At 42.7% G+C, this 61,971-nt stretch overlaps 1 protein-coding gene across 1 annotated transcript; it reads right to left on the reverse strand.

Annotated features, from left to right (window-relative positions):
* Positions 1 to 33,031: 33,031 nt before the first annotated feature.
* Polr1f (RNA polymerase I subunit F) lies at positions 33,032 to 54,931 on the reverse strand. Its single transcript, XM_040743271.1, has 4 exons — positions 54,646 to 54,931; positions 51,110 to 51,251; positions 34,244 to 34,452; positions 33,032 to 33,723 (listed from the first exon to the last, which is right to left on the reverse strand). Exons 1-4 carry the CDS (start codon positions 54,897 to 54,899, stop codon positions 33,351 to 33,353), a joined length of 978 nt encoding a protein of 325 aa, XP_040599205.1. The 5' UTR covers positions 54,900 to 54,931; the 3' UTR covers positions 33,032 to 33,350.
* Between the last annotated feature and the right edge of the window lie 7,040 nt (positions 54,932 to 61,971).

Here is a 61,971-nt window from a genome sequence, read left to right on the forward strand (position 1 = left end):
AGAACTCAGGAAAATAGACATCAAAATATCAAATAATTCAATTAAAATGGGGTACAGATCTAAAGGAGAATTCGCAACAGAAAAATCTCAAATGTCCAAAAGACACTTAAGAAATTGCTTAATATCCTTAGTCATCAGAGAAATGCAAATCAAAATGACTCTGAAATACTATCTTATACCCACAAGAATGACTAAGATCAAAAATACTGATGACAGCTTATACTGGAAAGTATATGGAGTAAGGGGAACACTCCTCCACTGTTAGTAGGAGTGCAAACTTGTACAGTCATTTTAGAATATGGCAGTTTCTCAGAAAACTGGAAATCAGTCTACCTCAAGACTTGGTCATATACCCAAAGGATGCTCTGACATACCACAAGGACACTTGCTTGACTATGTTCATATCAGCATTATTGTAAAGGCCAAAATCTGGAAACAACCTAGATGCCCCTCAACCAAAGAATGAATAAAGAAAATGTGGTACATTAGCACAACGGAGTATTGCTCAGCTGTATAAAAACAATGACATCATGGAATTTGCAGGCAAATGGATGGAACTATAAAAAAAATTCATACTGAGTGAGGTAGCTCAGACCCAGAAAGACAAACACAGTATGTACTCACTCACAAGTGGATATTATTAGATGTACAGCAAATGACAACCAGGATACAATCCACAGCCCCAGAGAAGCTAGGTAACACAGAGACCCCTGAGAGGGATGCATGGATCACTTAGGAAGGGGAAATTAATAAGAGCTCTTGTGCAAACTGGGGCAGTAGATGGGAGGGGATGGGGATGGTCCAGCTCGGGGAGGGCCAAAGAGAGAGAACAATAAAACAGATATCTTGATATAAGGAGCCATTATGGGGTTAGGGAGAAACCTGGTCCTAGGGAAACTCCCAGGAATGCACAAGGATGACTCTAATTCAGACTACTAGAAATAGTAGAGGGGGTGCCTGAATCAGCCTTTTCCTGTAATCAGATTGGTGACTACCAGAATTGCTATCTGTAGCATGAGTTCTGAGTTCTAATAGGTCTTAATAATTAAAGCCTACCTACATGAGATATTTGGCACTATGGAAATCTCCAGGATCCACAAGGATGACTCCCAACTAAGAATCTAAGCAATAGTAGAGAGGCTACCTTAAATGTCCTTCCCCTATAATGAGATTGATGACCATCTTAAATGCCATCCTAGAGCCTTCATCCAGTAGCTGATAGAAGCAGAAGCAGACACCCACAGCTAAACACTGAGCTGTACTCCTGGAATCCAGTTGTAGAGAGGGAGGAGTAATGAGCAAAGGGTTCAAGACCATGCTGGGAGAACCCACAGAAACAGCTGACCTGAGCAAGTGGGAACCCACAAACCAGACTGACATCTGGGGAACCAGGATAAGACTGAACGAGGCCCCGTGAACGTGGGTGTCAGTTGTGGAGCTCGAGCAGTCTATGGGGCCTCTGGAAGTGGAACCAGTATTTATCCCTAGTACATGAATGGGCTTTGGGAACCAGTTCTCCATGGAGGGATACTCTCTCAGCCTAGATACACAGGGAGGACCTAGGCCCTGCTCCAAATGATGTGACAGATTTTGATGATCCCCCATGGGAGTGGATGGGGGATGGGATAGGGTGTCAGTGGGGGCATGGGAGGATGGGAGGGAAAGGGAACTGGGATTGGTATGTAAAATAGGATTGTTTTACATTTAAATCAAATTAATTAAAAAACCAGGACAGCCTCCAACACCACAGAGAAACCCTTAAAAAACCAAAAAAAATTAATTAAAAAATTAATAATTATAGCCCAGAGTCATATATAGGGTTAAATGCTGAAAGATCGGAGATGCAAAGGAGCAAACCATAACCACATGTTACGTCCAACTTCCCAGCTGAAAAGATACCAAGCTCCTGTCTCCTCCTGCCTCATCACTTCCTCTCTCTGCCCAGACATCTCACTTCCTATCTGTATAGAGCTCCACACCTCTATGGTTAACTAGTGGCTAGCTCGGCCCTCTGATCTTCAGGCAAGCTTTATTTGTTAGAGTATAAACAATATAGCACTACAGTCATCATAGAACATTCATCCAGTAAGTGATAGAAGCAGATGCAGAGATCCACAGCCAAGCACTGGGCGGAGCTCCTAGAGTTCAATTGAAGAGAGGGAGAAAGGATTATATGAGCAAGAGAGGTAAAGATAATGATGGAGAAATCCACAGAGACAGCTGACCGGAGCTAATTGGAGCTTATGAACTCTGCTCTAGCCACCTAGGAGCCTGCATAGGACTGCACTAAGCCTTCTGACTGTGGGGGCAGTTGTGTGACCTATTGTTTGTGGGGGTCCCTGGCAGTGGGACCAGGATCTACCCCTGGTGCATGAACTGGCTTTTCAAGCTCGTTCCCAATGATGGGATGACTTGCTCAGCCTTGATGCAGCGGGGAGGGACTTGGTCCTGCCTCAACTTGGTAATGCCAAGTTTTGTTGACTTCCCATGAGAGACCTTACCCTTTCTGAGGAGTGGATAAGGAGTAGATGGGAGCAGGTGGCAGGGCGGGGGTGGGGGTGAGAGGAGGGGAAGAAGGGGAAATGTGGTTGGTACATAAAATGAATAAAATTTTTTAAATATCGTCCTTAATTTTTTTAATAACAGCAAAAGGCACAGGCATGCAGAATGCAAGAGTTATGGAGTCACGGAAGTTTCCACTAAAACTTCAAAGAAAATCTTGGAAGGACAGGCAGCAAGTGGCATCATCAGAGCCTTTGAAATCGGGCATGAAATAGTAGTAAAGGAATCTGTGCAAATGAATAAGAGCAGGTTACTGCGATGTTGGGAATGGAGAATAGTTACCTCAGGCACCATAGGCAGTGAGCACAGTTGGCTCAAGACCTAAGCTGTGTGGAGCACATCCAATAAGGGAGAGGATTATCAGCGTCCCACACCACATGACCCAGATGTCAAGGACAGAACTGAAGGGCTAGGGTTCACTCCACTGTTTCCTTTTTCCTTGTTCTTCCTGACTCCAATGGGAAAATTCACCCTGTGCCATTGTGTTTGGGAAGCATGAAATTTGCGTTTTCTTTAATTTAAAAAATGGCTGGAGAGATGGCTCAGTGGTTAAGAGCATTAAATGCTCTTCCAGAGGACCTGGGTTCAATTCCCAGCACCCAGCTGGTAGTTCACAATTATCTGTAACTCTAGTTATGTGACAAAATAACAATACACATAAAAAATAATTTAAAAAACGGGTGCATAGCAAACAACAGATTTTGAGTCCTTGAGTAGAGTTTCTGCTTGGCCTCTTAAAACATGCTGCCATGGTTAAGTCTAGAGTAAGTGTGTTACTGGGGATGGGCTTCGAGGTTTCAAAACATCACCACAGCCCCAGGTGCCACCCCACCTCCACCTTAGGATCAGGATATAAAGCTCTCTGCTACCGTTCTAGCACATTCCCTATCAAGATGACGGTGAACTAAGCCTCTGAAGCTGTAAGCCAGCCCCAATTAAATGCTTTCTTGTATAAGAGGTTCCTAGGTCAGGGCATCTCTTCTTAGTGATAGAACCAAGACACGTGGACAGTTTAGAGGTTAGATCTTAGAGGTCTCCAAAGTTCTTATGCTGAAGACTTGACTGCCAGAAATCCAGTGCTGTTGGGGGGAGAGGGGGACACAAGCTTGAGTCGAGGTTATTTAGAAGTTAAGTCACTGGGCAGGAGTATCCTCGAAGGCGATGCTATGACCCTCGCCCCACTCTGTTCCTCCTTGTATTCTGACTACTGCCTCACACAGAGGTCCTCTAGCGGGCACGCCTAACTTGCTGCAAGCGCGAAAGCCGCACACTGATGAAGTTGGAAATAAAAACTGTAAGCTAAAGTAAACCTTACCTTCTCCAATGGTTCAGTCATTTTGTCACAGAAACTGTGTTACTGCCACAGGAATCACCCTTTCCAGTGATAAAAACACACCCATAAAGATGTAGTGTGGAGTTAAGGGGAAGAAGAATGTGCAGGTGTTTGTTTTAAGTGCGCAGGTGCGAGGATATAAGAAAGGAAGAAGCGTCAAGAGATAAGAATGGCCAACTATGGCACGCTTCTCTGGACCCAATGCTCCAGATACCAAGGTAGAGAGAGGGATCATGAGTTCAAGACTAGCTAAGGCCGTTTATAATAAGATCATCTCTCAAAATTTGGAGAGAGAAAGTACAATGAGAAAGGTGTCGGTATTCCGTGGATTTGGTTTGGACTGGTATTTGGATTGGCAATCGGAATGTTTGGCTTTCTGTGCAGACAAATGTGGAATGAAAGAAATGTGAGAATGCATTTGCCAAGTGGAAACATAGGAAATTAAATCCCCTTACTGATGTTATCTTGTCTGTACTCACTAGTGCCTTTGGGTCCTAGCACATTTTTTTATTCCATGGCTATGGGCAATTCACAGAAAACCTTTTAGGACTTGTCTCCTGGTTTCTTTCAGAAAAATAATTAAGTTTATTCACTTTTAGAAAGGACTGAAATGCACTTGCCTTCAAAATCATTTGTTATGGAAGATAAGTTCAATCCAATTAAGTTATCACCGTGTCTTCACCTGCTATCCCATCTAAATTTCTCCAGTTTCAAATGATTGTAATTTGTTTTACTTCTGCCTTAATTTTTCACATGTTCAAGTAGTGATTGCTTTTTCATCCACTTAACAGTAATTAACCACTATTATTGAGTCATTAAATTATTTTTATCTTGCTTAAAATTCTCTGATCCTTAACTATTTCTTTTTTCTCAAAATAACTTACAACTTATTAGCTGAATTTGAATCTGTGATATATGTATGACATGATATATTTACCACAATAATAGGGCTTTCTCTGTGGCTTATAAAAAGTTTAAATACTTGTCTTTGTGTGTGTGTGTGTGTGTGTGTGTGTGTGTGTGTGTGTGCAAATGCTAGTGTGATAACCTATGTGACAAGCATGGGAGCCAAAGGTCAACACAGAGAAGTCTTCTTCAATCACCTCTTATGAGACAAGGACTCTTCACTTTGCCATTTCAACTATTCTGGCTGTCCAGGGACCTGCATGCCTGTGACTCCTGAGCTGTAATTATAGATGTTCCTATATGCAGGCAAAAGTTTCTGTCCTGCCTGGACCTGCAGCCCTTTAGTCCCAAATAAACACATAGAGGCTTATATTAATTATAAACTGTTTGACCAATGTCTCAGTTTCTTATTGGCTAGCTCTCTCTTAATTATTAACCCATTTCTATTAAACTATGTATCTCCATGTGGTCTTGGCTTACTAGAGAATGCCCTAGAATTCTACCTTCCCAATAGCTACATGGCATCTCCATGACTCTGCCTCCTACCTTTCTCTATGCCTGTTTTGATTTTCTGCCTAGATAAATCCTGCCTGTCCATTGGCTGAAACAGTTTTATTCATCAATCAATAAGAAAAACATATATCCATAGCATACAGAAGGACATTCCCATCACCTATGTGCACAGTAAGCATTCTGCCCATTGTCATCTGTCTCCGTAGCCCTAGATCTTCTGTTCGTGTTTTGGAGTTGGTCGCAGTTTATATTATAAAAATACATAGAGCAAAACAATTGCCAAAATGTTCACCAACACTCGTGTCATAAGTTTAGATATTTGATTTTAATGCTGGTTTCTAACACTGTGAAAAGACACTTTGACCACAGTAACTCATATAAAGGAAGACATTTAATTGGGGCTGGCTCAGAGGTTTAGTCCTTTATCATCATAGTGGGAAGCATAGTGGCATGCAGGCAGGTATGGTGCTGGAGAGGTCACAGAAGTCTACATCTAGATAGGCAGGCAGCAGGAAGAGAAAGACACACTTGGCCTGGCTTGAGCATCTGAAACATGAGCACTGAAACCACCAGTGACACACTTCCTCCAACAAAGCCACACCTACATATGAGTCCATGGGGGCCGATTTCATTCACACCACCACAGTGCTGAAACACAGTAAGTACTGGCATTGACTTTTCATCATCTTGCTACACTAACATACACTAACGTCTGAATGTAGCAAGATGATGAATAGAAGTGTAAACTTCACTTCTTCTTGTAAAACAACCCACTAACTCTTCACTTAAGACAGCATACATCATTTCTCTGACACTAGTTACTAATACTGTTGTTGATTACTACTTAAACCATTGTTCTCCATTCATGCAAACCAGAGGTTCCTGGTTTTAGTTTGAGATTTTTTTCATTTTTTTATTTAACTTTTTACACATGTTACTCTCAGTTCCCTCTCTCTCCCTTCCTCCCTCACCCCCCAGTCCTCCCAAATCCTCACCCCCGCTCCATCCCCACCTCCACTCTGCAGGGAGGGCAAGGGCTTCCATGAGAGATTTTCAGAGTCTGTCACATCATCCCGGGAAGGGCTAGGTTCTTCCCCATGTGTACAGGCTGAGAGAGCATCCCTCCACATGGTATGGGTTCCTAGAGTCCATCTGTATGCCAGGAATAAATACTGCTCCATTCTCCAAGGTCCCATAGATTTCCAAGACCTCTCTCTGTCACGCAGGTTCAGTGGGAGGGATGTCTGGATCAATCCCATGCTAGCCCCTCCGTCATCAGTCTGGGGTCCATGTGTTCCCCCTAGTATAGGTCAGCTGCTTCTGTGGGTTTCGCTTGCCTGATCTTGATTCCTTTAGCCATCACTCTTCTTTGCAACTGAGTCCCAGGAGTTCAATTCGGTTCACAGCTGTGGGTGTCTGCCTCTGCCTCCATCAACCACTGGATGAGAGTTCTAGGATGGCATATAAGGTACTCATCATTCTCATTATCATTATCATCATTATTAAGGTAGCCTTAATGCCAGTTGGTGTCATTCTTTAGATCTGTGAAGATCTCACTAGTGCCAGATCTCTCCTCCAACTGATAATGGCTCCCTCTTTTATGGTAACTCCTATCCTTTTCTCCTCTATTCTTACCCTGGCTCAAACTTCCTGCTCTCCTATGCCCTCTTCTCCCCTCCTCTTTTGTCCCTCTCTTTCTCCCATCTACTTCTGCCCTCCCCCTCTTTCCCCACCCAATCCAATTAGGAGATTTCATCCCATAACCCTGCTCTGGGTTACCATGCATATCTCTCTTAGGGTCCTACCTGCACCCCAGACTCTCTGGGGGGGGTGGGATTGTGAGCTGGCAATGCCCTGCTCCATGTCTAAAATCCATATATGAGTGAGTACATACCATGCTTGTCTTTTTGTGACTGGGTTACCTCCCTCAGGATGGTTTCTTCCAGTGCCATTCATTTGCCTGCAAATTTCAAAATTCCATTTTTTCCTGCTGAGTAGTACTCCATTGTGTAAATGTACCACATTTTCTCTATCCATTCTTCAGTTGAGGGGCAACTAGGTTTTTTCCAGGTTCTGGCTATTACAAATAATGCTGCTATGAACATAGTTGAGCAGCTGTCCTTATTGTATAAGGGTACATCTTTTGGGTATATGCCTAAGAGTGGAATTGCTGGGTCTTGTGGTAGACTGATTTCAATTTTCCTGAGGAATTCCCCATACCAATCTCCAAAGTGGCTGCACAAGTTGACATTCCCACCAGCAGTGGAGGACTGTACCCCTTTCTCCATAGCTCTTCAATATTGTACTTGAAGTTCTAGCTAGAGCAATAAGACAACAGAAGGAGATCAAGGGGATACAAATTGGAAAGGAAGAAGTCAAACTTTCACTATTTGCAGACGATATGATAGTCTATGTAAGCAACCCAAAGAATTCTACCAGGAAACTCCTACAGCTGATCAACACCTTCAGCAAAGTGGCAGGATACAAAATTAACTCAAAAGAAAAAATCAGTAGCCCTACTATATACAGAGACAATAAAGGGGATGAGGAAAAAATCAGAGAAACATCACCCTTTACAATAGCCACAAACACCATAAAATATCTTGGGCTATCTCTAACCAAACAAGTGAACGACCTGTATAACAAGAACTTTGAGTCTTTAAAGAAAGAAATTAAAGAAGATACTGGAAAATGGAAAGATCTCCCATGCTCTTGGATAGGATGTAGTAAAAATGGCAATCTTACCAAAAGCAATCTACAGATTCAGTGCACTCCCTATCAAAATACCAACACAATTTTTCACCGACCTCGAAAAGACAATCCTCAATTTTATATGGAAAAACAAAAGACCCAGGATAGCCAAGGCAACCCTGTACAATAAAGGAACATCTGGAGGCATCACCATTCCTGACGTCAAGCTCTATTATAGAGCTATAGTCCTGAGATTTGTTTTTATAAAAAACTAATCATAGAGTGATGAGATATTGAGGCTCTTTGAAAAGTCTATCAAATGTTTTATCAAATAATGCTACAGGAACATCCAGGTATACCAAACCCAGTCCACTTTTGGAGAAATGGTAACATCAGTTTTCTGAATATTAGTCCCCAACATGAACAAAGATCCTGCCCTTAAATTGCATGCTGAGACTTTAGCGACTTCCCTCCTCCTCCTTACTTCTCGGTGGTAATCGCGTGAGCCTCTTTGTCTGACACTCTCATAGAGTGTACATAAAGTAGCAACTTCCCATGTCATGACACTTCTGAATATGTGAACCAAATAAACCCCTTTCCTTCCAAATGACAGTGATGAAAGTGAACGTGAAATATGTTATGTGAGGTAAATACTTGACTGGCAAGAAGTCACTCAAACTTCTCCCACCAACATACCTCAGCCATCTTCTCATGGAAGACCCTCTCCTTGTGAAATCTTGTTTGCACCGGATTCTTGTTATCTTTGCGGTGTTGTCTGTTTTATATTAATTTATAACTGTAGTCTCCTATATGCTACAAGTTTTGGAGAAAGAACACTGCTACCCATCTTACTACTCTCTCTCTGTTCCTATCAGCATAGCTAAGGTGTATTTGCATCACAGCAAAGCCACCTTTATTGGACTCCAGGCCAAATGCATTTCAGTTCAGAAGCAGTTTATCGCTTACTGTTTCACATGCTGGTGACACAGTCCCCCCAACGCAATCACATGAGAATTGGTAGAAAGTTTAACAGATGGGGCTTGTGGAAGGTTCTGATATGAAATGGGGCTGTTGCCCTTAAATAAGGATGCTGCTCCCTTGAGAAGACTGCTCTTGAGAGCAGCTGTTCTAAGAGCGGAACAGGTCTGAAGCCTGGGTGGGTGGCACTCTCCCTGCCTGACTGGTTACAGGCTCCGTTGTCTTGGGCATCATCTTGCCACCGTGTCACCTGACACTGGACACTCACAGAGGCTCAGGCTGATGGGCTACCTCACCTACGCATTTATGACCTTCAAGACTCTGAGCCCAGTAAAACGTTTGCTTTAAATAATGAGCCTACCTCATGTACATCATTCTGACAACCAAAACTTCACTGGCAAAGGTGAACATGGGAAGAAAGGATTACCATTCTGAGTTACAACTAAGGTTCGTTTCTTTTTTCTTTCTTTCTTGCTCATCAATTTTTATTAAAAATATTTTCATTTTACATATGAACCCCGGTCCCCTCTTGCTCCCCCAGTCCTGCTTCCCTCCTTCCCACCCCCATCCACTCCTCGGAGGTGATAAGGCCTTCCTAGGGAACTCCAAAGTCTGGCATACCAAGCTGAGGCAGGACCAAGCCCTCCCCCTGTATCAAGGCTGAGCAAGGCCTCCCACCATAGGGAAAGGGCTCCAAAAAGCCAGTTTAAGGTAAATTTCTATTTGTCTACTTACCTGTGACATAAATTTTCTACTTATGATAATAAATCAGATTGTCTTATTATAGAGTCAAACTAGGTATTTTATTTCTGTGACCTCTTGAGTACTAAACGCACTGAAATCAACCATTCAAATTTACTGAAAAATAAAATAACCCAAAATTACTATCTGAAGGCTACTATATCACCTGCCAGCGGGCGTAGTATATTGGTGTGATCATGACACAGGCATCCAAGAACTCTTAAGCCTCCCCTCCTTGTTTGAATAAGATAGGCCTAAGCAACTGAGAGCCAGTTAATGTGCACCTTAATGCACCAACATTTAAATTCTTCTTGCCATAAGATTTTAGTTATCCTCAGATTCACTGCTCCTCAGATTCACTCAAACTGCTATGCTCTCCTCAATGTGGCTAGAGACTAACTCTCAGACTGAATGCCTCCACCTTTTATACCTCTCAAGTCCTGGGATTAAAGATTTGATCTCTGGTTAACTCTCTGGTAGCCCAGGGTGGTCTTGGAATCAGAGATCTGTCTACCTTGTAGTCCTGAGTCCTGGGTTTAAAGGTGTGTATCACCACTGCCTAATCTCTATAGCTTGAGGCTAGTTTTGCTTTCTGAATCCTTGGGCAAGCTTTAATAAATCATAAATAATACCTGGTCTTAAAGTCAGCTTTTGTAGTATGTGTTAGTTAATAATGATTAACAATAATAATTAATAAAGTTAGTTAATAATGCCACTGTACAGCCTTTATTGTTTTATAATTATTTTTGTTTTTACCCCCTTTCATGAATTTATTGTCTGTCATATCAGTAATGCCAGGAGTGGACAGACATCATCCCCACACTGACCCAGAGCTTATGTTGGGACTAAACATCAGTGTCCCTACATTTGGGCCCTAAAATGACTTTGAGGCATGCCCAGGAATGGCTGAGTCTGGATGGCTGACACTCTCCATCAATGTATACTTTCCAAGGGCAGCATCTTTCTTGTTCCAAATTCCTAGAGTGGCCTGAAGTTCCATAGAAAATTTGTGCTTACTTGCTCATGCTTTTCTGACTTCTTGCCATAGTTAAGTTCCTGTGGGCTTTGTTTGGCAGCAAAGCATTCTAAATTTAAAATTTAGGATTACATGGAAGTAGGTACTCCATTGTTTTGTGTGTGTTTGTAAAAGTCCTAGCTGTTGAAGAGGAGGAGGAGGAGGAGGAGGAGGAGGATAAGGAGGAGGAGGAAGAGGAAAGAGGAGGAGGAGGAGGAGGGTCATGTCATCCTGGGTGGAAATGTTCATTTGATGAATAAGAGAACGTGGTTCTGAAACAAAAGTTGGACTACCCGTGTCAGTATTTGGAAAGACCACTGCAGTGCCGGGGTAGCCCGTGTTGGTGCTGGGGCAGCCCATGTACGTGTTGGGGCAGCCCACACTGGTGTTGTTGGAGTGACAACTTTTTCTCATTTTAAGTTGTCTTAAGAGGATGGGTTACTTAGACTCCTTAGCTCCATCCCAAAAGCTAATGGGTAAGTGCATGCCTTTAGCGCCCTGGACAGTCTGCACATTATTATGGCCTAGCAGTAAAGCAATTAGTGATTACCAGAGAGTGTGTGAAGATAGCAATTTATGTAAGAATAGGAACTGTTCACACAGTATGTGCTTGGCGGGGCGGGGCGGGGATATTTTGTGCCTTCTATGTGGCTAGCAAAGTGTCCATGCTGGGGATTCAGAAGAGCTTAGATACTCGTTGCTCCTGCTTCCGTGTAGGGGGAGATTTTAATTTACGACCTGTAAAAGCACAACTGGAAACTGACTGTAAGGAATTCAAACCCTGTCGATTTCATTGCTTCTCTGGCTTCTGCGCCCTGTTTTCTTGATTTTCAATGGAGTCACTCCATATGACAGCCGGAACAGTTACTGTCACCTTTGGATCTTTTCTTTTTTTCATGCTTGCTTCACATGTCAATCCCAGCTCCCTCTCCCTCCCCTCCTCCCCAGCACCCCCACCAGCTCCCTCAGGCCCCGACCCAATTCTCACCACCCACCAGGGAGGGTGAGACCATTGTGGAGGATCCCCGGAGTCTGCCATTTTGTCCAGGGCAGGGCCCAGGTCCTTCCCCAAGAGATCAGGCTGAGAGAGCATCCCTCACTGTGGGAGGGGCACCCAAAGTCCATCTGTATGCCTGTCGCACCTGCTGAGCAGCCTGCATCCGAGAATGTAGCGAGGTGGTCGGGATAGATGACACAGAGATGCGTTAAGAAAACTTTATGCTCCCCAAGTCGGCTTAGAAGAACTCCCCAAGAAAAATCGCTTCCCTTTTTAAAGACTTCTGCCATCCATATACACACAATTCTCCAACCGAGCTCTCACACACCTCTCACAGTTCTCCCAGACTTCTCACCCTCCTGGCTGGTGGTTAAATCTCCGGCACCAGAATGGGGAGAAACAGCAGGGAGCAGGAAGAAGCATCTAGCCATAGGGGGGATCAAAGTCATGGTGTCTCAGTGAGCGAGCCCTTATCGGAGCCCTAATCAAGAGCTTTATGGCACTGAATTGTTTTCAGTAAACATTATCTCACAGCTGCTTGCTCCCAGGCTGATGGAGGGGTGGGTTTCTGAACAAGGTCTGGTGTCCCCACATATGCCTGGGACAAACACCAGTCCACCGCCCAAAGCTCCACAGAGTGTCCAGGCCTCCTCGTTGACACCCACATTCAGGGGGTCTGGATCAGTCCAGTGCTGGCCTCCCAGCCATCAGAGGTGGGTCCAAGAGCTCCCTTGTTCAGGTCACCTGTTTCTGTGGGTTTCACCAGCCAGGTCTTGACACCTTTGTTCATCATTTCTCCCTCTCTGTCACTGGGTTCCAGGAGTTCAACATTTAGCTGTGGATGTCTGCTTCTGCTTCCATCTGTCACTGGATGAAGGGTCTAGGATGACACATAAGGAAGTCCTCAAACTCATTATCACGTATGGGCATTTAATGTAGTCTCTCCACTATTGCTTAGTTTGCCAGTCGGTGTCATCCTTGTAGATCTCTGGAAATCTCACTAGTGCCAGCTCTCTTCCCAAATCTATAATGACTCCCTCTATTATGGTATCTCTTAACTTGTTCTCTCCTCTATTCTTCCCCGACTTAATCTTCCTGCTCCCCCATGTCCTCCTTTCCCCTCCTCCTCTCCTCTGCTCCTCTTCCTGCCTCTACCTCCCCTCCCCCCATGCTCCCAGTCTGCTCAGGAGATCTTGGCTCATTCCCCTTATCTGGGGTACCATGCATGTCTCTCTTAGGGTCCTACCTGATTCCCAGACTCTCTGATAGTGGAATTGTAGGCTGACAATCCCCTGAGCCATGTCTAAAACCCATAAATGAGTGAGTGCATAGCATGTTGTCTTTCTGTGACTGTGTTACCTCACTCAGAATGGTTTCTTCTAGTGCCATCCATTGGCCAACAAATTACAAGATTCCATTTTTTTTCCATTGAATAGTACTCCATTCTGTAAATGTACCACATTTTCTCTATCTACTCTTCAGTTGATGGGAATCAAGGCTGTTTTGGGTTCTGGTTATTACAAATAATGTTGCTATGAACATAGTGGAACAAACGTCCTTGTTGTATGAATATGCATCTTTTGGGTTTATGCCTAAGAGTAGAATTGCTGGATCTAGTAGTAGATTGATTCCCATTCTCCTGAGAAATCTCCATACTGACTTCCAAGGTGGCTGTACGAGCTGGCACTCCCACCAGCAGTGGAGGAGTGTTCCCCTCTCTCCACATCCTCTCCAGCATAAACTGTCATTGAAGAGTTTGATTTTAGCCATTCTGGCAGGAGATGGTATCTCAGAGTTGTTTTGATTTGCATTTCCCTAATGGCTAAGGATGTTGAGCAATTTCTTAAGTGTCTCTTAGCCATTTTAGACTCCTCTGTTGAGAATTCTCTAGTTCTGTAGCCCACTTTTTTTTTTTTTGGTTTTTACAAGACAGGGTTTCTCTGTATTGTTTTGGAGGCTATCGGTCCAGCCCAGCCTCGAACTCACAGAGATCCGCCTGCCTCTGCCTCCTGAGTGCTGGGATCAAAGGCGTGCGCTACCACCACCCGGCTGTAGCCCACTTTTTAATTGAATCCTTTGGTGTTTTTGGAGACTTGCTTCTTGAGTTCTTTGTACATTTTGGAGATCAGCCCTCTGTCAGATGTGGGGTTAGTGAATATCTTTTCCCATTCTGTGGGTTGACTGGTCCTTTGCCTTACAGTAGCTTCTCAGTTTCATTTGTTAAGTGTCAATCTCAGTGTCTGTGCTACTGGTTTTATGTTCAGGAAGCAGTCTCCTGTACTGATTCATTCAAGGGTACCTCCCACTTTCTCTTCTAAGAGGTTCAGTATGACTGGATTTATGTTGAGGTCTCTGATTCATTTGGACTTAAGTTTTGTGCATGGCAATAGACATGTATCTATCTGCAGTCTTCTACATGACAATATCCAGCTATGCCAGTACCATTTGTTGAAGATACTTTCTTTTTTTCCAATGTATAATTTTAGCTTCTTTGTCAGAAAATCAAGTGTTCATAGGTGTGTGGGTTAATATCAGGGTGTTCAATTTGATTCCATTGATCGACCTGTCTGTTTTTGTGCCAAGACCAAGCTGTTTTCAGGACTAGAGCTCTATAAACGAGCTTGAAGTCAGAGATGTTGATGCGTCTGGAAGTTCCTTTATTGTACAGGACTGTTTTGGCTATCCTGGGTCTTTTGTTTTCCCATATATAGTTGATTATTGTTCTTTCAAAGTCTGTGAAGAATTGTGGTGGTATTTTGATGGGGATTGCATTGAATCTATAGATTGCTTTGGCAAGTGACCACATAATTGGAAACATAGCAAACCTCCATATATATAAAAAATGGAATAACCCTGAGGGGAGAGTCCTGTGTATATGTCAATAAAGCATTGTTGGCCAACAGGGAAGCAAGATAGGTGGAACTAGGAGTCTAGGAGGATTCTGGGAAATGTAGTGAAGGAGCCATCACCATGTGATTCCTAGGAAGAGGGGACACAAGTCTGCGTTCTCGGAAAGATAAGTCCTTATAAAAATATATATTGATGATTATGGATCAATAACTAAGTCAGAACTATTCAATGAGAAGCAATAACAAATGTCCAACAGCTTCATAATTAATACAGTGTCTTGTGTGCTATTTGGGGGTTGAGACAGCTCGGCAGGACCCAGGCAGCTGGTGGGGAAGAGTACACATTACATAACCCCTGTATCATATGGGACCACCATGCTTTAAAACTAGAATTCAACAACAACACAAACTGCAGAAACCCTTCAAACTCATGGAAATTGAACAATGCACAATTACACCATCCCTGGGTCAAGGAAGAAATAAAAAAAGAAATTAAAGTCTTCCTGGAATTCAATGAGAATGAAGACACAACATACCCAAACTTATGGGACACTTTGAAAGTAGTAGTTCATAGCACTAAGTGCCCACGTGAAGAAACTGAAGAATACTTACACTATAGAATTAACAGCACAACTGAGATCTCTAGAACAAAAAGAAGGAAACTCACCCGGGAAGAGTAGATGCCAGGAAATAATCAAATTGAGGGATGAAATCAACAAAGTAGAAACCAGGAAAACATTGCAAACAATCAATGAACAAAGAGTTGGTTCTTTGAGAAAATCAACAAGATAGACAAAACTTTATCCAAACTTGCCAAACAACAGAGTGTAAACATGCAAATTAACAAAATCAGAAATGAAAAGGGGGACATAACAACGGACACTGAGGAAATCCAGAGAATCATCAGGTCATACTTTGAAAACCTGTACTCCACAAAATTCAAAAATTTAAAGGAAATGGACAATTTTCTTGATAGATATCACTTGTCAGAATTAAATCAAGAACAGATAAGCAATCTAAACAGACCTATAACCCCTAATGAAATAGAAGCAGTCATCAAAAGTCTCCAAAACAAAAAAAAAAGCCCAGGCCCAGATGGCTTCAGTGCAGAATTCTACCAGAAATTCAAAGACGAGCTAATTCCAATATTCCTCAAAGTGTTCCACACAATAGAAGCAGAAAGCTCATTGCCAAATTCTTTTTATGAGGCTACAATTACTTTGGTACCCAAGCCACACAAGGACACAACTAAGAAAGAGAACTACAGACCAATCATGAACATTGATGCAAAAATACTCAATAAAATTCTAGCAAATCAAATCTAAGAACACATCAGAAACATCATCCACCATGATCAAGTAGGTTTCATCCCAGAGATGCAGGGATGGTTCAACATAAGAAAATCTATCAATGTAATTCACAATATAAACAATCTGCAAAGGAAAAACCACATGATCATCTTACTAAACATTGAAAAAAGCCTTTGACAAAATCCAACACCCCTGCATGATAAAGGTCCTGGAGAGATCAGGGATAACAGGAACATATTTGAACATAATAAATGCAATATACAGTAAACCAACAGCCAACATCCAACTAAATGGAGAGAAACTCAACGCAATTCCTCTAAAATCAGGAACAAGACAAGGCTGTCCAGTCTTTCTACATCTCTTCAACATAGTACTTGAAGTTCTAGCCATTGCCATACGACAACAAAAGGAGATCAAGGGGATACAGATTGGAAAGGGAGAAGTCAAACTTTCACTATTTGTAGATGATATGATAGTTTACATAAGCAACCCAAAAAACCCTACAAGGGTACTCCGAAAGCTGATAAACACCTTCAGCACAGTGGCAGGATACAAGATTAACTAAAAAAAATCAGTAGCCCTATTATATACAGATGATAAATGGGCTGAGAAAGAAATCAGAGAAACATCACCCTTTATAATAGTCCCAAACAACATTAAATATCTGGGGATAATGCTAACTAAACAAGTGAAAGACCTGTATAGCAAGAACTTTGAGTCCTTAAAGAAAGAAATTAAAGAAGATACCAGAAAATGGAAAGACCTCCCATGCTCTTAGATAGATAGGATCAATACACCTTTGGATCTTACATCACTTAGTGATCTATGTCAGTCAAGTCCTCTGAAAGGCAAACATTGCATTAGGCAAAATGTGCTTGAGAATGTACAAGGAGATCTGAGTGCAAGTTTGAAGGACTTTGAGGGGACTTTGGTTAGGGACATTAGGAGTTAGGCTTCACATTCATCTGCTCATTAGAGGAGCCCCGCTTTCATATGGATGTTATGTGCTCAACAAGGGCTAGGAGCAAGAGGAGGAAGCAGTCTTGACGGAAATGTGAAGATTGCTGTTAATTAGACTGCTTGCTTCAAATGTCTGTGGTGTCAATTCTCACTGCATTTGAATAAACTGAGAGGGGAGAACACGGACAAAGTTAGCACTCTCAAAGCTTTCCTTGCTACTATTTGTTCTTTATTTATAAATCATGTGGCCAATTCAAAACCCATGATTCCTGGATGAGGGGCACAGGAAAACCCGACACTGGGGCTAGTAATTTCATGCCCCACGGTGGATCTGTGCAGTAGAGGAAAAACAGTTCCTACAGCTGTCTTAGAGCACCTGCAGATGTTTGCAGTGAAATGAGATGATGTTTATTTTATCGTACATTCTTCTTTTCTATTTTTAGTTTTAGTACTACAGATTGAACTTGGAGCCTTGCACACAGCAGGCAAGCATCCTACCACTCACTAAGCTACATCCCCAATACTTTGGTTTTTTTTTTCTTGATTTTGAGACAGGATTTTGCTGAGTTTCCCAGGTTGGTCTTCAGCTCCCTCTCTAGTTCACCGAAGTACTGAGTTTACAGTCCTCCTACCTCAGCTTCCTGAGTAGATGAAGCCACAGGCCTGTGTCACCTGGCCTGTTTAGTGTTCCATTTTTAAAGCAATGGAACACTTTATAAATAAACAACTGATTTGAAAGCAGCCTCTCAAACAATAAACACATAAAAGTTACACTCTCCATAAGCCTTTAAAGATAAGACATCGGGAAGTTATTTCATAGTAAAGACAAAATAAAAGGTTCTGCAATTATATAGCATGTTGTGTTTAAATAAATTCTGACAATCTATGGGAAGTATACTGTCTGACTTTGGGGAAAATGAGGTGATAGTGAAAAAAATATGTCACACAATTATTTCACATCTTATGAGCAGAGATGCTCATGGCTTTTGTTCAAGATTAACTGTGCAGGACGTTAATATACTTAAAACTTAGGGAAGTAAAAATATTACTTCCTTCCATAGCAGAAACTAAAAATTATCTGGGAGCAGTTTTGGGAAAGTATGTTTAATTTTTGTCACTAGAACAACATACCTGGCTAAAGCAATTTAAAGTGTCAGGTTTATTTTGGCTTAGTTCATGGTCAGTGGCCTCGCTGTTTCTGGGCTATGGTGAAGGAGAATATAGCCGTAGGTGGTCAAAAGAGCAGAGAAACTGTGGGGTGGAAAAAAGATGCCTCGTTCCCAAGGCATCTTCCATAATACAATTCTTCTACCCAGACTCCACGTTCTAATATTATACTGTGATTCTATTAACAAATGAGTCCATCGGTTAGTGTAGTGATACATTATTTGTGATTTATTAAAGCTTGACTGAGGATTCAGAAAAGCAAAGTCAGCTTCAGGCTATAGAGAACAGGCAGTGATGATATGAATCTTTAATCCCAGCATCCAAAAGCTAGGATGTGGTAGTACACGCATCTAATCTTAACACTCAATATTAAGAGGTAGAGGGATCGCTCTGAGTTTAAGGCCACCCAGGGATACATAAGATGAATCAATCTAAAATAGTAACAGATCACATGCCTTTAATCCCAGCACTATAGATGGGTATACAAGACAGGATTGAGAGTCAGAAAGAGGCATTCATTCTCCAGCCACAAAGAGGAGAGGTTACAGTCTGAGGCTTGGTTCATGGAGACAGGATCAGCCCATTCAGCCCGAGGTAGAGGTAAGACGCTGGTATCCTGCTGCTTTGCTTTTCTGATCTTCAGCTCGAAGTTTGAGCCCCAATATCAGTCTCTGGGCATTTTATTATTCGTGTTACAGATTAGGTCAGAAGTCTCATAGTTCAGTCACCTTTCAATGATTCAGTCCACCAGGTGGCGCCCAAACACAAGAGCTTTAGGAGTGAAAAATTCAGCATTTACAAAGTACAACAGTCAGGGTGTTTGCAGTCCACTATAAATAGTTGACTATGGTTTGGGACTACTAAGGCCCGGCCACCAGACCAAGGCAGTATTGGATAAAGCCTTACGAGGAGATATCTAATGAGAGACAGTTAAGTCACTGGGGTTGTGCCCTTCAGAGGACGTTGGGAGTCCGGCCCTCCCTCTCACGTCCCAGGCAGCATGGGCTTCCTCCTTTAAGTACTACCTGTGATGAGCCCCAAACCGTGGCTGGAAATTCCAAAGCTGGGTCAAAATCAACTTTTCCTCCTTTTAAGTTGAGTTTCATCAAGTATCTGTTACAGTAACAGAATGCTGACTGACACAAAATTCCTGAATCACAGGTTTCTCAACTGTGACAGAAACATACTTCAGGCACAGAACCTATCCGGGCCCCTTACATTGTTGCTGTGGGACCCAGGGGCAGGAAGTAATCTGGACAAACGTGAAGATCGTACTGTGTGATGATCAGCAAGTGACGGAAGCTCTTTGTCTGTGACCGGAAAGTTTAATTTCTCGTTTAGCACGTTGCACAGTTCCTAGTGGAGACAAAACTAAGTGAAATACGATTGCAAGACCATAAGACGCTTCACATAGTCAACAGCGACTTCCAGGATTTTGTGACTGAAAGCAACATTTACATTACCTGGTTTCCAAAGAAAACTTGTCATTGTCCATGCAGAGAAACATCTAGATAGGCAAAGAAAAGGAGCTCTACCTGTGGGACTACACCAGCGTTCATTAACATGCCAATTTTAAAAGCTGTAAGGTGGGTATGAATATCTTAAAATCTCAGGAACCTAAAAATAACTTTAAATTCTTGGGAACCTGTTCCTCATACTGGATTGCCTTGCCCAGCCTTAACACAAGAAGAGGTGCTTAGTCTCACTGCAACTTGATATGCCGCATTTTGTTGATGTCCATGGGAGGCCTGTCCTTTTCTGAATAGTGGAGTGAGGTGGGGAGGAGAGGCGGGAACAGGAGGTAAGGGAGACTGCAGGCAGGACTTAAAATAAGTAAATAAAACTGAGCATTTAAACCCTTCATACTTTCAAATCTAGATTTTAAGGTGTCCTTGTATATAAGCATAAATTCACTTACAGAATACAGTGGGATTTTTATTATTATTACTTAAAAATCCTCTTCAACTAGTGGTCTTGCCTACAGACAAGCACGTTGTGCCGTAACAGCACTCAGTGACACGCAGAATTAAAGAACTTCCTTTCTGTACTAGACCCATCTATTTATCTTCACTGTCTTGTTCCTATCATAAGCTTCTGTCGTTCATTAATACATTCCAACTTTATTTTCTAGACTATGATCTTCTTTGATAGATCACTTGCTTTCTATTTCATCCACAAAGACAAAACCTGGCAAGGGATTTGATTTGTGCTAGTTATTTTGCAAGTCAGCAAGAACTAGGCATTTTCTAATTACATCAAACCAATTCAGAACTAGTTACAACTATACAGACCAAACTTATTTGCTATTGAAATCTTTGTGGCAGTTTCGTCATTGCTGTTGATTCTGTTTCCATTCTTACTCTAATTTTAGAACTTATATTTTTATTTTCTAAGTTTTCACATAAATATATTCAAAGACAATTATTCAATGAGTGTATTAGGAAGCGTGTTGGCATTCTACTGTCTGAGAAAAGGCAACTGGGTTAAAATAATCCACTGTGCCAAATACTAATTTGTAAGTACAAAACAAAAGTTTAATGAAACAAATTATTGATGCAGAGGCAAATGTTTGGGGAACAGTATAGATCAAAATCTCACCACCTTTACTTTTAATAAAGGTATACTAAATGATATACCAAAGTGAGTGATAAATGAACTATGATTGAAATTCCCAGGGAAATGCCAAGAAAATAATGTCAAATGCAGAATTGCTAATATTTTCAATTTTGTTTTTACTTTATGGTTTATAAAATATTTTAAGACTCACTTTTCTTCTTAAGATTTACCTCAGTTTACTATCGGTGAAACAGGAAAATAATAAGCAGCCACTTGTGTAAAGAGAAGCTTTCCCACCAGCCTGGTTCCAGAGCCACATCAGTCCTAAATAAACACACAGGAGACTATATTAATTATGAAGCTGTTGGCCTTGCTTGTTTCTTACTGGCTAGCTCTGACTTAAGTAATTACCCCATAATTGTTAATCTAAGTCTTTCTCTTACCGGGGAGGTTTCCGGGCTTCCTACCCCATGGCGGTTACATCTCGACTTCCTGTGTTTCTCCTTCCCAGTGTCCTCCTGGATTTCTAGTCCCACCTATCTTGCTTTCCTATTGGCCAACAGTGCTTTATTGACATATACACAGGACTCCCCCATCACACTTGGGACGAATGCAAAGACAAAGCAAACAAGGACCATACTTAAGACTGCAGCATCTCTGGGCTCTGGCCTTTTCAGTTCTTTTTTTTTACTTAATAAAAATATTAGCTATCTGAGAATTTTGCACACTATGTTTTGATCAAGTTAACCACATTACAATTCATCCTCCTTCTCTACCCAAGTGTTAAAGAAAGAACGGAAACAACAAAATCCAAGTTCAATTTGTACTGACCACCTAAATTAGACTGTGGTAGACCCTCAAGAGGCCACACCCTTAAAGAAAACTGAGTCTCTTTCCTGGAAGCCATCAATTCCCATTATCTCAGCAGCTACGTCTGGGATTTTGTGCACATTTTCCCTCTACATGCTGAGGATCTGTCTGCCTAGTGTCTGCACAAGTCTGTGACTAATGTCAAAACTGTGCAGCTTCCTTGTTGTGCCTAGAAAGTATCGTTTCACTGTAATTGTCCACTCCTCCAGCTCTTACAGTCCCTCCACCTGCTCCTTCTCAATGGCCCCTGAAACCTGAGGGAAGGAATGTGAAACAGAAGTCCATTTAGGACTCAGACATAGCTTCTTGTTACCTGCATCTTGACCCTCTGTGAGTGAGTCTCTCCGTTAATCAACATCTGTTGCAAAACGCTTCTCTGGTGAGGGATGAGAGGGGCACTAATTTATGGGTATAATGATAAATATTTAGTAGTCAGCTGTATCCATTTACCAGACTAATACTGATAAACTCTCCCTACATCTAATGACGATCTTTCTAGCTACAGGTTCATGGTCCCAATACTAGCGCCAAGTGCAGATTTAATCCTGTGGAGAAGGCCTTAAATCCAATCAGAAAGTGATTGGTTTCTCTCATGACATTTATGGTCCTATTGTATCAATGAATATGCCTTGCCAGATCTATTACATTAGCTAACAGTGTTTATAGCTAGGTAAGAATAGCGATTGCATTTTCCTCTAGTAACGTACATAGCACCTCCCAGCGCTGTGAAAGCCTACATGTCAGTGCCAGCATAATTTCTCCATGGTCTGTGGCTCAATGGCGCAGTATCTACAGCAGTATGATCTTACTATCAAGTTCTTGAAGACATCCAAGAACATTAGCATTATTCTGTACTGTTAAGGAGTCTATGGGATCTCAATGTTAAAAAGATTCATTATTTATATTCTTATTTATTCATTGGCCTGTGGTATCCATTGTGGGGTAACTCTCTCTCCCTCTATCCCTCTGTGTGTGTGTGTGTGTGTGTGTGTGTGTGTGTGTGTTATATGTGTGTATGTACTTATTAGTTGAATCTAAAGGAGCTAAAGCTAGCTTATTTTCCATGTAGTTTACAGATAGGTGGTACTATGATATCAATGTCCCATGTGAAAACTAAATTTAGGGTTGTAATAGATACTTGCTTGCAAAATAAAGATGGCGTCCCAAAATAAACACAAGCACTAATAAGAGGGTACATGAGGTTTGTATGGAGAATTCTAGGTAAGATGTTATTAGTCTATGGTGTTCAGAAAGGCATAGGATCGATATTTCCACTGTTCTATTTATTAAATATATGTGTGCTATATATTTTAAAAAGTGTCTATAGTAGGTTTCCATATGGCGTCTCCAAAAGGCCTTAGGGTTAGTTATCCCTCCCCATAAGCCTCCTCTAGCCTGGCCTGTAATCTGCTACCTTGATTATCCCTTCCCATTCCTCTATTCCCTGTTAACTGATATATCACTGTTTTTTGCCAAGGACTGTGATAGCACAGGCATTGAGACTAGCAGTTGAAAAATGGAAGCTTATGAAACTAAAAAAGCTTCTGTATAAGAACCTACAGAATAAGAAAATACCTTTACAGTATAAAACTGCCAGAGGGTTAGTAATTAGAATACACAATAAAAGCAAAAAAATCCTAAACATTAAGAAACAAACCAATTTTTAAAATGAGGCAGAATTAAATAGAAACTTCTCAAAAGTTGAAATGCAAATGTCTGAGAAACATTTTTTTCACGTTCAACATCCTAAACATCAGGGAAATGTATATGAAAACAACGTTGAGATTCCACCTGACACACGTTTAGAAAGTCCTTTCCTGTGCCTAAAGTTGAAACATTTCCCTTATCCTCTATCAGATTCAGGGTATCCGGTTTTGTGTTGTGTGCCTTGATCCATTCTGAGTTCTACAAAGGGTAAGAGAAAAGGATTGGGTTTCATTCTTCTGTTTCTTTCTTCTATATGGACCAGCACCATTTGTTGAAGATGCTGTCTTTTTTACAGTATGTATTAGTGGCTGTAGGAGTGTGGGTTTATATCTATCTCCTCAATTCTATTCCACTGATTAGTATATCTGTTTTCTTACTAACACCATTCTGGTTTTATTACTATAGTTCTGTAGTATAACTTGAAATCTAAATGGTGATTATTTCAGTAATTTTATCTTTCAGGACTGTTTTGGCTTTCATGGGTCTTTTGTTATCACATGAGATTTGTTTTTCTATTTCTATAAAAATTGCATTAGAAATTTGGAGAATTTCACTGAATCTTCTGGTCACATTGGTAGGGTGTGTTTTCACAATGTGTACTTACCAATACAGGAGTCTAGGGCCCTTTCCATCTACTGTATTGTGAGATTCCACAGAAACACGTAACAAGTCTCATGGAATATCTGTGGTTCGCCCCGGCACCTCTCTCTCTCTCTGTCCAATCCCAAACCTCTCCACCCAGGGTCTACGCTTTGTCTGCCTCCCCCAGCTTCTGATTCCTCTATAACTCAGCCATTTTGGCTATGAGCGCTTTCGGTCTCCTTGCTCACTGATGGCCTCTTGGTCCACATGCCCCTCCCCTCTTCTCTTCTTCTCTCACCCTCCTCCCCTCTCTCTTCGCTCATGGCCTGGTTCAGTCTGGACCCTTCCAGATTCGTCTGGCCATACTCTCCCTCACATCTACAACAAAACCTTCTCCTCAACTATACCCAGAAGCGGTTAAGTCCACATTTTCATTCACGTTATCTCATTTGGTTTCTTTCTTTAGTGTCTTTAAGTTTCATGGTACAAGTCTTTCATATCCTTGGTTAGATTTATTCAAGATACCTTTTTTTCCTTTTTTTTTTTTTTTTTTTTTTTTTTTTTTTGGTTTTGCGAGACAGGGTTTCTCTGTATTGTTTCGGAGGTTATCGGTCCAGCCCGGCCTCGAACTCACAGAGATCCGCCTGCCTCTGCCTCCCGAGTGCTGGGATTAAAGGTGTGCGCCACCACCGCCCGGCAACTGCATTTGTTTCTGTTCTGATTCTTTGTTATTCTTTTTCTTCTACTATTTCTAGATTTGGTTTGTACTTGCTTTCTAGTTGCATCATTCCCAGACTCTCTGATAGTGGAATTGTAGGCTGGCAATCTCCTGAGCCATGTCTAAAACCCATAAATGAGTGAGTGCATAGCATGTTTGTCTTTCTGTGACTGTGTTACCTCACTCAGAATGGTTTCTTCTAGTGCCATCCATTTGCCAACAAATTACAAGATTCCATTCTTTTTTTTCCATTGAATAGTACTCCATTCTGTAAATGTACCATATTTTCTCTATCTACTCTTCAGTTGATGGGAATCAAGGCTTCGTCTAGGTTCTGGCTACTAAAAATAATGTTGCTATGAACATAGTGGAACAAATGTCCTTGTTGTATAAATATGCACCTTTTGGGTATATGCCTAAGAGTAGGATTGCTGGATCTAGTAGTAGATTGATTCCCATTCTCCTGAGAAATCTCCATACTGACTTCCAAGGTGGCTGTACGAGCTGGCACTCCCACCAGCAGTGGAGGAGTGTTCCCCTCTCTCCACATCCTCTCCAGCATAAACTGTCATTGAAAAGTTTGATTTTAGCCATTCTGGCAGGAGTGAGATAGTATCTCAGAGTTGTTTTGATTTGCATTTTCCTAATGGCTAAGGATGTTGAGCAATTTCTTAAGTGTCTCTTAGCCATTTTAGACTCCTCTGTTGAGAATTCTCTAGTTCTGTAGCCCACTTTTTTTTTTTTTTTTTTTTTTGGTTTTTACGAGACAGGGTTTCTCTGTATTGTTTTGGAGGCTATCGGTCCAGCCCAGCCTCGAACTCACAGAGATCCGCCTGCCTCTGCCTCCCGAGTGCTGGGATCAAAGGCGTGTGCCACCACCGCCCTCCTCAAGATACTTTTTTTAACTCTTGTGAATATTGTCTCTCTGATTTATTTCTTAACATGTTTGTCATTTGTATAGAGTAAGGTCAGTGATTTTTGGGTGTTAATTTTCTGATCTACTACTTTGCTAAATGTGTTTGACAGCTGTAGTTTTTGTGTTGTCTCTAGCCTAAGGTCTTCAAGGCGTAGACTCATCACCCAGGAATTACTGAAAAAAATAATTCTCCCTTCACCCAATTTTCATTCCAGTAATGTTTAATTTCCATGAGTTTGTTTCTTTTTGTCATTTCCGTTGCTCTCAATGCCCACCCTTTTTCCATTGTGGTCAGAAAGAATGCAAGATGTTAATTTCAATTTTCCTACACTTGATACTTGTGTTGTGTCCTAATATGTGGTGGATTTGAGGGAAAGTTTCATTGGATAAGAAAAATATTTAGTCTACAGTATGTGAAATATTCATAGCTATGTGTTAGGTTCATTTGATTTAGGCCAGTTAGCTCCAGAGTCCTATCTATTGGTAGGAGTGAAACACTGAAACCACCCCTCATCATTATATTGTGCTGAATTTGTGGTTTGGGATCTCAGTGTATTTCTTATTTAAGCTGGATGCTCCCATACTTGCTGCATATTTGTTTAGGATTGAAATATCCTCCTAGGAGATTTTTCCTTTAAAGAATGTGAAGTGTCTTTGTCTATCTTTCCTGAGTTGTTTTCATTTGAAGTCTATTTTGTCAAAGAGTAGAGTAGCTATGCTATGAATGGAATACCTTTTGCTCGTCCTTTGACCCTAGGGTGTATCCATTATTGATGAGTTGTCTTTCTTGTAGGCAGAAAAGAGATGGATCCTGTTTTCCAAGCCCATCTGTTAGTCTGTGTCTTTATTGTGGAATTGAGATAAGTAACATCCAGTTATTAGTGAAGGGTGTATATTAATTCTTTTTGTTGTCCTTGTTGTTTGTTGAGAAAGTGTTTCTGTATAGTACTGCCTGTCCTGGAACTCGCTCTGTAGACCAAGCTGGCCTTGAACACAGAGATCCACCTGCATCTGCTTCCTGTGAGCTGGGATTAAAGGCATGCACCATCACTGCCTGGCTTCAGATCTCTCTTTTAATCACCTCCCCAAGCATTATTCCCTGTGATCTCTTGGGTGTGTTTATCTTTCTCTTCTGATTGACATATTCCTTCTAGTTTAGAACTAGCTTAGTAGTCAAAAAGCCCTTTTAACCCATAGAGTTTTAATTTCTCCTTAAGTTTTAGTATAGTCCTTCTGAGTAATAGTTTGAGTTGACAGTTGTAGACTTTCAGAACTTGAAATTAATTTACCCAAGACTTTCTGTCTTTAAAAGATCCTGTCAAATAACCAGTGCTATCTTTGTAAGTGATTTTACCTTTTTTCCTTAGCTTTCAATACCTTTATATAATTTTCCGCTATAATATGGTATGAAGAATTTATTTTCTGTTTTTATTTGGTATTCTGCAGTCCTCTCGTATCTGGATGGACATCTCTTTCTCTAGGTTTGGGCAATTTTAATCTGATTTTACTGAAGATACTCCCTATGTATTCGCTATGAATTTATTATTCTCCTCCTATGCCCATATTTTAAAGGTTAGGCTTATTTATAGTATCCTTTTAGAATACTATCCTTTTAAAAATTATGTTGTCTCAGCCGGGCGTTGGTGGCGCACGCCTTTAATCCCAGCACTCGGGAGGCAGAGGCAGGTGGATCTCTGTGAGTTCGAGACCAGCCTGGACTACCAAGCGAGTTCCAAGACAGCCTCCAAAGCCACAGAGAAACCCTGTCTCGAAAAAACCAAAAAAAAAAATTATGTTGTCTCATTAATCTTTAGAATGGTCCAATTCCACTACTTTATCTTCAATCCCTGATTCTGTTTTCAATGTGATCCATACTGTTGATGAGATTTTTATTTGGTTTACTTTCATTTCCAACATTTTTTCAGTTTGGATTTTCTCACAGCAATTCAAACTATTTTATTTCTGTTTTTCTTATGCATGTTTGTACATATATTTATTGAGTAGACACATTAATTTCCACATAGATCTTACATCTTCTCATTTATATTCACGTTTCACAAGTCTTCGGAGATAAACACCATACATAGTTTTGCATTATTTTCTGCTTGATACAATTTATAACTCTTTAATCCTAGCCATCACTGAAATCTTTAAAATCTAAATGTCACTGATAGTACCCCCCCCCAATTCCTTGAATGGGAATCTAGACAGTTGCCTTAAGGAGGAGTGGGGCCTATCTAGAATAGAAAGAAGACATACAGGTTTTTAGAAACCTTTAAGATTCACAGTGACTCTTCATAGAGTATCTAGGTCAAAATCTATTTATTTATTGCTGTTTACTCCAGCTCATGGGTTTATCTAGCTTTTCTACGAGGGGGAACTCTGGATCTTGCTCAGAAAAGAGCACTTGGTTGAGAATTTGAAAGCATGTGTGTCTAGACATTACCATCTTATAGTTCTTTAACCCATTATGTTTTGTTTTTCCCTAGTTTATGGTTTACCGATTTATAAGAGGTTGGACCAGATATCTTTAAGGGTTATCGGAATGACTATTTTATGAATCCTTTTCCTGGAATTATGTAGGTGAATGAAGACGGTCTTAACAACAATAGTGGATTCTCAGGAAATAAGACTTCTACCCTAGGACGCCTTGCTGCCTTTGTTTGCTTGCTTTCACAATGAGGTTTTGCTATACTACTTCCAGCCAATCTAAGATATTCCTGTAATCCACGAAACTGACCGACCATGAAAAGTCCTGGCTCCTTTTTCCTACTACTACCCAGATTTCCTAAATCCTGCAACTTCCCAGTCACGACTCTGAAACTGAACTCGTCAACAGAACAGTGCACTACCACTGTGATTGGCAGGACTTTGAAATGAATCGTTCCTTTGTGAAATGTCCTTGCAAAATCCTCCAGCTTTGTGATTATAGTGATATTTTGTGCCATGCCCTATGGCAGAAAACTTAATCACCATTGCCCAAAGAGACAGAAGCCATCCACAGAGACAGGTACCAAGATTAAGAAACAGGCTTACTCGATTATGGAGACTGGAAAGTTCAAGTCTTAGAATCTCTGTGAGACCCAGGATACTGGGTATTAGTTTAAGAGTGAGGGCCAATGACATGATTTCTGGTAGAGGACAGGAAAGCGGTGAAGGGAAACTCTATTTTCATGTGTTGGAGTGACTTTCCCATTCCAGTCTTCTTTCTTATTTGAATATAGTTATAACCATTTGAATTGTTCATATGGAAGTTCTTCCAAGCCATTCTCATTGGGGGTTATTACTGTGGCCATTTTTATTTTTTGGAGACATGCTTACTTTGGCTTTCCATATTTTTATTGCTGTGTTATAACCTGCATCTGGAATTTGGTAGTTGAGTTACTTTGTTCAAGAAACCTTTCTTTTAGGAAAGGTATTTACAACATACAGAAGGAAACTAGTTCATCAGCAAGGCAGGGATGTTGATTTTCTGTCTGCATTTAGGGAAACATCCTCAGTTCCAGCCCTTTTGTCAGCCATAGTATGGTGAGTTCATTGTCTTGGCTGGGTTTGCAGTTCTCCTTGGCAGTGTGGCTTGGTCTTAGATCTCTAGCCAGATGGGGCAAAATGGAGGGTCCCAGTCAGGCAGCTGGCAGGGAACCCTGGAATAAAACAGAGGTGTCAGCTGTGGTCTCTGGCAATTGATGTGGGGCTTTGGGCCAACCAAACAGAGGACCGGAAAGGTAGGCGCAGGTCACCCACCTAGGTCTCCAGACTATGCGTGATGGCTGGAGTCACTGGTGGGTAGCAAGCTGGGAACTGGGAGTCTCAATGAAGCAAGGACGTGGCGCTAGGGAGGAGGTGGCAGCTCGGGCTAGCAGTCACAGGGCTCTGGGATGACATGGAGGGGTAGAAGGGAGGGACACACAGGTAACTGCAAAAAGGTTATTAGTAAAATTTATTGTTTAATTATGTTTCTCTTTGTTTGGTATGCGCATGTGTATGCAGTCCCCAAGGACACCAGAAGGCCATGCTAGGCACCCTGGAGGTGGAGTTACAGGCATTTGTAAACCCTGACATGGGAGCTGGGAACTGAACTCAGGTCCTCCAGAAGGGCTGTAAGTCCTCTTGATCACAGAATCATCTCTTCAGCCCCTAAAGTCTGCTTTTTATGCCAGAACTTCATGTAGTTTTAAGAAGATATTCTTTACAAATATATAAAGACTTTCTCTTTTTACAGTGTACTAACCCAATTATCTCAATTTCTGACAGTAAAAATCAGACCTTACATTGTAGAATACAATGCATGATACAAAAGAAAGTGAGCAATTAAAAGTTAGCAACCTGTAAGTCACTTCGGAGGCCATGAATTAAAGGCAAATCTGGGCTCTTCTGATTTCCAGATCAGTGTGAAAACACATAAACAAATTAACAGAATATCAAATGGTATAATGTACATTTCTAAAGTGAGCCTTGAGTAAAAACAGTTCAAAGGCAGAATTTCAGTAATACAATGAATACTGCTTTGTGGAAACTTAGAGGACATATACAAGAAAAATTGGAACATTTTAGTGTCAAATATTTCTAGTACTAATGCTAGAAATTAATGAAAAGTATTTAGCTTATGAAGCCAAGGAAAGGTGAAGGGAGAAGTGGATTGATTATAGGAGTTAGTAAAGAAGAAGAAACAATAGAACAAAATCAGGGCCATGGCAAATAAAGTCTACAGCAATTTGAAGCTAAGAAAACACATGATTTTTTGGTATAGCTGGTTCAATGTGTTAATACACAAAATCAGAAAGTTTGTAATATACAAGGACCAATTAGCACATTTCAAAAAAATGTTTAATGGGGTGTAACATGAAACAAGTTCCCTAAAACACTTATGGTTAGGATAGACAAAAATTTAGTTGTCACTGCACAAACTAAGCTAAAATGATTAGGAAAACTGACCATTTTATAGAATTTTTGTTTTCTCGAAGACTGACAGGGAGGGCTGGAGAGACGATTCATCCCTTAAGTAACTGCTATTTAATACATGGACCTCAGCTTGATCCCCAGAAAGAAAGCTAGGAGCTGCACACACCCAGAATCTCAGCATGGGGACATGGGGACAGGAAGGTCCCTGAGGCTCACTGGCCAGCCTGCCTAGTTGAATCAAACAAGTAAGAGACTGAGAAAGATACCCAGTTAACCCCTGGCTTCTGTATGTACACAAGCAGGGACACACAAACCACACACAAGAAGTCTGCAAGGTACAGGTTGGTTCTAGACCCACATAGATCGAGGTCTAGTTGAGTGTTTAACTCAAGGACCTCAGACAAGGTGTTCTACTTTGTGATTCATTCTTGTCCCTGACAGAATTCAGGTTTTTGTGGATGTAGGACCATTTTCCCTGCTGTTGGTCAGGGACAACTTAGCTCCTTACCCTTGGGTTCAGGATCCCCTCACCTAGATCTCTCATCAAGATTTTCTCATGGCTGTGTTTCTCTGTTCCTCTTGTGCCTCTAGGTGTAGAAAGCTTCTATTTTAAAGGGCTACTGTGACTAGGCTATATTCACTTAAATCCCTGGTGTAACTTAACAATCATGCAGAGAAATTTTATAATTTTCACTCATGAGGAAGGTATGTTTGAGAGGCCACCTCTCCTTCAAACAAGAATTTCTTTTTAAAAACTCAAAGAAAATCACTTGAGAGAAAATAAAAATGTGGGAATTTAGTTATTTACTATTCTATAATGTACTTTTTCATCAATTAGCATAAACATGTGTTCTTGGTATGCATGGAAAGTTTGAATTATGTGACTTAAAATTATCTGTATCAAACAAAATTATGATTATATAATTATATAAAAATGAAGCAAACATTTACTGAGCATTTTCGGATATGTTACATCAAATCCTAACGACAAAGCTTACTTCAAACCCTTTTCAGCTCGCGTATCTATTTAAAGGTAATGTGAGTCTCGTGGACGATTTTTATTAATACTTTGAGGAAAAATTAAATTGGAAACGGCTAAAATTAGCATTTTACTTAAATCACCACAGCAAAATGTTAAGCAAAAAATTTAAAATTCCACCAATATAAATACCGAGACACTTTTTTTTTTGTTTTTGTACATCTTTAAAATATCCTGTTTTATATTGACAACACATGTCAATTTGGAACAGCCATAGCTCAGAGACTCACTCGAAAGCTACCTGCAAGATGTTTATAACTTCCCTGGCAGTTATATTTGTACACACTAAGTTGCTGCCATTCCTTAGACTCTATGGACCATGGACTAATGTCATCCTAGAGCCTTCATCCAGTAGCTGATGGAAGCAGAAGCAGAGATCACAGCTAAGCACTGAGCTGAACTCCTGGAATCCAGTTGCAGAGAGAGAGGAGTGATGAGCAAAGGGGTCAAGACCAGGCTGGGGAAACCCACAGAAACAGCTGGCCTGAACAAGGGGAAGTTCGCAGACCCTAGTCAGACAGCTGGGGAACAGCATAGGACTGAACCAAGCCCCCTGAAAGTGCTTGTCAGTTGGCAGGCCTGGGCAGCCTATGGGGCCTCTGGCAGAGAAGCCAGTATTTCTTCCTAGTGCACAAATGGGCTTTAGGAGCCCATTCCTTATGGAGGGATACTCTCTCAGCCTAGATACACTGGAGTACCTAGGTCCTTCCCCAAACGATGTGACAGACTTTGATGATCCCTCATGGGAAGATTCCCCCTCCCTGGAGAGTGGATGGAGGGTGGGATGGGGTGGGGGGGGGGGGGGCATGGGAGGATGGGAGGGAGAGGTAACTGGGACTGGTATGTAAAATAAGATTGTTTTTAATTTAAATAAAAATTTATATATATAAAAATACAATTGGCAAAATTTACTTTATCAAACATTAATGCTCACACTATGTCTGCCACTCAGTCAGGGACAGCAGAAGTAACTGACAAGGTCGGCCCAATCCCTGTAGATATACAGATACTAAATAAAGAGCTGTCAGTGTTTTCTTCCTGGTATTTACTGTAATCACTAACCTTTCCTTACTTTCTTATTTAGGATGTGCACACACGTTTCTCCCATGTTGATTAATGGAAGAATAATTACATTACAATTGACTTTATATCCTTGTCCTTCAATAAAATACACTACAGATGTTAAATGTCTATAAACGCGTGGCTATGGATTGATTATGAGCCTCAACCAGTTTATCGTCTCATAACCATATTCTGGTTACTCATAATGTGTTCCACATTTTTATATCAATAACAGCAACAATGGGTGTCTCCTCTTCAAAGCAATCTTAGCAGCCTAACCCTAATAATTAAAAACATTTTCAACTAATAAGAATCACATTTATCCCATCTTCATCTTGCTCATGATCCATACATAACAAAAGGAATACTGTAGAGACATGAGGTCAAAGTAAACAGCCCTTCCCATTATAGTCTCGGGGTTAGAGAACATGCATACACACACTCACGCACGCACGCACACACGCACGCACACATACGTAAACATATTCTGGGAGAGAATGAGTTTTCCACCCACCACACATTGAACACTGAAAGCCACAGGTTACAGAAGTGTTCTAGATATTCTTTAGTTATACATATTAGATAAAATAGAAATACTGTTTAAGGGAAATTTAAAAGTAGTAAATGTATTGAGCTTTTAAAAATAAAACCATATTCTAAATAAGAGCAAAATTTATTATCAGAAAAAAAACTGAAAGTATTACAAAGTTCTTTGGCAAATACTGAGAATTCAGAATTTTATAGAGAGTGTTAACATCTGAGACAGGAGTGGAAAGCAGTTGTTAACATTTTACACTGTGTAATAAAAAGATACTTTAATCCTATCAGTATTAGCTAAAATTTATATAGTCACATGTATGATTGTAGTACAAAACTCTCCAATAACAAGTGTTTGTGACCTTCTCATGTATCTACACAGCATTTAATCACCTATACCGTATTGTATGTAAGTATGTCAAAATGCAAGAGACAGTCACTATCTCTTCTTAGGTGACGCAGAGTCAATCTCTTCTCTGTGTTTCCGTTTCTTTTTTTTCTTCTTATGGTCACTTTGGTAGCCACTGGAGTCACTGGCTTGGAAAACAGGGTCCTGATCTTCCTGGTGCCTTTTCTTCTTCTTTTTCTTCTTCTTTGGCTCTTCTTCACAGACGTCATTCACAGAACCACCACACAGTAGGTCTGTTTCTTCCTTTGGAGTGACATCTGCACAATTTGCTAGTTCTGTGACACCATTGACTGCTGTTCCTGCGTCTTTTTTCTTCTTTTTTTTCTTTGAAGTTTTTTCAGCAACTTCTTCAATGCCAATTTCTGTTACATCTTCAGAAACTGCAGAGCTCTTAAGTTGCAAACTGTAAAAGAGCAGATTTAAAAATATTAACAGCAATAAGCAAAAAGACTGGAAAATTTCAATAGACTATGGTTTTTGCACAACAAAAGTATATAAAACAGTATGGCTCTAATTCCAAATGTTCTATCTTGTTACTACCCAGGCCTCTAAATTCTACACATTGTCGATGGTAAAACTACCCAGCTACTTTCTGATTGTTGTTATTTCTCCCTGTGGCAGGTAGGTCTCCAACTCAGAAGACTCCTGTCCAAGCCTTCAGAATGCTGGGATTACTGGCACATGCCACTATACCTGGCCCAAATTTGACAATAAAATGTTTTTTTGTTTTTTCTTTTACTGTTCTACAGAAGCTCAAACACAGCTTCAGACTTCGGGGTTGGTTAAGAAAATCCTAGCCATTAAACATTAAATCCAGGCTAATTACCTAAACCAGGACATTTGAGAAAGAAAAAGTATTTACTTCCAGTATATACTAGAGCAATAAAGCCTCCTATTTACCATTTCAACCATCATACACTAACCTTGTGGTATCTAGTTTTCCTCGAATGCAGAATACACCAGCAGAATCTGAATCTAAACGAAATACATCAAATTCCAGTTCATCGCCAACATTTATCTCCAAGTTCTGCCACTCTTCATATGACAGATGCTCAGGCTTAGGGATAGAGGCATTAAAACACCCATGTACTAAACAGCCAATATGACTGGAAGATACTTTATTAACGGTACCCTGTGAAACAGAGAAAAGAAACAACATCAAGAAACTCATCTTCAAAAGAGAAAGTATCAGATTAGTGAAGTTTTCATATCGAAAAGGCTTACAAAAAAAAAAACTAACAACATACCATGTCATACCAGAGCATAATTTTAGAAAATTTAGAAACTTGAAATGTCATTACATAATCACAATGTCTATTGTAACTGGATGGGCCAGCTCCACCTTGAGCAAAGGGGTGTGAGTGTGGGGCGGGGCCTGACTGCCCGTGCAGGCAGGAGACTGTGCGAGCATACTCACTCAAGAAGAGCGCAGTGCGGGAAGCACACGCGCGTGGTCTGAGAAACGCACAGGGCAAGGGGCACTGCAGCCGGGACAGGTTGGTATCGCCATAGAAAGACGGGCTCCAAGGCTCCTCATTATGTATTACCAAGTCAAATGGACAATGCCAGCAGTTCCATTAGGGGATACTGCATTCTTTATCAACCTGGGACACAGATTCTTGACCAAGTCAGAAAAAACGAAAAGTATTATGTGACTTTAAAACTTAAAAACGAAGCTTTCCATGAAATTTAGTGTTAGTTCTCCTTCAGGAATCAACGCGCATAACATGTATTAATGGAAACACTGAAATATTTTTTAAAAGATACATTTTCTGAAACACAGAACATAAAATAAAGTGGACATGTATGCCATACAAACTGTTATGGAATGTGACAGAGTAGGAAGCTTCCTTATGGGGGCAGGGGAGGGAGGGGGAGGGGGTGGGGGGAGAGAGAGAGAGAGAGAGAGAGAGAGGGAGGGAGGGAGGGAGGGAGGGAGGGAGGGAGGGAGGGAGGGAGGGAGGGAGGGAGGGAGGGAGGGAGGGAGGGGAGAAGGCGTGAGTAAGGTATCAAGCTTCAGACACGAAGAAATGAATCTCAAATGCACACAGCTCAATGAGTAAGACCATCGGAAAAGAGTCATCTCTCTATGGGGTAAATACCTCGCATGGGCTGCAGAGACAGCTTAGTCAGTACAGGCACTTGCTCCCTAGGACCCATAGGGTGAAAGGAGATGACCAACTCTCGGCAAGTTGTGCTGACTCCCATGTGCGTGCTATGGTACTTGCACACTGACACGTGCAAGCACACACAACAAATGAGTGTGATTAAAAACAAGTACCTTATCTTAGATAAGGCAACATGTAGGACAGGGAAATGATCGATGGTGGTCGGTATTCTGTACGATGCTAAACAGCACGGTGTATTTGTGAAAACCTAAGGAACGCACAGCTTGAAGACTGAACTCCAACAGCAGCTTTTCTCTCCTTACAGGCTATTCATAAACCAGACTACCAGAAGGAGAATAAAGAGATGAGCTAACTGACAATTATGTGCTTACCTTAAACTGTGTGCTGGGCCTGCCACAGTGAAGCTCGATGCTGTGCAGTCTCACAACCCCTACTGTCCAGGCTAGTGCCCCCAGAAGTGAGTGCTGAAATTGTGCCAGACAGGCAGACAAGAGAAAGCTTTACTAACTACTCTTCCGACTACAGCCAGCAAAACGAGGAGAAAGTCATGAAAGCATGCAGAGCTACCTCAGAACCCAGTGACAGGCCAGTGCAGTAAGAACAGTGCCCAGCGGAAAATAGACCACAGCGCAGAGTAAGCCTACAGACACCAGTCTGCAACAGGAGACCAGCATTCCTGGTGCACAGACCTGAGTTTTAGCTACTTCAGTTGGTGATGGTCTCTCCCTGTAACTGCAGGTGCCTGAGCAAGGGTCAGTTATGAGCAAGTCCAGCTTAGCAGAGCTATGACGTCCAATGGGCTGGACTGTACCACTTGGCTCCTAATGTAGGGTGGCGTAACTGGTGCCAGGACAGTGCTTAGAGCTGACCCCTTAGTCTATACCGTGACAGCAGGCGGAAAGCGCCCTTTGTGAGACCTGTGTTGGTTAATCTACATTCTCTCTGGCCGCAGTGTGCACTTCAGTGCAGCACTGAAATTGTGCAGGTCCGTGAAGTTCTACAGCTCTGGTATGACTCACCTCAGTACCGGTACAGACGGCCAAGGATCTGCCCACACTAGCATCCCCTAACCTTGAGCAGCAGAGAATGATACAAAACCTTACTTGCTGGGAAAGGCAAAGGCAGTGAACACTGGACTGCAGAAAGCTAATGATGTACATATCCCAGCAGCCCCTGGGGTCAACCTGTGCAGAGACCACACAGATAAGCTCTAGTGACAGAAACATATACAAGGACAGTCTACTCAGACGGTACAAAAGATAGTACCTGTAGTTGGCTGTGGCAATGTTGGGTCATAAATCCACCACAGCAATAGGCCACCCACAGAAATGTTGATCCCGGGCTCATGGTATGATGTATATATAACACACACACACACACATATATAAATAAAATCTTGTTGGCTTTGATGCCACAAATAAGAGTTAAGAGCCTGGGACTGATCCATCCACCGTGAGTCTGTCTAGAGCAGACAAAAACCTAGTGTTTGACCGCAGGCCTGTTATTGTAAAGAATGAATCTCATTCTTGTCCCAGCACACACTTCTAGAAACAGACTACACTTTACATAAGGCAGTCTTCCGTTTCTTTCTAAGTAATATGCTGATAGACTCTCTGGAACAAAACCTGGCTTGAATGGCTCTCAAATACTGAAGCAGAGACAACACGCTAATCTGGACCTGGTGCCATCTAGTTCTGGAACAGAGGACGTGACCACAGGGTTAGACACAGCACATTGCTTAGGAAGCTGGATTAAATGCACTACATGCCAATAAACACCAACACTTCCGGGAAGCCACTGAGTGCTCAACTACAGTGTCAAGAATCTGACCAGGTACTCGTCACCATTTGGGAACTACCAAGGGAACATACGCACCATCTGAAGGGAAACTCAACATGCTTCACGAAAAAACTGGGAAACTGAGAGGCGAAAGCAATTTTGAGTTGTAAAACTGCACACAGTGAAATATACAGCATGTCAGAGGCACCATTGGACAGGTCAAGCAGGAGACCAAATGAGTGAGGTGGAAGGACCACTAAGGCAAAGTAAGCTTATTTAAAGTATACAAAGGAATGAAGAACACAGAAACCTTAAGGAACTCCAAAAAGGATGGAAAGGGCAAATATTCAGATTACTGGTGTCAAAGGACTTGAGAAGCTCCTGTGCAGAAATATTAACAAAGAGACCTATACCATGCAGACCTACTCTCCAAGCAGCCTGCTTATCTGTCACCCCGACCCCTGTACCACCCAGCCTGGACCAGAACTATGTAATGTCTGCCCTAGAACTAACTCCACATAGGCCATCAGGATCCATCCCCTCCCCTGCCCATCAGTCACCCAGCCATCCACCACCTTTCTAAAGTATTGGTACAACATCAAGTTCTCCCCAGGAATCCAAGTAGGTGGTCTGAGCCTACCCTCCTACCCACATGCCTCTCAATTACCTCATTCCATCACCCCACCTAGACCTGGACCTGGCACCTTATGGAGTCTTCCTCAGAACTCCAGGTAGGTCACCTGAACCCATCCCCATGCCCACCCCAGTCTAACCAAAGACTGCAGCCCATTTTTCAAGTACTACTAACAAGAGCCTGCAGAGACCTCTGATGGTCAGAAGTGATCTCCTAGGCTCAGAAGTCGCACCCGTCCCTTGCTGAACCAGGACCACTTTTGACACTTCATTCGCATACCAACACAGAATGGCCAAATTCCTCTCACCAAGCACAAGCTGACAAGCTGGGGTGACAGCAAACCAGAATTCAAACAACCATTCAGAAAACATGAGACACTTAATTCCACATGCCCCTAGGTCACATGAATAACTCGTGCCCCATTGTAATGTTTCCTGAGAAAAAGCATCTCTGATAATGCACAGGAGAATGTTTTCAAAACAGCAATTATAAATATGTTCAAGGAACTAAAAAAAAAAAGATACAAATTTCTAAATGAAGACCTGAAGACCATGAGTTAAAACAGTTGAATGAAATAAAGAAAACAATTCAAGATATGAGAATAATAAAAAAGAATCTCTAGAGAAAAGCAAAAAAACGAAAGAAAACTTGAACTCAAGCAGTCAGCAAAGAGCTCAGAGAAACTGTTTCAAACAGAAGAGACTCTCAGGTGCCACAGGCCAGGTGCAGGAACACGTCAGTCAAAGAAACCGACCAAAACCCAGAAGGGGCAGGCAGGAAAGCTGGGAACTGCAAAGAGCAAACTTACACATAATAAGAATACAAGTAGAAAAAATACACAGGTCAAAGGCAAAGAAAATATTCTCAACAAAGTCTTATCTAAGAAAAGAGATGCCTATTAAGACCCATAAGGCTTATTATAGAATACCTCTAGATAGGACTAGAAAAGCCACCATTACAGCCAAAACATTAAACACAGAAAACAGAATACTAAAGCATCTAGAGAGAAAGACCAAGTAAAAAATACAGGCAGGTTCATCAGAGTACCTGACTTCTCAATGGAAACCTAGAAGGCCAGGAGGACTAAGTTCTAAGAAACCAACAGACACCATACCAGCAAAACTATTAGTCATAATCAATGGTGAAAAAAAAAACTTTACACAACAAAAATAGACAAGGAAATTATGTCCACAAAGCCACTCTACAGATGATATTAGAAGATATACTTCAGTCTGAAGAGATTTAACATACCAAAGAGGACACAAGGAATATATAATCTCAGAACTTTTAATCAAAAGACATAAAACAAAAATCGAAACAAAAAAACAGGAGTTGGTATTATTTAACTATTAATGAAACGAAATTCTGAAACCCACAGGTAAATGGATGGAGCTGGAATCAGCCCTTCTGAGTAAGGGAACTCATATCCAGAAAGACAAATGGTGCCTCTAACCCCACCCCATTTCTCAGTGTTCGCTTAACTATTTAGATATCTGTGTTGCATTTAGAATACCCATAGATGTCAGGAAATTAGTAAGGCGTTAAGGGGGGGGGACTCTCAAAGGAGGCAGGACAGAGTACAGTGGTACACAGGCTAAGGGGAATAAACTGAGGGGGATGGATGGGTGTGCTAGAGTAAGGATATGATTAAGGGGAAAGTTGCATATGGAAATCTGCTACTGTAGAAGCTTCTTATTCATAAGGATGCTGTTGGGAACTAACTGTGCAGCCTCGTCTCAGGCCAGTATATGAGTGCTTGTAAAACGGGCCTCCAGATGACACAAAAGTCCACGGGGACAGTGTCACTCGCCAAGTCCAGTGGACCTCGGGAAGTACAAAAGACTGCTGGGACAACGCAGCCTGCATGCTCTCTTCTCTCTTAATAGTGATCATTCTCTTAAGTGTCTTTTTATCAATCATGCTGGCACAGATGAGATCATTGCTAGAAACCCCATTTCTCTCCAATAATTTCCCACAACATTCTTTGGGGGCTGATGCTTCTCTTCTTGTCTGGAGATACCAGCTGTCACTTCAAAACCTGGAGCTGTTCTGAATCAGTGCTGACAGGATCGGGGGCAGATCACCCCTATTTTTGAAAATATGTTTGGAATGGGATTGTTATTCTTGAAAATGGTGTCTATACCAACCACCTTTTAGTTTTGTAAAGACCAGATATACCTGGCTGAATATCTGGCCAAGCTAGTAAAATGATAAGTGTTTTGATTTTAAAATGAACTGATGTAAAAGTTGGGAAAAAACATATTTGACATAATTGGTCTTGCTGGAGGTTAACATTGGTGGATGGGGAAAAACTTGTTCGTTAGTATGGAAAAACATACTTGTTTTTGATGTATAAATAAAGACAGCTGGAGCTATTTAGGGCAAAGTGCCAAGAATGGGTTACTTCTTTTTGAGTTGTGGCCAGCGGAGTCCCATGGGTACACAAACATACTGTCATTGCTCATAGTTACCCTGCAGAACTTGATGGTAGACATACATGAGTCATGAAACATGGAGAAATCAAGTGGACACTGACCTGGAAAATCCTTCACAGTGCTAAAGAAAAGTAACCATTCATTTTATACAGTTGCAAACCCCTATAACAACTACTGCCCTGGCCAGATACAGCCACTAGTCACAGTGTAATGGATACTACTGGAGTAGCCAATTAGTTTCTGATTCAATTTAAGGCCCATTCCACAAGATGGAACCCACGGCTAGCACCATTATTGGGGCTAAGAACTTAATAGTTAGGTAAGTTATAGATCTTAGGGGAAACTACTATTCTGTTAACTGGACACAGTATAGTATAGCTCCTAGTGGATTATTGCTATACCAATAGATTAGTGAGTGCATCTCTCAGCCATAGTCAAAGAAACATCTTCTTGCAGCAGGTTAGATGGCAATTACAGAAATGTACAACTCAATAGCATACAGAGAATAAGACTCTGGAGTGCTCGGTCCTAAACAGTACACACGTATCATACCTCTTCCTGCAAGGCTAACTCATCTTCCTGGAAGAAGAGGTGAAGAGACTGCTAAGAGCCACAGTTGGTGGATGAACAGAATGAACGGAAATAGCACATATGAACTCGTGATTATTGACATGAGTAAGACTTAGCCAAGCTTAAGCCAGGTAACAGTACTACAGGGGGAGGATGAGGTGGGACACAAGTTCTCCCACGCCCTGAGGAGCTACAGACATTTGATAGCCGATGGAGAGGGGGATTCGGTTTCTTTACGGGTGAGATGCCTGATAGATTTGCCCCACTCCAGGGAAGGCCTCACACCCAAAAGTATTTGGGCAACACAACTGAGCTAAAAAACAAATAAAAAAGAGACCCTGACCCCATGGGTAGGAGGCGGGGTGGAGCTGGTGAGAGCTGAGAGAGCGGGGCTTGGGGACGCTTACAATCAAAACACGGTGTACGAAGTTTAAGGAATTAACAGACACTTTTTGAAAATGAAATCATGTTTTCTGTCTACAATTAAATGAAGCCAGAAATGAAAAACTGTCGCTTTGAAAACTATACAAAAAAGGAAATTAAACAACTTACTCTGTGTATGTTAGACACTGAGTGTCTTCCTCAATTGTTCTCCGCCTTAACTTTTCTGAGACAGTTTCTCACCAGGTCCAGAGCTCACTGACTGGGTACACTAGCTAGTTAATGAACATAAGGCACCTGCCTACCTGTCTCCATTACTCCTAGTGCTGGAGTCACAGGTGTCTGTCACCATGTAGCTTTAATGTGAGGACTGGGGATCAAACCTCAGGTTTTCATGTTTGTGCAGTAGGCACTTCACTAAGTCATTTACCAGCTTCTAGAAAACTTACTTTGAACAACCAGTGAGTCAAGGAAGATATATAGTGAAGAGTATTTTAAATTTGAAAGGTGTTACCAATTTCACCAAAACAAATAGGAACAGAAACACAAGACATCTAAATCCATGGGATAAACGGAAACAGTAAATTTTTGTCGGTTGGGAGCCAGGCTGCCCAAGACCACCTCACTAGGCCCCGGATGAAAAGAGAAAACTAGTTCTGTGTGTCCTTGCTGAGGGGCTGGGACCTGGCCACTCCCCGTATATCCCCAGCAGAGATGGGAGCTATCAGTCCCAAGGTCACTGTACTCAATCTGTGACACACTTCAAATACCCTATGTTCTCTCTGTACAACACTGCTTGATTAGCTTTCCTGCTGACCCTATCCTGGTGTATGACAGCTTCCTGCTGACCCTATCCTGGTGTATGACAGCTTCCTGCTGACCCTGTCCTGGTGTATGACAGCTTTCTGCCGACCCTGTCCTGGTGTATGACAGCTTCCTGCTGACCCTGTCCTGGTGTATGACAGCTTCCTGCCGACTCTGTCCTAGTGTATGACAGCTTCCTGCTGACCCTGTCCTGGTGTATGACAGCTTCCTGCTGACCCTATCCTGGTGTATGACAGCTTCCTGCTGACCCTGTCCTGGTGTATGACAGCTTCCTGCCGACCCTGTCCTGGTGTATGACAGCTTCCTGCTGACCCTGTCCTGGTGTATGACAGCTTCCTGCTGACCCTATCCTGGTGTATGACAGCTTCCTGCCGACTCTGTCCTAGTGTATGACAGCTTCCTGCTGACCCTATCCTGGTGTATGACAGCTTCCTGCTGACCCTATCCTGGTGTATGACAGCTTCCTGCCGACTCTGTCCTAGTGTATGACAGCTTCCTGCCGACTCTGTCCTAGTGTATGACAGCTTCCTGCTGACCCTGTCCTGGTGTATGACAGCTTCCTGCTGACCCTGTCCTGGTGTATGACAGCTTCCTGCTGACCCTGTCCTGGTGTATGACAGCTTCCTGCCGACTCTGTCCTGGTGTATGACAGCTTCCTGCTGACTCTGTCCTGGTGTATGACAGCTTCCTGCTGACCCTGTCCTGGTGTATGACAGCTTCCTGCTGACCCTGTCCTGGTGTATGACAGCTTCCTGCTGACTCTGTCCTGGTGTATGACAGCTTCCTGCTGACTCTGTCCTGGTGTATGACAGCTTCCTGCCGACCCTGTCCTGGTGTATGACAGCTTCCTGCCGACTCTGTCCTGGTGTATGACAGCTTCCTGCTGACTCTGTCCTGGTGTATGACAGCTTCCTGCTGACCCTGTCCTGGTGTATGACAGCTTCCTGCTGTGTCTGTCCTATTTTTTCCTTAAAAACTGTACTTCTTAATAAACTTGCATGCCTAAGATACAGATTGTACAAGACCTTACCACAGTTTTCCTTGTCTTCTCTCTTTTCTCATCCCCTGGTCCTCTATCTCAGAGAACTGGTCCAGGTCATACCTCCCTACACATTGGTTCCGGAGGCTGCTGAGATACCTCCCCTCTCCCTGAAATAACATGTACAATTGCCACTGCTGTTGGGTCTTCTACCCAATTAGGCAGCAAGACCCCCCCTATTTCCAGGGATCCACATGCTCTGGAAGCAGGGCACAGAGACATCAAACTGAAAGCTTCCCCTGGCAAGTCCTGGAGTTTGGTGGTGCTATATAGGCTTCCTGGGGGAATTGTCCCAAGTGTCTACTAATATGGGCACTGGTAAAATTATGACTGAATTTAAGGTTTGCCCAACATGTGAGAATTCACACCTAATATGTAACCCTGGTCAAAAGCCCACGACTGGGGAGGTCACAGGCCCTAATGGTGAAAGCACTGCTCTTGCTTGGCACCCATCAAAATGCCTTCTAAATAGTTGTGATTATACTCATAGATCAGTGTGGCTGCTGGCTGTGTCAGAGAGGCTTCTTTCTGCAGTGAGACAGATAACAGCAGAGACTGTAGCTGGTCAGTGATGAGAAGGGTGTCTGCAGACTACCCGGCCATAAATGGGACATCTGCATCACCCTCTCCAAGACTCGGGAAGCATGGAAAGAGGGAGTGGAAAGAATGCAAAGCTAAAGGAAGGGTAGACAATTGTAGACCACTGTCTAAAGGAAGGGTAGACTATTGTAGACCACTGTCTAAAGGAAGGGTAGACAATTGTAGACCACTGTCTAAAGGAAGGGTAGACTATTGTAGACCACTGTCTAAAGGAAGGGTAGACTATTGTAGACCACTGTCTTCCAAGCATAACGTGGCTCTTGCACTTCTGAGACCACAGGAGCTACAACAACTTACACAAGATCTGTATAAGACTGGGCCTGTCAACATCCTGTCATGGGAGTAGGGAACTTACAAGGCCTCATACTATTCCTTAAGGATCCTGGTCCAGATAATGGTTGCTGGGAAAGACAGAGAGATCTTCAGTAGTATAACCACTGGTAAAGTAGTCATGTTTCTCTAAAGAACACTTCACCATGCTCCTGCATGCAACCCTTATGAAACTCATATATGTCAGGCCGGGGGAAGGGGAGGGGAAGAGGCAGCAGGTGATACTCCCCACAATAACAGCAAAGATGCCAGGGACAGTGTACCCCATGACCAAACTCACTAATCCACTAATCACAACCAAAACAACCTGTAAAGACTATAATACTGTGGTCAACTGAAATAAACCAATCTCCTAAGATTCTCTTCTGTTTATCAAACAGACCATCTGATAACAGTGTTTCGATCTGTTACACCAGATATACAAATGCCAAAACAGACACACAATACATATGAAAACAAAATAACGACACATTTTATACATATAACTACAGTAAAAGATTCAAAACTTTCAAAATAGGTGAAATAAATGCCTCATTAAAAAAATCCCAATAAACAGCTTTTTATAAAGCTCAGCAAGAAAAAAAAACATCAACAATTAAATCTAAGAAGAGACAAAGCAGGACATGGATGAGAAATCATCAGGAGTCTATAAAGATGGACTCCACTTGTACATCTCCAGGGCGGGATTCTGACCATTACAGCCCAGCACTGTTCCTGTCTCGCAGCAACTCCCTGGTCCACCCCCATGCAGAGCCTCTCCACAACGCCTTCTCCACCATGATGGATTGACACTTCACAACTGTGAGCCAAAGCAACCCCCCCCCACAGTTTTCTGTTGTGTGTCTTGGAGAACTCAGAAAGTGGTGAGATGGACAGTCTGACAATGGAAGCTTCTTCCCTACTGGACAGCTTGTATGGCACTGGAAAGTGCTGTGTGTACTACCACCAGGGGAAAGTGAGTATCAATCTCCCAACTGTGAACACCCCAAGCCACATGGCAAGACATGTCCACTGGTCATAAATGTGTCATAACAGTATCATAAATGCCATGGAGTAACATACCACATACCAAACACTGTCAAAGGGCTCAAAACCCATGGCAAGATGAGACAAGGGTCCTAGAGGAAAACCTATTACTATTATTAAGCTAAAAGGACACAGCAATAAAACAACTCTCAATGACTTACTGCTATAAACCAGTGCATCACTAAACCCTCACCAGAGAAGCTTCTTGGAACAGGCGGCAGCTAACACTAATACTCACAGTCAATGCAGAGAATAAGAGACTGAAGTGCTCAGCCCATTTACAGGAGGGGCGGAAAGACTATAAGAGGCAGGCATGGCGGGTGACTTTCAGTGTTTTCCTGACGTAACAGACTCATAGGAACTACTCAAGAGTGATTGTGATCCTACAGGCAAGCTCCACAAGCAACAAGACGAACAACTCAAAAACAACTTCATGAAGTCCCTAAAACTGATCCGATTCACTAGGTCCCCCTCCCTCCCAGGAATAAATAAGAAAGGTTGCTGGGAATCATTCCCAGACAAGCTAAACTGAAAAGAAGACTCAGACAAGTCAAACTAATGAAGATGCAGGTCAGCTACCTAGAAGTAGAAGGCAGCCGAGCTGTCTGGAGGACATTGAAAACAATTAAGTTGGTTTTAGAAAGGACACTCCAATTGTTGAGCTCCATGCAGCCTATGTAGTGTGCTCCAAGCTCCCAGCTTGTGAGCTGTCATCTGTGCTGTGTGGGCTTTGGTGATGCAGCTGTCTTTGAGTCATTTCTGCTCCCAAGCAACCCCTCACCCATGTTCTTGTAAGTAATCCCAATAATACGCACTGGTTCACCAAGTGGACTTTACTGATACCCAGACCTTGGTCTGTCATGGGCTTCCTTCCTATCTGGGGTGAGCAGACATGTGCGCTGCATCTCCCAAGGAAAAGTCTTGTCAAGCATGGACAAGCCCAAGCTAGACAAAACCCCAGCATGGAAGAGAGGTGATGGGCACAAAGCCCATCCCAGGTAGAGATAATGGCATGTGATTGCTATTGGAGAGGGAAAGTCAGTTTTCTTTTATGGTATAATGCCTAGCATACCAAACACTCACAGCCCCCATGCCCAGGAGTAGTCAGCCAACACAAACTGGACTTAAAGAAAAAAGAAAAAGAAACATGAAGCTGGGTGAGGAAGAAAATGAAGAGCTGGAAAGTTAGGGAAGTGGAATACAATCAAAATAAATCATAGAAAATTCTCAAATATAGGAATTATTTTGTAAAAACATCGGTTAAAAACTTTATCTGGACATGCCGCCCGGGGTAATTTGCCCTGGGCAGGCAGGAAGAAATTAAGGGCCTGCTCAGCGCCTCTAGGACCAAGCAGGAGATGGACTCCATACACCACTCAGGGAAGAAGCTGAGGGTCCACCCTGTGCCTTGCAGTATGTGCGGCTGAGCGCCATTATGGTGAACAAATGTACGGAAGGTATGGAAGGCAGAGACAGAGAGGTGAAGTCTTGTGGAGACAGGCGGACTGTAGAGACAAAGATGGTGAGGAATGGGCTGATATGAAGACCTGCTTACCATCTGGGGCCACTGTGAAGTCTAATCCTCGGCTGCTGCCAAGGGCCATGTTTGGGTCCACCATCCTGCTACAGTCACCATGTACTGATGTCCATGATCCTGTCACCACTAAAGGCCAAGAGGATGCCCGGGGTCTGGGCTGCTACATGTGGCCACACTGGTGCCCTAATGGCCATGCCACCACAGGGGCCATCCCAATCTGAGGGGCCTGGGCCTGAGCTATGGCCAAGGGCCATGTCTGGGCCCTTGGCCCTCCACTGCCAGGGTCTATGTTGATATCCAAGGCACCTGTTTCCATCGAGGTTTGGGGGTGGCCCAGGTTTGGGCTCCTAGTTGGGGCTACACTGGTGTCTGAGGGCCATCTGCAGCTGGGATGATATTGATCTGAGTGGCCTGCACTGCCACCAGGGGCCATGATGGCATCCGAACCCAGGCTGCTGAGGACCATGACTGATCTATAAATCCTACTGCAGCCGGGTCTGTGGTGATGTTCATGGCCTGTGTCACCACCAAAGGCCACAACAATGTCTGGGCTTTGGGTCACCACCTGTGACCATGTTGGGGTCCGAGGAACGTGTAGCTGCTGGGGCCATGCCAACCCAAGTGCCATGTGCTGCTACCATGATCATGGAGTAGGCCAGCCCATGCTGCTGCGGGGGCCATGTCTAGGCCCTTGGCCCCTATCATCAGGGCCATGAAGATCAGGGTGTGTTTGGGTCTGTTTTGAAGTATGTGGCGCCTGTTGCCATGAGGGGCAGTGCAACTGCTTGGGGTCTCTATCACCACCTAGGACCATGTTGGAGTCTGACAACCATGCTGCTGCTAGGCCCATGCCTATCTGAGAGGCACACACTGCCACCGGGGTCCATGGTGACATCTAGGCCCAAGCTGCTGCTGTTGGCCATGTCTGGGTCCATGGTCCCAACATGACTGTGGTCTGTGTTGATGTCACTTCTCTGTCAATGTCAACTGCCCATGCCCCCACAGGGGCCCATGTGAACCATGGATTGAAACACGAGCTGAAGTACAAGGGTCTGCTAAGCTGGCCCCACTACTCACTGGCCATGGACTACCCACCCCTCGCCAGCCCTGCAAGAACAGATCCTGACCACCCTGGCAGGGGAATGCTCAGCCCCACCCCTAATAAGAGAGTTGTCCATCCATATTTGGGAAAGATGGCCCCAGTCCTCCCCAAGGGGAGTGGTCTGAGCTGCCCACAGTGACCAACTCATCAGCACCCTGTACACATCCAGGGCTTTGAGCTGACACACCTCAACTCCATCCACGACCTGCTAGAGTATGTGAAGAGACTGGTCCTCAGAGCTACAGCCAATTGTCTACAAGATTCAGAGCAACAACGGGGTGTCTGGGGAGTGTCTGTGGAGGTCAGCCAGAGGCCTAGAGCCTGACTGGCAACCCATTACACAAAGAGCATTTGCAAGGCAAGCTGTCTGAACAAAAGGGCGTGCTGCATGGAACACTGCAGCTCGCAGGGGCACTAAGACAAAGGAGAGAGTCAGCAAAGACAGGGCAGCAGAGCTGCTTCTTAGGAAAGGTGAACGAGACTGGCAAAGCTGCACTGGCAAGGGGGCAGCGGCAAATAAAAGTGAAAAACAAGGTTACGTTTCAACTGAGTCTACAGAAATCAAAAGGCTGTTAGAAATAATTTCTAAATGAATAGTGTATGTGAACATACTGGAGAATCTAAAAGAAATGAACACATTTCTGGACACATATGACCTAGCCAAGTTGAACCAAAAGTCCATTGGAATAGACCTACAACAATGACACTGAATTGGTAATTTAAAAAACAAAACAACCCCCTATGAAGAACAGACTATGATCATATGACTGCATCACTCAATTTTACCTGAAAGTTCTCACTTTTAAGTAAGAACTACCACCAGGCTTCTCAAGCTTGGCTGTATTATTAAAAGAAGGGTGATCTGTGACCTTCTTACCAAAACTTGAAAACGATATAAAATGAAATCTAGTAATTCACTTTCCTGGTAAACAGACTGAAAAAAACCCTTAAAATAACGGTAACTGAAGGTAACAATGTTGTAAAAAGCTCAAGTAATATTGTCAAGTTAACCAATTTCATTATAGGAATTTAAAAATTGTATGATATACACAAACCAGTTAAATATACCTAGTTACTCAAATAGAATGATTCTAAGAGATGAAGAAACAGCATTTGATAATTTCCAACATCCCTTCATGATCAAGGCCCTTGCTTAGCTGGAAAGACCATACATAGCACAATAAAGACCTATGCATGTCAACTCACAGCCAACAACACATGGAAGGGGAGACAGCGGTTCCTGTTAACCCTGAACTAAGACAAGCTCATCCATTCTCATTGCCCGCCTTCATTACAGCACCGGAAACTTGACAGAGCAAGTGGGCACTACAATGAAACAGAAGCCAGACTGATAGGAAAGTCTTAACTACCCCAGGCCTAAGCAGGCAGGCTGATTCAATACACAGAAAAACCCAAGGACTCCACCAAAAGATTTTAGAACTGACAAATGTATTCAGCTACGTAGCTCATATAAAAATAAACACACAAAATCAGCTTTTCTATATAGTATAAAAATTTATTAGAAAATAGTAAAATTAACCCTATTCACACTAAGCCCACCCAAAAAAATAAACTACTCAGTGATAAACTTCATTAAGGATATGAAAGACTTCTACAATATAAAGCAAAACTCACTGAAAGAAAGCAAAGACTCCCAAAAAGGTACCCCAAGTTCACATTTAGAAGACCCAATACCATTACAGCGTCTATACTGCTAAAAGCAATCTACAGTGTGACATCCAAAAGACGAATAATACTCTTCATAGAATTAGAAAACAAACTCCTCAATCCATACAGCAGCACAAGAGACACAGAACAGCCGGAGCAATCCTTTAGAGGAGGAGCAAAGCGTGACAAAACACAATCTTCTACTTCAAGTCACACTGCAGAATACAAGGAAGCCCAATAGTACGACACTGTCATGAAAACAGACACACAGTCTGATGGGAAACAGAGAACCAGAAAATAAACTCAGGCATTACAACTAGCTTGTCCGAATGATCCTGACAAAACTGGATTTTAGATTTTAGTTACAAGACTGAACCTTGACAACTGCATGAAAACCAACTCAAAATGGATGAAAGACCTTAATGCCATACACAAAACTCTGACTCTACAAGCAAACGGGAGAAATATGTCAAGACTGAAATAAAGGATTTTTCTATACAGGACAACCAAAGCACAAGAAACAAAAGCAAAACACACTTAAAGCATTGTAAATGAAGTGAGATTACATAAAACTAAAATACTTCTGCCCACCAAAGAAAACAGTCAGGAGTTAAAGAAACAACATGGAAGACAGGAGAAATGTTTGCAAGTTGTTCACGTAACAGAGTTAATATCCAGAATATAAAACAAAAATCGAAAAGTAAGCCAATTCAAAATGGGCAAATGATCTGATTTCACACACCCCAAGAGAAGAAGCAGAAAGAGCCGATAAACACATGGGAAATGCTCACAAGGGAAATACAAGTCACAGTTTCAATGAGATATCTGCAATAGCTAATCTTCACTGTCAAACCTTGACAGGGTTTAGAATTAGCCTGGTAGACTGTGGGACACTACTGGGTGTGTCTATGAGATGTCTCCAAAGATTAACAAAGCTGAGAGCCCTGAAGAGAAGCAGAATCAGGACCAGGGCCCAGAGAGAGTAAGAGGAGAAAAGCAGAAATTTTGTTAGGTACCAGCATTTCTCCCTGCTCCTTGGCCCAGCAGGTTGCAAACTCTGTGCTCTGTGCCTCCCTGACAAGTAAAGCACGAGCCAAACAAAATCTTTCCTCCCTCAAGCTGTTTCTGCCCATTATTTTGTTATAGCAACAAGAAAATGACTCAACACTGAACGTCCAACAGTGGATAACAAGAAAAATTACATGCTGGAAAGATGTGAGGGCAAAGAACTCCTCCAAGCTCCTGCTGCCAATGTAAATGAACAGACACTATGGGAAGCAGGATGGAAATTCTTAAAAACATAAGGTAGTACTACCATACGATGATAACAACCCAATAGATTTATCAACACAGAAAAGAAATGCCTGTTCACCCACGTTTACACGACACTATTCACAACAGCTAAGACACAGAATGAATACACATGTCTGTCAATGGTGAGTAATGAGGGTTTGCATACACAGCACAATACTATGAAATAAACATATCCACAAAGAAATATGAATTCCTGCAACTGATAGCATGAAGAGAACTGGAGTGCATCATGTTAAAAGAAAGAAATCAGGCACTAAAAGAAAGACAGGTACAGGTTTTCTTCCACGTGGAAACTAAAATTCCTTTTTAAAAGTAACCTACAAGCAGAAGAGTGATTTCCTACGCAGTGGGAAGAGTGCTAGGTCAGGGTAGGAGCACACAGAGAGAGATACAGAAAGTGAGAAAAAATGATATACATACCATTAACTTCTGTCCCGGTTCAGGGGAGAAAATAACAAAATCTGCTTCGATGTTGAGATGAATATGTCCTTGGTCATCATAAATATCTCCCAGCTCACCCACAACTCTGATGTTATCATATGCAATAGGGACACCCAAAAGGCTGTTAAGGAAAAGAAAAGGTAGTCAGTCCTTTTTAAATCATGCTTTTTAATCACATGGAGTCAAGCAGTGGTGGTACAGAGGCAGGAGGATCTCTGAGTTCGAGGCCAGCCTGGTCTACATATTAAGTCTAGGACAGACAGAGTTGCACAGAGACACCCTGAGTCGAGAAAGAAAAAAAACAAAAACAAAGGATAATCACACTGACCAGCTCTGATATACCAGTCATTCCAAAAACATAATGGTATCATAGCATCATCTGGTCTTATAAGCTAACACTAGCAAATCTTAGCAATTTACACTTTACCAAAAAATCCCAGTGTCTTGGTTATGCTAAAATGTCTATAACATTGGTCTTCAGAACTATGCACGGGCAATAAACTGACACTTCCTTATATGCTATCTATGTGTACCAGTCATGCTAGGAGAAACAATGGGACTAGCGAAAACATGTATTTGTAGGTACTCTAGGAGTGAAGTGGGAAATTCTGGTACTATCGATCATTACTAAGGTTCTATGCCTGACAATTTATAACAAGGCAAGTAGTACTGTTTAAGTTACAGCCTCTGATCACTGCATAATGACTTAATACAGAAAAACACCAACCCAAAACCTTGTCTAGTGAAAAGAAACGTTATGTATACAACCATATCATTTAGGAACTGACCAACACTTTACTACTTATTATTCATCATTCATCTCCCACATCAATACTTCCTGAAGAAAACTTCCCTGACTCCCAAGAAAAATCACTACTCTACCACATGTAAAAATGTAGTACTATTCATAACCTAGTTCATTGGAAGGAGGATTTGAGATTTAAGACTTCTTTGGGACTACTAGGAGACAATGCATTTGATACCTTTAAATAACCCAAGGATGCCAAATGGAAATGAATGGGCTGTTTTATTTCACTCTCCCCACAACTGGCCTCTTACAGGTTCACCTTAAAAGTTACAGTGTGTTTCAAAAAACCACATACTTTCTAAGAGGACAGTCCACAGTTGAAACGGGATGCCTTCTTCTGAGAAAAGAAGGGTAAGCCTGTCAAGTGGGAAAAGCTGGTGAGACAATTTAAGCAACAGGAGTCTGGGAGGAGTCTCAAAAGCATACAGACTACTCATGCTGAGGACTGCCCACAAGTCTGAAAACACACTACACAGGGTAAATGGTTAATGTTTTGTCCCTTCCTTGCTTTATTAATACTCTTGATACCTTGTTAGCAACAAGGAAGGGAGGCACCCAGATAAACTTATGAGTATATTCTATTCTACACAGGTGCACTATCCAATTCTGTTACAGAAACTATCAGTTTATAAAAACCACTCCTATTACACATCTCTAGATATTTTTCCCCTAATGGGAATACTACATAACTGCCTGCCTTTCATATTTAATGATCACCTTGCATATTCTTAAATCTTTCAAACGTCTAATCATTTCTCTTAATTACTAAAAATGCTAATTGATCTGTCTACCACCTCGCCCTATTTAAATCTAATTTGAAACTGTTTCTGAAACTGCAGATTTGACCATGTCCCAGAGACTGCAGACATACACTACTCCTCTCAAGAGAGTACCACATCTCAGTTGGAGATTAATAAATGGAAAAAAACAACTGTACTGTATGAATCAAAAGCATACGACAGGCCGGGCGTTGGTAGCGCACGCCTTTAATCCCAGCACTCGGGAGGCAGAGGCAGGCGGATCTCTGTGAGTTCGAGGCCAGCCTGGTCTACAGAGCGAGTTCCAGGACAGCCTCCAAAACAATACAGAGAAACCCTGTCTCGAGAGAGAGAGAGAAAAAAAAAAGCATGGCGACAGGAGAGATGGTCCAGCAGTTAAGAGCACTTGATGCTCCCGCAAAGAACCCAGGTTCCATTCCTAGCACCCACTTAGTGGTTCACAAGCATCCATAATTGCTACTTCTGAGGGCTCCAGGCATGCACATGGTGCATATACAGACATGAAAACACACACACACATAAATCCAATACAAAACAGGCATGCACATGGTGCATATACAGACATGAAAACACACACACAAATCCAATACAAAACAGGCATACACATGGTGCATATACAGACATGAAAACACACACACACACACATAAATCCAATGCAAAACAAAAACAAAGTAAAGCAACAATGGACAGAGACAGAAGGAGCGAGGGAGGGAGAGATGGACAGACAGATGTACAGAAGACAGACAGACAATCAAAGGCAGAAGGGAAAGATAGTAATGACCATCTTCTGAGTCACCTCCCAGTCGTTGACACTCTGCTTAGGAACCAATGACATTCAGTGTGTCTCACCTGATGTAAGAAGCTTCAATGTAGTCACATATTACTAAGCTCTGGTCCAAGCATACTAACTTAAGTTTACTACCCATCTCTTTATGCCGCTCACCGGTTGGAATGCTACCACCCTACTGTGTTGTACTCAAAAGTTACAAGATCTGACTTCACTTCTCTCTATACAACTTAACTTGGGTCTGTCAGATTTTAACAGTTCTCTAGATCCGGCTTACATTTATATCCCCACAGTAGCTCGAAGCTCCTTGAAAATAGGATCTTCCTTTTATTTGTCTTTCTATCCAACTGCCTAGGACGTGCAGACATAAAGGTATGTACCGGTGCTTAGTCTAGACAGGCTTAACAGTAACGGGGTTGGCTGGGCCCAAATCCTCCAGGAGTGGGAACAGCTTTAGATGATCTGCCCAAGAGCAGTCAGCACAGAAACCCCTGCAAGTCTGAAGTTTCACAGAACTGATGGAGGGCAGCGGTGTCTCAGGGAATCCGTACGCCTCGGGCTTAGCACCTCACACCAAATAAGCTGTGCAGTATGAAGGCATTATCCCTTCCGCTTGAAATCCTGAGAGTCAATTCTGAGACTCCTTTTTTTCAAGTTGCTACTGAGTATCTTAACATAAACATGCTGACTTCACCTTGTTTGCCTGTGTCCAGAGAACTGTTCCTACAAACAAAACTAGGCAAAAGGTGGCGTTCACCCCGCGTCCCCAACGGGGCCCTAGAAAAGAAAACCTGGGCAAACAAGCTTAAGCAGACAACAAGCCCGCCCGCCCGCCCTATGTTTTGCGATGAAAAGGCTCGTTTATCGCTGTCCTCCAAGGGCGCGGAACGACTCTCGTACGGACAGCAAAGGCTCACCACGGGTGAGAGCACACCCGGAAGTGGCGGAAGGAAGCTTTTACGAAGCTCAGCGACCCCGGGCACCACCGCCCTCACCCACCCCGGCCTCCAGCACCGCTCTCCGCGCTCGCACCGCGGCGGGGCGGGGCCGCCACACCGCGGGCCCCCGAAGCTCGTGCAGCCGGGGACCCCGCGGCCACGGCCGCCTCCCGGGCCGAGCAGGGGCGGCGGGGACACCGTACCTCTCCGAGTAGCGCAGGAGCTCGGCGTCCAGCTGCTCGCGGATGCCCGTGCGCTTCCGGCTCAGGTAGCGCGGCGACAGGGCGACGTGCCTGCGGTGCGGGCCGGCCACCAGGCACGAGTAGCGGCTGCTCACCAGCGCGCAGGCCGCGGCGTAGCTCGGCAGCTCCAGGCAGGGCACAGCCCCGGCCTGACCCGCCGCGGGCCTCTCCGAGGCCGCCTGGGGCCGCAGCACCGCCGCGCAGCCAGCAGCCATGCGGCTCGCCGGGCTCTTCGGGGGGCGCGCGGCTGACGTCACACCCGCCTCCGACGCCCGGTGACGTCATCGACCAGCGACCGGCCCTGGCCGGGGCATTTTTCAGTTTTTAAATCTCCGAAGGCTGCGTTGCGCAGGTGTGACCAGCAGAGGGCAGCTGCTCGCTCCCAGATCCAGATAAAACATGGAGGCCGAGGTGCCCTCTGAGCCTGCAAATCCAGAGGCCGGTGTGGGAGGGTCCTCACTGCCAAGAACGCTGTTACGGGGAGAAGTTTGATTTTATTGACCTGGGCACTCGGACCCGAAAACTGCAGAGGCCCAATATAGTCTGATTTTTTAAAATCTCTTCGGTTGCTTTCAATGCTGGATCAAGGTCTAGTAAATTAGTATTTTCTTTTTGTGTGTTTTGGCTTTTTTTGCTTTCAGACAGTGTCTCTCCGTGTAGCTCTAACTGGCTTGAAACTCACTGCCTCGGGACAGCTGGGATAAAAGGCATGTGCCACTTTGCCCGGTTAAGGGTTTTCTTTATTGGATTTAGTACTAGTATTAATAGGAGTGCCCCTTCCCAGTTGCAATGTTGCTTGATAATTGTTTATAGTCTGAAGCAATGCTCCATTTGGACAGCACTGTCCAACAGCCCAAACTAAACTGTTCCCCTGGCTCCGTCTTCAGCAATGATCCCTAAGCCTTGGGTGTGGAATTGTACCGTAGATGTAGCAACTTAGACTAGAATCCACAACCCTACCATAACAGTTTTGTTATGGAACTCAGTACCACCAGCCCAGAGATGGCGCCACCCACAATGGGCTGGGCCCTCCCCTAGGGATCATTAATTGAGAAAATGATTTACAGATGTCGTGGAGGCATTTCCTTAGCTGAGGCTCCTTCCTTTTTGATGACCCAAAGTTGACACACAAAACCAACCAGTACAATATCCTTTCTTTTTTATTTCAAATTCATCACGGGATAAAAATGGGACCAAATTGCTCTCCAAATCCAATGATAGACGTTTCAAGTCCACAAACAAGAAATTCAGTGGCCTTTAGCTTTTACTACAAAGATCCTGATTTTAGCCAAAGTGTGAGTATTAGTGGTCTTGCCAATGTGGATCATAGGAGCCAAGATTTAGCATCAGGTGCCATGAGTACAGACCATAGTTCTGGCACTTTGGACAACTTGCTGTGTGATTTGGGGGTTCTAGCTTCTTAATCTTCGGTTGAGAGGTCCAGGATACCTTGTGCCCACATGATAATCACTGCGGGATCTGTTGGAAGCAGTCCTGTATATTGTATAAAAGCAGTCCTCAGTATCAAGAACCACATTGGGAAGCAGGCGTGGATAGCAGGCACAGGCCTGACAAGAGTCTATGATGTCATTCACTGGCATGGGAAACAGTCCTGAATACCATCCTGGACATGATGTGCCCACCTAGGAAAAAAGGCATAGAAATCTTATACCACAGATACCTCATACCTGGGGAATTGGTTCTGAATATCATGTACTTACATGGGAAGGAGTTCTAAACATATAGTACATGCAAGGGAAGCAGTCCTGCACATGTTTTACACACATGGGAGGCAGGCATGGATTTGTTGCTCGCCCATGGTAAGCAGTCCTCAGTATGTTGTACCCATATAAGAAACAGTCATGCATGGCATGTATTTACATGGGAACAAGTCCTGGGTATTATGTACCCACGTAGGAACAATGTTTGGATACCATGTACCACATGTTAAGCATCCAGGATTTGTTGGCACCACACTGGGAGCCATCCTGTGTGTTATATAAAAGCATGGGGCCCAGTTCTGGACATCCTATAACCACTTTGATGGAGTCGGGATATTATGTGCCTGACTGGGAAACTGCCAGCAATCATGGGGTTGGTCTGGTCTCGTGGCCTTGAGAGGCATGGGTCACAGGTTTTTCGGGTTAGAGTCCATGACTCTTGAGGCACTGTGTGTCTTTCAGTTCCTGAGAAACTGAGACACTCCCTCAGGCAGTGAAGCATTCAGGCAGCCTGTTTCTCTGCATTCCCTAGAAGTCAGCAAAGCATATAGAAGTTAGACAATTAGTCTTAGACATTAATCTTATGTATGTTTATATGGTATAAATGTTGCAAACAACATTGCATCCTGATCTTGCAACCACCATTGTATTCTTTTCTAAGAGGATGAAAAGTCTGATTGCATGACATGTCCTTGTCACAGCCCAGTCCTTCTGTGATCCCTCCCAGCCTGGTTTCATTCTCATCGGCATATCTTGTAGCATTGGTCTGGTTAGTAGACACTCGCACTTACAGGAAATGGTATGCATATCACATAAAAGAATGGGAGACAGTGTTGGATATCATTGACCCTCGTGGGAAACCATCCAGGATATCATGTATCTGCTTGGCAATCAGTTCTGAGTATCATGAACCCATGTGGACAGCAGTCCTTGGTGTCATGTTGCCATATAAGAAGCAGTACTGGTTATCATGTATCCACATGGGAAGCAGTTCTGCCACTTAGAAATCAGGTCTAGATTTCTGCAACCCCCTGACAAGCAGTACTGGAATGTCATGTGCCCAAGTTGAAGCAGTTCTGGATATCATATGCCCAGTGATAAGCATTGGAAGCAGTCCTCTATATCATATAAGACCTTTGGATGGTCACCATGTTTGGAAAGCAGGCATGGAAATCAGTTTGTAATGTCATGGATGGGAGGCAGAGCTGGATTTCACATGTCCACATGGGAAGCAGGCATGGCTATATTATTTCCAGATGGAAATCAGTCCTGGATGTGATGTTCCTGCACTCCAAGAAGGCAGGATGCCATATAGCAGCTTGGGTAGTTGTCCTGGGTATCATGTACCCATGTAAGAAGTAGGCCTGGATATGTAGTCCCTCCCAGGGAAGCAGCCTTGCATGTGTGGTACAGGCATGGGAGGCAGTCTGGATCTGTTGTACACCCATGAAAAGCAGTCCGTGATATTTTGTGCCTTCATGTGAATCAGTTCTTGATATGTAGTACACACATGGCTAGCAAAACTATATACCATGTTCACACATGGGAAGCAATCCTGGATGTCATATGCTTACATAGCAATAAGTTCTGGATGTCATGTTCCTGCAAGAAAAGTGGTCCTGGATATCATGTTACTATAACCTATGAAGCAAAACTGGATATCGTGTACCTAGATATCCATGAAGAGAATGGATACCTGAAGGAGGCCTGGATGTTATGTGCCTGCACGGGAAATAGTCCTGGACATCATTTAACCCAATAGGAAGCAGTCCTGGTATCATGTTTACCACCACAAGGGAAGCAGTCCCAGATGTTTACCCACATGGGAAGCAGTCCTATATATCATGTATTCACATGGGATAAAGTCCTGGGTGTCATGTACCCATATAGAAAATATTCCTGGGCATCATGAATCCACATGTAAATAACCCTAGATATCATTTAACCACATGGGAAGCAGTCTTGGATTCTATGTTGCTATCACATTGGAAGCAGTCCTGGATAAAAATGTACCTTCAGAGGAAGAAGTCCAGGATGTCATGTAACTGCATTTGAAGTAGCCCTGGATATCATGAAACTGCATGGAAAGAAATCCTGGATATCACACAGATACATGGGAATCAGTCCTGGATATCACATACCTACATAGGAACTGTGTGGAGACACCAGACCTTGAGCAGAGACCCACTTCCCCATCAGCCTAGGAGTAAGACAATGTTTACTACAAACAATACAATGCCCGGGGCAATAAGTTCCTGAAAAGGGCTGGCCCATGGGAACTGTCCTGACCTCGACCTTGTCCAAAGACTAACCGCCTCTTCTGACACACCCAAATCAGTTTCTGGTGTCAGAGGAGAACCAGCCAGGGGTAGAGAGAGAGCAGAAGCTTTTCTGGAGGGAGGCCTTTCTTGGGAAGTTTTCTTAAGCCTTTTTGGGGCCTGCTTAAAGTTTTCATTATATCGTTGAATGAGTCTCTGTGTTATCAATACCCGACACCCTCCGCACATTCTCGGACACAGGCTGTGCAGCGGGTGTGGCAGAACTGTTTTTGGATACCATGTCCCTCATGGGAAGAATTCCTGGATATAATGCACTAGCTAGGGTTGCAGTCTTTGATGTCATGCATGTGATGGGAAGCAGTTCTGCATACCATATACCCATGTAGGAAATTGTCCTGAGTGTGTTATATCTGCATGTTCAGAGGTTACTGCCACTGTGAGGACCAGCCTCCAGCAACACTGGGCTTGATGGGGATCCAACGGAGTTGGCAAGCTAAGACTTTTCTATCTGAGAAAGTAAGGAAAAACACACACACTTTTGACGATTTCCTTCTATCTTTGTTTTTATTCTGTCTCCTTATTTTATTCTATATCTTTCCTGGTATTTTCCTTTCCGTTCTTGATGTTTTCCTTTTAATTTTATTTTTTCCCTTACAGCTTATATGCCCCAGAAAAATCTTCAAGGATGACAATGGGGTTACACTCTATTTTTCAAGTGAATGATTGAAGAAATACAAGTAAAAAATACAAAAAATCCTTACATGATTAAGCATTTTATGTATTACAGGTAAAAAACAAGTTGTCCCAAGAACCCACATACATTCATGTCCAAGAAATTTGTTATAGATTAACAAAGTGTGAGCAAGCAAGGTATTTTTCTCAGCCAGTTCTTTTGCTGGCAGGCTGCATTTTGTAGTTACAAAGAAAGGATCAACCATTTTAATACTTACCTTAAAAAGTAATCTTACAAGGACTCTTAAAAGCATCACAGACCTAAACTTTGTATATGAAAAGGGTGCATACCCATTTGCCAATACTTTACTATATCAGTAAGCTGAGGACAGGAATGGGCACAAGGAATTAATTATCTCCTTTGGTCACCAACTCATCCTAGCAAGGAAGGCATGCCAGCTAGTAATGATTGGGCTGCCTTGTTCTTGTTCCCTGACCTTAGTGAATTCCTCACTCAACTATGTGCTTTTCTAAAACTTTAGAGTATCTTCTTGGATTCTTCACCTCAAACTACTTAACAAAATCATCTCAATGTACACTTAAGCTATTTTTAAAGCTTTGTTTCAGCTACGATGTACTCCTAAACTTGTGAACACATCTCCCAACATAAAAATTAAGCTAGCTTGGCTACTGGGACTCAGTTGTTTTTCTTAATCATTAAACTTCGCCACATCTATGTGACTCCTCAATAGATTCTTGTGTTCTAGCTGTGTGACACATCCTTGTTTTATTTTTTCATTTTTCTTTGTTTTAAAACAGTCTTTTCTCATTTTATACACCAATCCCAGGTCTCTCCTTCCCCTCCTCTTCTTTCCCCACCTTCCCCCATCCCCTTTTTAGAGAGGGTGAGGTTTCTCATGGGCAGTCAGTGAAGTCCGGCACATCTCTTTGAGGCAGGACAAAGGCCCTCCTCCCTATATTTAGGTGATCAAGGTATCCCTACAAAGAGAATGGGCTACAAAAAGCCAGTTCAAGCACTAGGGATAACTCCTTGTCCCACTGTCAGTGACCTCACAAACTGCCCAAGCCAATAGAGTGTCACCCACATTCTAAGGTCCTAGTTTGGTCTAATGCAGGTTCCTTCACTGTCAATCCAGAGTCCCACTAGCTCAGGTCAGCTTATGGGGGTATCCCCAAAATGGTCTTGACTGAGTAGCTCATATTATCACTCCTTCCTCTCTTCAATTGGACTCTGGGAACTGGGAGTGTGGATCTCTGCATCTGCTTCCACCAGTTACTGGATGAAGGTTCTATGATGATAATTCAGGTAGTCATCAATCTGATTACAGGAGAAGGCCAGCATCTTCAACAAATGGTGCTGGCATAACTAGATGTTGACATGCAGATAGATCCATATATATCCCCATGAACAAAGCTCAACTCAAAATGGATCAAGTACCTCAACATAAATCCAGCCACACTGAACATCATAGAAGAGAAAGTGGGAAATAGTCTTGAACATATGGGCATAGGAGACCACTTCCTAAATATAACACCAGTAGCACAGACATTGAGAGCAATAATTAATAAATGGAACCTCCTGAAACTGAGAAGCTTCTGTAAGGCAAAGGACACAATCAATAATACAGACAGAAGCCTACATAATGGGAAAAGATCTTCACTAACCCCACATCTAATAAGGGGCTGACCTCCAAAATATACAAAGAACTCAAGAAACTAGACATCAAAATACCAAATATTCCAGTTTAAAAAAATGATACAGATATTAACAGATAATTCTCAACAGAAGAATATCAAATGGCCGAAAGACATTAGGGAATTGCTCAACATCCTTAGCCACCAGGAAAACGCAAATCAAAACAACTCAGAGATACCATCTTATACTGTCAGAACGGCTAAAATCAACAATACTAATGACAGCTTATAGAGAGGATGAAGAGTAAGAGGAACACGTGTCCATTGATGGTGGGAATGCAAACTTGTACAGCCACTTTGAAATCAGTAGGGTGGTTTCTCAGAAAATTGAGACTCCATCTACCTCAAGACCCAGTAATATCACTCTTGGGCATATGGCCTAAGGATGTACTCTCATACCACAAGGAAATTAACTCAACTGTGTTCATGGCAGCGTTATTTGTAATAGCCAGAACCTGGAAACAACCTAGATGTCCCTCAACTGAAGAATGGATAAAAAAATGTGGTAATATACACAATAGTGTACTACTCAACAGTAAAAACAAAAAACAAAAAACAATGACATCTTGAAATTCACAGGCAAATGGATGGAGCTAGAAGAAACCATCCTGTGTGAGGTAAGTCAGACACAGAAAGAAAAACATGTGTATTCATTCATATATGGATATTAGACATAGAGTAAAGGATAACCAGCCTACAATCCACAACCCCAGAGAAGCCAGGAAGCAAGGAGGACCCTAAGAGAGACATGTATGGACCCCCACTTCCAAGAAGGGGAGATAGACAAGAACTCCTGAGTAAGTTTAGAGTGTGGAGGAGGGGGAGAGTAATAGGAGAGTAGGTAGAGAAGAAAGGGATGAGGGAGGAGAACATGAGGGATCAAAAAGGTAGAGTTGGGG

The sequence above is a fragment of the Mesocricetus auratus genome, unplaced genomic scaffold (assembly GCF_017639785.1).
Source record: "Mesocricetus auratus isolate SY011 unplaced genomic scaffold, BCM_Maur_2.0 Super-Scaffold_15014, whole genome shotgun sequence".
In the NCBI taxonomy this organism is placed as follows: domain Eukaryota; kingdom Metazoa; phylum Chordata; class Mammalia; order Rodentia; family Cricetidae; genus Mesocricetus; species Mesocricetus auratus.

What these genes read in the sequence shown, in the direction of transcription:
- Polr1f (XM_040743271.1), bottom strand. Translation starts at nt 54,899, where the DNA reads ATGGCTGCTGGCTGCGCGGCGGTGCTGCGGCCCCAGGCGGCCTCGGAG. An exon ending in AACCGGGACAGAAGTTAATG is followed by an intron (nt 34,453 to 51,109) that starts GTATGTATATCA and finishes TCTGTTTCACAG; the next exon opens with GGTACCGTTAATAAAGTATC. An exon ending in GGAAAACTAGATACCACAAG is followed by an intron (nt 33,724 to 34,243) that starts GTTAGTGTATGA and finishes GCTCTTTTACAG; the next exon opens with TTTGCAACTTAAGAGCTCTG.